Genomic DNA, 72,089 nt, shown 5'->3' on the forward strand with positions numbered 1-72,089 from the left:
AAATTCAAAAACGGATTTTGAAAACCTTGAAATAGTTTACAAAAACTCTTCTTGCAAGTGTGATACTCTTATTTGTGAAAATTGTGAAAATCTTGAAAAGAAAGTTCATTATCTTGTTAAAACTGTGGATAAGCTTTCAAAAGGTCAATCCAACTTTGAGAATGTCTTGACATCTCAAAACTTTGTGTTTTGAAAAGCAGGATTAGGTTTTAATCCATAGAACAAGCAAGATAGATTTTCAAAGTCATTTTCGAAACTGCCAGAAAAACAACCGATTGATCTGTCGAAACAACCGGTTGTTACATGCTTCTATTGCATGAAAAGAGGTCATTATGTCAGATTCTGTAAAAATTAATATCTAAAGATCTTGTGATTGGGTTGCCCAAGCTCAAGTTTGAGAAGGACATATTTGTGAAGCTTGTCAAAAGGGGGAAACAAGTGAAAAACTCTTTTAAAATAAAAAATGTTGTTTCTTTTTTAAAACCTCTTGACCTACTTCACATGGATCTTTTTGAACCTTCAAGAACCATGAGTCTTGGTGGCAACTATTATGCTCTTGTTATTGTGAATGATTTTTCTAAGTTCACTTGGACTCTCTTCTCGGAATCAAAAAGTGATGCCTTCTCTGCATTCAAGAAGCTTGCTAGAAGACTACAAAACACAAAGAACAACAACATAAGCTCAATAAGAAGTGATCATGGAGGTGAATTTCAAAATGAAAAGTTCAGCAAGTTCTGTGAAAAGATGGATATTCTGCACAATTTTTCAGCTCCAAGAACTCCACAACAGAATGGTGTAGTGGAAAGGAAGAACAGATCCCTTGAAGAATTAGCTAGAACAATGCTAAGTGAATCCTCTCTTCCCAAGTATTTTTGGGCTGATGCAGTTAGCACCTCTTGCTATGTGATGAATAGAGTGCTAATAAGGCCAATCTTGAAGAAGACTCCTTATGAACTCTTCAATGGAAGGAAACCAAACATCAATCACCTCAAAGTTTTCGGTTGCAACTGTTTTGTTCTCAATAATGGAAAGGAAAACCTAGGGAAATTTGATGAAAAAGCTGATCTTGGTATCTTCATTGGTTATTCTCTAAATAGTCATGCATACAGAATGTACAACAAGAGGCTAATGACTGTAGAAGAGTATGTACATGTTGTCTTTGATGAAGTGGATCGCAAAAGCATTCAAATCTCAAATAACAGTGTTGAAGAGGATGAGCAGAACATTAATTTGGAGAAGTTGGACATCTGTGCAGAAAAACAACCGGTTGATTGCTCGAAACAACCGATTGAAATTTTGCAGTAGAGTGAGTTGCCCAAAGAATGGAGGATTCCTAGAGATCTGTCAGTGGAGAACATCATTGGGCAGATAAAGGAGGGTGTTTCTACACGTAGCTCTATCTCAAACTTCTGCAGGCACACTGCTTTTGTCTTTCAAATTGAACCAAAGTCAATTGATGAAGCTCTCAATGATGAAAAATGGGTTGAAGCTATGCATGAAGAGCTAAATCAGTTTGCAAGGAATGAGGTATGGTTTCTTGTTCCTAAAACAACTGAGATGAACATCATTGGCTCAAAGTGGGTCTTCAGAAACAAACTGGATGAGGATGGTACGATCACAAGAAACAAAGCAAGGCTAGTTGCCAAAGGCTACAATCAAGATGAGGGAATTGACTATGGGGAAACCTTTGCTTCTGTTACAAGATTGGAGGCTGTGAGGTTGTTGCTGGCTTTTGCATGTATGAGTGCTTTTAAACTCTTTCAAATGGATGTCAAGAGTGCTTTTTTATATGGCTACATCAATGAGGAGGTGTATGTGGATCAACCACCGGGCTTTGAAGATCATCAATATCCTAATCATGTCTTCAAGCTGAAAAAGGCTTTGTATGGGCTGAAGCAAGCTCCAAGGCAGTGGTATGAAAGGCTTAGCAACTTCCTTTTGTCACTTGGCTATGAAAGGGGAATGATTGACAAGACTCTCTTCATCAAAAAGTCAAATTCTGAAATTATCCTTATGCAAATCTATGTTGATGACATCATCTTCGGTGCTACACAAGATAGTTTATATGAAGAATTTGTGGCTGCTAGGAAAGGTGAGTTTGAAATATCTATGATGGGAGAACTCTTTCTTTCTTGGATTTCAGATTAAGCAAAAAAAGGATGGAATCTTTTTATGCCAATCAAAGTATTGTAAAGAGATTCTCAAGAAATTTGAAATGGAGAGTTGCAAGGAAGCAAGCACACCTATGCCCTCAAACTACTATATGGATGCAGATGCTGTTGGAAAAGGGGTAGATCAAACAAAATATAGAGGTTTGATTGGCTCTTTGCTCTATCTAACAACAAATAGATCGGACATAATGTTTGTGATATGTCTTTGTGCAAGATATCAAGCAAATCCAAAGGAATCTCACTTCAAAGTTGCAAAGAGAATTCTGAAATATCTCAAAGGAACATCAACTGTTGGGTTATGGTATCCTTTTCACTCTCCCATTCATTTAATTGGTTATTCAGATTCTGATTTTGCAGGATGCAAGCTAGATAGGAAAAGCACAAGTGGCACTTGCCACCTTCTTGGTTCAAGCCTCATCTCATGGCATAGCAAGAAGCAAGCTTGTGTGGCTCTCTACTGCTGAGGCTGAGTACATAGCTACTGGAAGCTGTTGTGCACAAATCCTCTGGCTCAAACAGCAACTTGCAGACTTTGGATTGCAAATCAGCAAGGTCCCTTTGATGTGTGACAATACAAGTGCTATCAATCTTACCAAAAATCAGATTCAACACTCAAGAACTAAGCATATTGAGATTCGTCATCATTTCATAAGGGATCATGTGAGCAATGGGGACTATGAAGTGAAGTTTATTGAGACAAAACTTCAACTAGCAGATATCTTCACAAAACCTCTACCAAAAGAGAGGTTCTTCTTTTTGCGAAATAAGTTAGGTATCTTTGACCTTCAAAATCTTTCCTAAATCTGTTTTATAATTGCTATAGTCTATTTGTGAAGACAAATAGGGGGAGAATTTATTGGTTCTTGTGTGTCTTTCTCTTAAAATGTTTAAAACTGCTGAAATCTCTGATATCATAACTATTTATGCTTCTGCTGATAGAAACAACTGATTGTTTCGTGTAAACAACCGATTGTTTGTCTGGAACATTGTTTTCAATATGTGAAAAACTAACCTGCTGTTGTAGGAAAAAATGGATTGTATATATGTTTTTTTACAGGAACTGCTTTAGATTCAATCAAATCCAACACAAGCAACCAGGGATTTGTCTTCATCAAATAGGGGGAGATTGTTGAATCAAGTGTGTTCAAGCTTTGAAGAATCCAAATCCTTTGAGTTTGATGGAAGGCTTAATGTGCTTGTTGTTGATGATGTGTTTTAGAATAGGATCTGGGTAGATTATCTGTGTAAATCCACTCTTGATTGAATCCAAAGCTTAAGTATTCTCAAACCTTTTGAATTGAAAGTGTTTTTCAAACTAAGTGAAAAACAACATGTTGTTTTGTCGAAACAACCGATTGTTTTATACTTAGGTGTTTTAAGAAAGGTTGAAAACTGTTTTTGGTGGTTGACTTGCTATCAAACCAAAACAATTGATGGATTCGAGCATTCAATCGATTGTTTGTTTTGAAACCATAACAGAAAACTATTTTGTGCTTTGACTAAGCTTTAAATGATTTTATAACTGAATGCGCTCCAGTTTTTAATGCTTTGACCAATCTTTTAAAGCAATAAAGAGTTTGTTCAACTTTAGTAACAAACAAGAACTGAGATTTAATCATAGAAAAACATATTTGAGTTTTTCACTGTTTTTGCTTTTCAAGAGTTAAAAGATTGATTTGAGATTGCTTTGATCAAGAGAGAGTGAAATAGGATTTTCATCTTGTATTGATTTCAGATCATTCTGTAACAAGTGTAATCCTTCTGTACTTTGTGTAAACTCTGGTGTGTGAAGCCAAGAAGTGTTGTGTGCTCTTAAGGTTGTCAAGATCAACATTCTTGGTGGTGTATGTGTTGAGCCAAGGGAAGTGTGTGTCTTGAGGGGATCAAGGTCACTTCTTTGGTGGTGTGTGTAAGTAATCTAGGTTTGATTGCTTAGTGGATTCCCCCAGTGGTTTCTGGGAAGACTGGATGTAGCTCTTGGTTTAAGAGTGAACCAGTATAAACTGTGTGTGCAATCTCTCTATCCCTTAAACTCTTTGATTTCAGTTTATATTTGTTAACTGGTATAAAGAACTGATTGTTTCTGCGAAACAACCAATTGTTTTTCTGGTGCTGTGCTAAATTGCTTTATGTTTTTGGCAAACTGAATTCTGAATCAAGTTTTCTCAAATGAATTTCATTCTAGACTAAAAAGTTTGCGAAAACCCTCTTTAAATTATTCACCCCCTCTAGTTTAAAGACATACATTCTAACACCATTTAAGGAAGGATAAATTCTCAACTTAAAGGAAGTATAAACTCAAACCTAGAGGAGACGACCCCTTCCAAGTTCTTTGAAGAATAAATGACAATGCCTACATTCTTTATATCACTTGTGATCATGGTGTAGGTCATAGTTTCATTGTTAGAAACTTATCTTCTTTTGATGTAGGTGCACTTGATTCAATGACAAATCCTCTTAAAAATTGGAGATGACGAGATTATGGATTAACAGACAACAAGAAAAGAAGAAGTAGCTAAAATGAACATTACCAATGTTAAAGATAGCGAAGAAGAGTTCAAACAATCCAAGAGGTTTCTAAAGAAATATTAGCTATAAGCAAGACTAAAGAGATAGAGAAAGAGCTCCACCAAGTCTAGAATACTTTTAGGGTTTTTGAAAAGATTAAATAGAAAGATTTGATTCTATTTTATATATACAATATGACTTTTTATGAGAATGATTCTCCTTAGGGTTTCTTTGTTTAGATGCTAGAATAGGCGCTTCCCTAAACTAAATTAGGTTACCCTATGTTAGAATAAATAACTCTATGTGCCTATATGTTAGATGTGGTCTCACCTTTCCATTTAGGTTAGGCTTGACATGACTCACAAGGCCATAAAAAAACTCATTTCATGCATATACAACTCACCTTTGAATGAATATAAAATGTGAGCGCGTAGATAACCTATTGTGTGTTATCTGTGAGAAGTGAGTTTCATCTTAGATGAATTTTCCTAAGTGGTGTCTCTTCCTTTCTATCTTTATTGGAGCATCCAAGAACTTGAGCCAAGAGTAAAATGTCTAACGAAATCTAAAGGAGTTGTTCACTTTGGCAAAATGAGTCATCACCTCACCTTTCTCCTTTCCATTCATTTTTCTTTGTCACATTTCCTTCATTGGGTTTTCCATTCCATTTCTCAATATTATCTTGCTATCTTGTTAAGCTTCCATTCCTTATATCGCCACTACCTAAGTTAGTCACTATACACACAAAAAAATACAAAGAAACCTTCAACCAAACCATCATTCTCCATATTCTTTCAAGATTCAACAAAGAAATCATCAAAACCTATCTTCCTCCACCATACACCTCTTAACCTTATTCTAAGAATTTATTAAGAACTCACCTATATTTCTCACTAATCTTCATCCTTCATAATCGAGCCAAACTCTACTGATAGGTAACAAAAATTCCAAGAAAAACCATTTAATAACCTATTTCTTATATAAACTAGTTTCTGCAAGCCAACCTTTGTTTTTTCTCCAAAATGTTCTTCAAGAAACACCTAAAATCTCCAATAACTTCTCAAAATACCTCAACTACAACCTTCCATCCTTTCCTAGCCAAAACCAAGACATAACTCAACCAAAACATCACTTTGTCTTTTGTCCACCTAGATGAACGTTGAAACATTTAATGCTTTACATGTAGCAAAGAATGTTGCACTAATTATAATTCATCTATGGAGACTTTCTTGTGATAGCCCATTTTGCTTATCTTTCTTAAAAAGTGTACTTGTTTCCTTTGGTGAGTTGTCGATAAAGGAATAAATGCAAGAATTGATCAACTTTTTCACACACTCAATAAACAAATTCAATAAAGATCTTAAATATATGATCTATTATTTACAATGTGCATGTGTGGACATCCATACTTAACACACACACAAATTATCCCACTACTATCCCACTACTTGCTATATAATGGTTATACTTTGAAATTTAGGATCTATCATCTTTAAAAACATATTTAATAGTAAATCTTAATTGAAGATATCATGTATTATTTATAAAAACTTGTATTAGAGGCATAAAAAATTTCCACAGTAGATAATAAATGATATTTCTAAAGTGATACAAAATATTATTTTAAATTCTCTTTATTAAAAAAATAACTTTATGAAACCTACCAAAACTTATTTAAAATCTTAACACGAGATATACTATAAAATGGATGAAATCTTTATATCTTACCTTATACAGAGGCAGGTACTACCAACCAAAAAGTAGTAAAAGACTAAGGATGCTCTAAGATGACATGTAAATATTATTTACACTAAAAAAAATTTAAAAAAAATTGGCATATTCAACTTAAATCTAATAATTTTCTATTAATTTTGTAAAAAAAAAAAAAAAAAAACTTTTACTTCAAGAACCAGTGTCTTGGAATTTGATTTTGATTAGTCAATCAAATTGGAAACCAAATGAATTGATTATGCCATGTAATCATGTTAATTATAAACCACGACTAGACAAATTGGTTGAAACATTATTTTATTTCTTTATTAAAAATGTCTTAAGAACTCATCGATTTGATTACCACATTAATTCAATAATTTGATGGATTTAAAACTATCCACCACCAAATATATTATTGACTCTCATGCTTTATTAATTTTTTTTTACCTAAAATTAAATTATTCCTAACCATCCACATCTTTTTAAAATTAATTAAGGCTTAGTCATTTTAAAAGGAATCCCAGAAACAATAAAAGATGGATAATATAGAGACAATTTTTTTTTAACATATCTTCTTTATGCATGATTTATTATTTATATTTATGGACTGATTTAAGATGATTTGTGAGGATTCATTTGAAAAAATAAAATATCTTCCTCTTATGAATAAAATAATAAAATATCCATAAATACATTATTCAAAATATTCATTACTTTTCTCTTCCAACAAAAATATTCATTGCTTTCTTAATACTAGCCAAAGGTTAAACTTTTAAGTAATTAATGATTAAAAAAAATTAAGAGAGATTTATTCTAAACATCTCTTCATCTTTTTAAAGCATTTACAGTTGTTACCATGGTAATATTGGTTTTCTTTAGGTCCATTTTTTATAATTTTAGTTCTCAAAGTTTTTAAAAAAAGTATAATTTTGATCTAATTTTTAATTTGACATATATTTATTTATTTTATTTGAAAAAATTTGAATCTTGTTAAAGGTATCCATTTAAGACAATTATGTAGACTTATATTTATATTTTTATTATATTAAAATAATATAGTTTAAATCATATATATATATATGAATTTTTTAAGTATTTAAAAAAATATATGATAATTATTTTTTAGAGGATAAATTATGTAATACCTTTGAGTATATAAATTACGTAATTATATATTTTATTAAATAAGAAAATTATTTTTATTCATTAAAAACTAAATTACTAAACTGAAAACTGTGGTAAAAGTAGTCAAAAAAATATATCCTTTTATATAATGGTAAAAATATTAAAAAAATTAAATTAAATATTTTAAAAAAAAATTAAATATAATTTTTTATAAAAATAAACTATATAAAATTAAGAATTAAAACAAAATTCTTAATTTTTTAAAATAAAGATATTAAAATTTACGGATCAGAAATAAAAAATAAAATATGTGAACTAATGAAAAAACTAAACAATTTCTATCATTTACAAGAAACCCATTAAATCCACCTTGAAAATAGCAAGGATAAAAAAGAAGGATATTTTTATCACAATTAATGATAAGATGAATATCTCAGTAAAATATCATATTATATTTGATAATACACATTTTTTAAATGGTATTATATAAAATTAAATATCTGATTATGAGGAAAAAAATATAATATTTTTTTTATTAAATTTAACTATTAACCAACAAAACTATATTTAATAAAAATATATTAGTGAAATTATCAGGTACAATTCAATATTGTTAATGTGTGACAGTAGATTTTGAATATAAGTGTTTGGAAACATAAGATCACGTGCTAGTGACTCTGGAGAGAAAGAAACAGAGTTATTGGTTTACATGTTCCGTTAGATCACGTGCCACTGATTCTGCAGAAAGAGACAGAGTTATTGGTTCACTGTGTGGTCCGTTTCTGAACTTGTATATTACGGTATCTCACTTTCACTCGGTTCAAGGTTTTCCTTTGGTTTGTTCTATCCTTTTATTCCACCTTCAATTTTGGTTTCACATTTTTCACACTCTTTTCGTACCCTTTTTTATACATGTTTAGGGATGTGAGTATTCTTTTTTTCTTCTCTTTTTCTTTTTGTACAAAAGTACAATCTTATTTTGAAGGATTTGCTGAGTTCCTTCGTCTTAAATTTTGGTTTATGCCCTTAATTTGTTATTTGTTTTGTAATGCATTTGCATTCATGCGTGGAGTGTTTGTTTGTTAATTGATTAATCTTGTTTTGTTTTATTTTTTCTTTTTGTAGAAAATAGGGTTCTAAGGTGAATGTGACATTGAAAGATTGCACGCCGTGGACTTAATAATCGATGAAATGGTATGGAAACCAAACCATTGTTTTGAACAATGAGGAAATGGGTTTACTTGGGGTAGTGGTTCATTTGTTTGGGCTACAAGTAATGGGTGTAAGAATGATCTGTGATTGATTTTGTGAATGTAGTTTGCTATTAGGGAAGGAAATTGAATTTTCAATTGGAAGTCTGTAAGGTGTTTTATAAATGGCACATATTATTCATCTGGGTATTCATTATTCAATGAATATCAAATTAGTTATTTGGAAATTTTAATATTATGCTGTCATTTGCTGGTTGGTGTTATTATCTTGTAAAATCTTGCTGTTTGTTTTGCCCTGATTGTCTCGGTTTGAAGTGTTATACTATTTGGCCCCCTGATAAAATAACCTTTTATCTTTTATTGTATGCTTTTGTTTTGTATTGTAGATAACATGAACAGAAATTGTATGAATGTTATTGTTTCTGCTCAATATTTAGTTGTGAAGCTTTGGAATGTCTTTAAAGAACTATTTGATCTGATTCTTGTTGTTGATTTAAGAAACTCTCTTTCCCCTTTTCAAAATAGAATAGTGAAAAATATATTTACCTGTTATTCAATCTGTTATTATTGCATTCAATTGAGCTTAAATGCCTATTGGTGGGTTTAATTAAGCTCCTATTGCTGTGTAGTGTGTATTATAATCATTATTGTTATTTGTATGTGTACCAAACAAATGGGTTGCTATCTGTAGATATAGTTAATGAATTGCTGTACTGTATCTGTCGTTTGGATTACAATGTTTCCAATAATGCATTGTTAAACATCTCCAATAATGGATTGTTTTCTGTTTTCAGTAAGTATTTCTGTCTCAAAGGACGACGCTGTTCTCGTTAAATGAAAATGGAGCCTGCTAGGGTCACGATTGATCTGGATGATTACGAGATTAGTGAGAAGCAGACAGTTCTTAATTCTGGAGATTTTAGGTTAGAAAGACGATGGAAGAGGCGGGAACTTTCAAATAAACGTGAAAAGCACAATCATCATGATAGTGGTACAATATCAACCATAAAGAGTTGTGGAAATGTGGCGATTTTGTCAGTACAAGAGGGTCATATGTCAGAGGATGAAATGGATGAAGATTACAAATTGTTTTTGGTTACATATATTCCTGAAGATACTTATGATGTCAGTGATGGTAACGTTGATGGTTATGATAATGACATCAATATGGGCTACGACAGTGTCCATTATGATCATGAGTATAGAACGTTCTTGGAAGAAGAAAGGTTTCATAAAGATCCCAAGTTAGACACCGAGTTGATGAAGGGTTCAAAACAAAGGTTTGAAACAAGAAAAGATGGAAGTATAGGAAGTGATTCAGTGAGAAAACAGTTAAGTTGCCCAATAAAATCTCAGCAGAATTTGGAGGCTAAAAGAAGACTAAGTAAGAAAAGGCCACGTGAAGATGTTTCTATTGTGCCCAAGAATAATTGCCACGCTGAGACGAAGGGTTCAAAACAAAGGGATGAGACTGGAAATCAAGCATATAAAGGAAGTGATTCAATGCAAAAGCAAACAAGTTACTCATTGAAATCTCATCAGAATTTGGAGGCTAAAAGAGGACTTAGCAATAAAAGACCACTTGAAGATGTTTCAGGTGTGCCCAAAAACAGTTGTCACACTGAGATGATGAAGGGTGCAAAACAAAGTACTGAGTTTGGAAATAAAGGGAGTTATTCAGTGAGAAAACAGACAAGGGTAACATTGAAACCTCAGCAAAATTTGGAGACTATAAGAGGACTTAGTAAGAAAAGGCCTTATGAAGATGCTTCAGTGGTGCCCGAGAACAATTGTCACAGTAATACGGAATTAGATGTTGAGGATGAAGATTACCGGATATTCCTGAATTCTTGTATGGATGACCATATACGCAGTGAATTAATAGGAAAGAGTTCAAGTGTCATGCGAAATTCACAAGTTTCTGAACATGTGCTGAGTGAAGTTGATGAAGATTACCTACAATATCTGAATTCTCTAAGGATTGTTGATGATGAGGAGGAGTGTTTGCCTGAAAGGAATAGCTCAAAGACAGACATGCCTAAGAGGAATACCACAAAGACAGACATGCCTGGGAAGAACACCTCAAAGACAGACCACACAGACATGCCTAAGAGGAATACCACAAAGACAGACATGCCTGGGAAGAACACCTCAAAGACAGACAAGACAGACATGCCTAAGAGGATAACCACAAAGACAGACATGCCTGGGAAGAACACCTCCAAGACAGACATGCCTGGGAAGAACACCTCCAAGACAGACATGCCTGGGAAGAACACCTCCAAGACAGACATGCCTGGGAAGAACACCTCCAAGACAGACATGCCTGGGAAGAACACCTCAAAGACAGACATGCTTGGGAAGAACACCTCAAAGACAGACATGCCTAAGAGGAATACCTCAGTCATGCCTGAGAGAAAAACCTTAGAGTCAGGCATGCCTGACTGGAATACCTTAAAAACAGAGATGCCTGAGAGAAATACCTCAAAAACAGAGATGCCTGAGAGAAATACCTCAAAAACAGAGATGCCTGAGAGAAATACCTTACATACAGACATACCTAAGAGGAATATCTCGAATACAGTTAATGTAGATGGTGACAATAATTCCTCTGAACCTGATCTTATTCTTCTAGAACCTGATCAAATTCACGAGAACACTCCATTTGTTTCTTCGAAAACATATGATTCGTCTGTGAGTGTCTTTAACTTCACAAAATGTTACTGTATATTTCATTATCGTGGTTCACAAACTTGCATATTAAACTAAAATATTTTTTAACTTTGTAATGTCTGTGTTTGTGCAGTGGTTTGAAACTGAAATGAACCTCAAAGACAACTGGCAATTATCTGCTTACGATCATTCTCAGTTTAGAAGAAGACTTATGAACGATCTTCAAAGGCCTTATGACCAAGAAGAATGTGATAGACTTCTTCTTGAAGTACGTCAAAAGAGGAAAAAAGAGCGTCATAGAGAAACACGTCAAGGGGTGGTCAAATCTTATTGCACTAAGGGTGTTAACAAATCATATCTTGAGTTGTATCCTGGTAGGTCCATTATTTTCTCAACTAGTTTGACATTTTGGATGTTTCTCTTTAACTTATAAATTGTTAATGTGAAGTATAATCCTAACCAAGCCATCAAGAGTTGAGGTTCAATGGTTTATATTTGTTCCTTACTTCCAACATTAAACATCTCTTGTTATAAGCAAGCATGGATAAACCATACTATTACATAGTTCGATTTTTTGAATTAATCTTTTCATTCCATTTGTCAGAAAGAAAACCTACAACTAAACACCATTTTGTGCATTTTTTAACGTACTGAGATGGTTGTTTGCATCTGCTTAAACTGTAAACAGGGGCGTCTATGTAAAACCAAAAATCTAATAAAGGCGTTTGAGGATGTGCTTGGAGTTATAGGATGTTCTTTAACTGCTTGTTCAAAATTCCCTTTTCAAATGAAATCTTATTCATAAGCTTGATTGTTAAGCTTATTGGAATAGGCTAAAATGAGCTTATAAAAAGGTCCCAAGATATCTCTCTAAGCTCAAATTGAACTTATTCCAAAACAACATTGGCGATGAAAATAATTTAGAACCACAGAAATGAATATAATGTTGTAATTTGCTCATGAGCTAATGAACTAAATATCAATATATAATGGTAGGGGAACCTTTGATTCTCTCTACTGAAGGTAGACCAAGGAGCCTGCCTGTTATAACCTTAGAAGAGTTCATTCTTGTGACTGATTATTTCTGGTTAATCATCTGATTGTTTGGGTTAGGTTATTCAATACGGGTCTGAATTTATGAAAATCTATCGTTTGTGCCGTTGCTTAGGTTGCTTCTGCTTCTTTTGGAGTTTCAGGTGCTTCTATTTTCATTTTACAACGGTCTTTGCCAAATCTAATGCCATTCTGTGTCAAAATATTTGTTTCATGATTGTGCAGATCTAGCTAAAGCAATTTCTAAAATCAAACAACCGGAGAAGGTTTTATTTATCTTGCGCGGATTTATTTTCTGGTTGCAAGTAAGTCAGTAAATTCATGTTTACATAATTTCCTGTTTAGGCCATTTTTAACTTGAGTTATTGAGATGAGAATGAAATGAACCCTGTTCTGAACCGTGATTCAAATTGGTTTAAGGTTTAATTATTCAAATATAGTTGAACCGTGATTGAACTAGTACTAGTAAACTATTAACAAGATTAAGTAAGATGTAAAATAACATTAATATTCTGACACTAAAGCTAGAAATAGCCTCTTTTTTTATAGATTTTTAAGATCCAAAGTACACAAAATGTCAAATAAAAAGTGTCGTAATACTTGGGTCTATGTATCAAACATAAATAATAATATTTATTATACGAGTTTAAATTTAGAATGAAAAAGATGACAAATACTTTAGATTGTTTTATTTGAAGGGGAAAAAAAGTAAAAATAACATTGTGTTAAGCATTTTCATTTAAATTTTTTTCTCAAAAAAAATTTCATTGGCTCATTTGGTTTACAATTTCTTAATTTCATAATATATTTACATTGGTGGATTATGTGAGTTCTTGTGCTTGTATCTTCTTTTAACTTGTGTGAATTGCATATAATTGTTATCTGGTCGTTCTTTGTTTATTTTGTCTTTTGCAGAATTTGACCCACGAAGGAATATTTCGGCCCTGGTGTGACAATTTATGCTTGGAAATTTTAAGGAAAATGTGAAAATGGAATATTTGCTATTTCCTAGATTTGGAAGGAAGGGTTACCTAACACAGTCAACAAAGTCTCTATATATGTTTATAGTTCAATTTGTTGTAACTTTGACCTACTTGGAGAAAGAAAGATTGTTAAGTTGTGGTTCTCATTTGGTCATTTGGTGTTCTATAAGGAAAAACAACAGGACTTAGAAGCTTTTTATTTTCTGCTATACCACCTTGGTTCTCTTTTTGTCTATATTGTTATTGCACCATTGAGAACATGATATTATATGCTGCCTAAGATACCTCTTGTTGAGCTCATATGCAAAGATATTTTGTATGCCCCTGTTTCTGAAATATCTGTGTCAACATGAGCATAATGGAACCTCTTAGGATCAACCTCTGTAGCCACAGCGAATGAAAATTCAGTCAGTTTTATCCGAGCACATACACAAACTTTCCTTTTGTGTACAAATATAAAACTGTCATGATATTATGAAATTTGTTAGAATAAAAAAAATAGTTTTTGCTGTTTGGTACATGTTTCCTATAAAGCAAGGTATGATATTTGGTATTTACTTCTTAATACGAGCAATTGCCGTATTTCTCAAGAGTTGAGTACTGAAACATAAGAGAGACATGGATATTAATTGAATTTTTAAAAATCAAATCCAAATTTTGTCATTTAAATAATTCGAATGAAATTAAATTCAAATTCGTATTAAGAAGTAGTTTAAAATTTTGTTGAAAAAAAGTTTAAATAATTGATTAGATTTTAAATTCAAATTCATATTTTAAAACAATTTGAATGTTTATAAGTAGGTTTTCGTACGAATTTTAAAGTCAGTATTAAATCTAAGATAATTTAAAATTCATATACGTTTTCTTTAAATTATTTTAGATTGAAAATTTGTTAGAAATCTGTCATTTATAAAATGTATAAGTAATTCATAATATAAAAAAAAAAGTTTGGTACACCTCTTGAATGTAAGTACACATCCCTTTCTACTAAGAATAAATATGTACTACTTAAAAACTTAATGCAGAAATGGGAGGATAATACAGTATTTTAATAAAAAAAATACACAAATATATGTGCAAAATAGGAAATCCTAAGAAGGGAGGACTGTGCTTTAAAAATTTTCACAAATTTTCTTGTGCTATCAGAAGATAACTTCGGTTAAAATTAGAAATTCTTATGAAAGTTTTTCAAAAATTTAGTTTAACATATTTTCCTTAAGTTAGTAACAATCAAATAACATGCAAAAAGTACTGAGATAAAGAAAAGAGTCTACACAATATTTTTATACTAGTTCATCTAATCACACATACTATGTCTAGTTCGTGACCAACTAGTTGTAAAAACCTTGAACGTTTTATACGATATGCTTAAATGGTCGGATAAGTCCCTAGACGGTCTCTTGACCAACTAGAGAGTCTATGAACCATATGGATGATCTGATGACCATAATATCATGTGTGGTGTTTATGTTCTTATGTTTTGATGATAACAAAAATTAACAAAAAAAGTTAAATGTAGTCCATATAACATGCATTTCATTTGTTGAGACCTTGGATGATCTGATCCTATAGACGGTCTGTTGAGACGCTAGACGATCTATGACCTATTAGACAGTTTGATGATTAGAAAATCATATGAAGAGTTTATGTTTTGATGATAGAAAAAACAAACTGAATGGTTTATTTGTATTTTGAACAATATTTTGTATAACTACAATTCATAGTAGTCTTTCTTAGCGTTTATAATATGTGTTTCTTAGCGTTTATAATATGTGTTCATGATAGATGGTCTAATAAAACTTGTTAATTGTATAGTAGAATTTAAACTAAATGTCTTATTTGTGATTTGATCGATATACCTTATCTATTATTTAAATGATCTAACAATGGTTAAGTGGAAGTTATAGTATATAGTAGATCCTTTGAGTGTGTACAATTTTGTTCATGTTAGACGGTTTGATGAACATGTTGAACGAGTAACATGCTTTTTTATTATAATAGTTAAATGAAATATTCTCAATCATATATCCACTAAAAACAAGTTCAATCAAAGAGATATTATATCCAAAAATGAAAAGATTTTAATCTGCGAAATGATTCTGTTTGATATTATTTTTTGTATATCTCTAAAATCTAATTTTTTTCTAAATAGATTTGTTCAAATTAAGTCTTGCAAATATATTTTTAATATATTCTGAATATCTCAAAATCTTTTCTGAACAAAAATGATTTGGAAAATTAAAAATCTCAAGTACTCATTTTTAGTATCACATTATTTGGAACAAAAAAAAAATTGATTAGGTTTTGATTTGTTTTTACTGACTCATAATTCAATTACTTTTTAATTAGTTTCTTAAAAAAATTATAAGAAAAAAAATAAAAGATTGAAATTCTAAGCTTTCTATTTTGAGCGTTTAGCACCTAAAAGATGAAAATATAAAGATATTGCAATATCCAAACTTAAGTAATTCAAGTATCAAATAACAAATTTGAAAAGCTATATAAAGGGTTTGAAGGTGAAGAATGAGCCAAACAAAAAAAGCTATACTAAAGATCTTAATTTAGTTACAATCAAATAGCATGCAAAACACAAAGATAAGGGAAAGAGTTTATATAGTGTTTTTATACTAATACATTCGACCACACAGACTACGTCTAGTTCCTAAACAACTAGTCATGTTCTATTAGGTAGACTATCATTGTAAAGTATACACAAGTATTCTTTAGGCTTGCAATCACTTCTCACCGACCCTGTTCAAGTGTTGTTTCCACAAGCCACTTTTGGCTTAACCAAGTATTCTTTTACAAGTCACTCTTGGCTTAAGCTAGGTATTCTTTCAACAAGTCACTTATGGTTTAACTCGAGAATTGTGTGAACAAAAGGTCACTCCTGCCTTAAGACAAAAACAATCTCTTTGTGATAAAATGATTACAATTTTTGCTCACTATAGAGGGTAGCGTCTTTTGACGTATGCAATATTTTAGGCTCTCTCTACAAGTTTGCAGGGATGAACACAAACAGTGTTTTTACAAACCTTTTAGGCACAAATAAAAATGGCGGAGTTTCAACACTTGCAAAATAATGGTTATTCTTCTTATCTTACCTTCAAAGCATGTTTTCATATAGGCTTCAAGAGAGTAGTTGTTGCATTCCCTGGCTGTTAAATAGTTTTGAACTCGCTTGATTGTCTTCTTCTTCCTTATCTATTGTCACACAAGCTTTAACATTGAGAAACATTTAATGCATTCCATACAACATTAATTTTTCTTCTCTTCTTCACACAATCTTCTTGATAGTTGAAAGTACCTATCTTCCTCTGTAGCAAAAACTTTTATGCTACACAATGATAAAAGTACACATTGTACGAGACAAATAACTGGACCATAGTTAAAAGTAGCTTGTGTATGGAGGGAGAATTGATGGATGTTGCGACTTTGAACTTAAAACCCAAGGGATATTTGAATAAAGCTTTTGTTTAGCACATATCTCTTTGTTGATAAATGTTGAAGACATTTTGAGTGATAGACTTTAAGTTTCAAGAATATTCTGAGTTTAAGTTAGCTTATAATTTTCCTTAGTACTTATATCTATCTTTTATCAAGCGGAATGGGTAGTTTCTTTAATGTTCTTATCGTCTGTCAAACGATGCACTTGCACTTGTATAATATGATCTTCGTCTTATCAAACAAAACTTCATACTATATTGATTTAAACACTTAATCAAAACTAGAGTTAAATATGTGGGTTTTTGACTATGATGGGGTAAATTTTTTTGTTTTTACCAAAATGGGGTCCGTTTAAAAAAAAATTACAAATTTAGACAAGTCGTGTCAATTTGGCACGACTTCATATGCACAAATCGTCCCAATTTGACACGATTCTGTCATGTCATACTGAAGTCGTGCCAACTTGGCACGACTTTTGCCATGTCATATTTTTTTTTAATTTTATTATTTATATATTGGGTAGTAAGTTATGTAATGTTAAAAATTAATTTGATACATAATTTTCTAAGAGTGTTAGTTTTAAGGAACAAAAAATTGGATATATAATTATTTTTAAATTATTTAATTATTTCAAAATAATTACAAATTATTTATGTTATTTGACTTATTTAAAATTTATATAATTATTTTTAAATTATTTAATTTTTTCAAAATAATTATAGTACTTATACCTTTTTATATTTTAATATAAATGGCATTAAAAAAAAAATAAATAGGTTTAAAAAATGTATTATTTGAATTGTTATAAAAAAATTATTACTTCAAAAAAAAAATGAATAATTGTGATACACGATTATTTTTTTTCTCTTAAAACTAACACTCTTAGAAAATTATGTATCAAATTAATTTTTAACATTACATAACTTACTACCCAATATATAAATAATAAAATTAAAAAAAATTATAAAAAAAATATGATGTGGCAAAAGTCGTGCCAAGTTGGCACGACTTCAGTATGACAAGGCAGGGTCATGTCAAATTGGGACGATTTGTGCATATGAAGTCGTGCCAAATTGGCACGACTTGCCTAAATTTGTATTTTTTTTTAAACGGACCCCATTTTGGTAAAAACAAAAAAAAATAACCCAATCATGGTCAAAAACCCTAAATATGTTTTTCGTTTTTATACTATAACACAAAATTGTTTCCATCTCTAGTCCAAAATTTAGACCATGCAAATACTTATAGTATGGAAATGATTTGAACGAGTTTTTCTGCATGTGAAATGATTGTTAGTTTTTTTTTCAAAATTCTTTATTATTTTAATTGCAGATCGATGGTGATTATAATTATTTTGAATGGATTGATAAAGGTGAAACCTCAAATTAAACCAATTCTACATACAGAAGAACTCATTCTAATCATTTCCATATTACAAATATTTGGATAGTCTAAAGTTTGAATAAAAAATAAAAACCAATTCTGTGTTATATTATAAGGACGAAAAACAGATTTAACTCTCAAAACTATAAGATATTGGACTTTTGCTTTAAAATATAAAATAAATAACATGTCCAATAACTTTTATATATATATATATATATATATAGGTATGGTATATTCTATTTATCTTCTTATTACTAATAATTATAAAATTGGGTTAGGTGAAAACACAGAAAATATATTTTATCCGACCATTATTTTTATATTTTTAAAATTAATATTTATTTAAACAAATGATGTTTATTTATATAAATAAATTTTATATAAAAATTATCATTAATTTTTAATTTTTTTATCATAAATTACTTATTATTATTATTATTAGTTTGGTCTCTCAAAAAATAATTTTTATAGTTGATTTTAAATTATTTTAAATTTAAATTCTTTACTAAAGTTTTAAATAAAATATATGCAATTTGAGGTCGAGAGTTCAATACCTTGGTCAACCTTCACTCCAGTATTTACTGAGTGTAAGTTTGTTCATAAAAAAATTGAAGTCACAACTATCTAGAATGTAATTTCCACATTTGCGTATGTGACTTTTGAACTTCACCCCACGTACATGTTTAGACACTTGTATAATACTTATCCGTAAAGTATTCGATTCAAAAAAATTTGTTAAATTTTTGACAATTATAGTACAGTTCTAATACAAATAATAAATACAATAATTTTCTAAAAATTAAAATTTATTGTATAAATTTTTATTATGATTATATAAATAAGAAACAAATTCTTTTGAAACAATCCTGAAAAAACATATTCCTTCTAACAAAATGTGAAACATATTTGTGCACATAGATATTTATTATCAATTTATATAATTTATAATTATATAATATATAGATTTGTGTACGTATATCTTATATTTTAAAAATTATACATATTTTTGTATTCGTGTTGTATTAATGTTCATATTTATTGTTTTGTTATCAATGTCCATATTTATGTTTGTGTTACATTTGCCACAAGAAATACTATTACTTACTGCATTGTTGGCCACAAAGAACCAATCACCAGCGATGACTGGGTGAATCATTCCCTTTTCTTGGAGAAAAATTAAATGGGAAAACGGACCCATTTTCTCTCCAATAAACATGCTGGATCACTTACTACGAAACTTCTTCACATGCCTTCTCTCCTTTCGTGGTCTTATCTTTTCCAACCCTCTTTCTAAGCCATGTTTTGAGAACTAAATTTCACTCCAAGATATGAAATTCTGGAAAACTACGGTTAAAATTTTAGGACCTTGAAGTAACACAAAATTTGAATTTATTAGCTGTCGTCAATCTAATACAAATTAGAATTTAAAATTATTGGTCAAAGCTCTGTTAGAAGTAGAGGTTAGGTTAATCATTTAAAAAGCTGGTTTTATGAATTATGCTTTGACATCACCGTGAATCTACACAGATTGTATTATTGCACATTATCATTTGGTAATTGGATTATGTGTAATCTCTTGATGAAATTCGTGTATAAACAGGTGTTGGCATTTCAAGTCATTTTGTCTTTGATAAAATTCTTCAAAGTTAAATGAATTTCTGGAATTTATTATTTTACCAATTTGGTTACAATATTACCACTATAAAAATGTTCCACGCAACAAATTCCTTTTTCTTATGTATAAAAACACTTAAGTTAACATCTTACATAAATATTGTACTACATGCTACTGTAAAATCAAATTTTTGTTACTTAATAGGGGCAAATGAAGAAAATGAAACTTAATTACGTTTAAGTTTGCTGCGCCTTCACTTCCCTCAACGATTATGAGATAATCATTCTTAATGTCAATTATGTCAACTGAGTTCTACTGAGCTAGTGGGAGAAGAAAAATTTTGTCATCTATATTACTCCAGATGTTATTGTACAATGGCAAATCCACAAAAAAAAAAAAAAAATAAAAGGGGGAGGGGGGTAATGAATTTTTTAGTTACATTTAAGCTATGCATAAAAACAAATGGAAAAAAATTTAAGGGGAAAAGGGAGTTCTCTATACTACCTAAATTACCTCATTACAAACGACCGACGTCTCCGGCACTTGCTTCGAGGATATGGGAGTTAGGTGATTGTGATGTGAACTTTCTTTTCAATAGAAGAACTGGTTTAATAAGTTCATCAAAATCATCCAAGGAATCATTCTCGCAGAACACTGCTGGATCAAATGATAGATCATCAGTGTCTGCGACTTCTTCACTGACAACATCAAGGCTGATGTAATCAGACAATTCCTCTTCAATTTCACTTTGTTTATGTCGCTTTGGAGCCACCATCAACCCAGATTCAGAAACATCAGCAGGAATAGAACCAAAATAGCGCCCTCTAGTGTTGTTCTGATCTCCAGATCTCTTCCTTTTCTTTCCCTTCCTCTGTTTTTTTGGGTGATGAAGTTTGCATTTGGCTCCTTCAGTACAGGTACCTGTTGCTTCAAAAGTAGGACACACATAGCTGTGCTTCTTCCGACACTGAAACAACATAATTTGGCGAGTATTGGGTTAGATTACAAGGTGACGGGAAGTGGAAGCAAGTAGAAAAGGAGTTACGAAACAAAGAAAAACTTCTCCAAAGAGGAAAGAACTTTTAGTCGAAATAATAGACAATGTATAATAATTTGACAAATAACAAATAAAGTGAACAATATGACAGATCATCAGAATTAGCAACCAACAACCAGGGAAAAAGGATACGGGATGAAACTAATAACCACCATAAATGCAATGAAAATTCCAATGCTACATGTTTTTCTTGAAATAAATAAATATGGTGAATACTCATACGCACAAAAAAATTGATTTATATTGGTAAAACATCGGGAAAATGTTAAGTATTCAAATTATGCAGTAGCCCAATAGAAAACTTAACTTGATTGGTTAATACCTCATTCCCATCAGCACAATAACCCCTGAGAAATCCTTCACAAATAGATGCATTGGGGTTCACATTGACATGTCTATATGGACAATTACTGTTTGAGCATAAGCCTGGCAAGAGACATGTTAGAATCACATTGTCATATTATTCACTTGATGAAAGACAACAGCCTCTGTAACAAACCTTGCAAAAAATAAGAACAATCTGGCATTCTCTCTGGAATAACCTGCATAACAAAGCAATTAAACTCAGACTTTAGACAGATCAGAAATACCATATTCAATTTGTTGGACAACCCAAATGTTAAAAAACCTGGTGCGTTAATTTGCAGTTGGGAGTAGAACATAAACCATTCAGGAACTTAGTACAGACAGCAATTTTTGAAGGATCATGAATATAAGGACACTTCCCTCCATCCTTTTTACATTTCCCAAATCTGGTAAAAAACTGACAATACTGCTTTCGAGCCAACCGCTGTCTGGCAGTGTGCAAGCTCCATCTAACTTTTTCATTTGCCAATTTTCGAGTTCGTTTTTTTGGGTCTCTGATAAGCTGGTTACCATTTCCAATTCGTACGTATCTGCAAATGCTGACGGCAGTCATTTGAATAAAACAAAAAGACTTAATATTATACAAGCTTTTCCTTCTTATTCACCTAGTTTCATCTAAACAGCTAGCTAAACAAGACAACCAACAATGATGAAATTTGTTACACAACATATGAAAGACTGAAAAATAAGAATGTGCATACTCATCACTTCCAATCACTAATCTCCTTGGAATGTAAGCACTTTTGGAAGCCAAACCTGAACTGGTAGATGCCGAGGACTGGGATTCATCGACTACAAAGATAATTAATAGAAACTTCGTAAGATGAATAAAGGTAAGACACTTTTAACTTGATGTGAAAAAGACAGCAAAATATGCCAACAAATATATATTGATAAAAAAAAACAATGAACAAATGTAAAGGACAAGAAGACCACAATTCTGGATGCATTTCCAACATGGCGACAAAAGATCTCAGAATCTGATGCCCCACCTCCTTGTCTAAACAGATAATCAACACTGTAAAGCAGGCTAACTACTGTGGAGTATTGCACACAAAATCATCCATATAAGAAGCAATTGTGAGGATCCAAGAATGATACTTAATCACTTCCTTCCTGCATCTTAACCATCATAATTCATACACAATTTTTACAAACAAAAATTATATTTGATTGTCCTTTACATAATCTGTGGAAGCATATATTTACGAGAAGCTCAATTTCTGAGGAGTAAACTGAAGTAATATTTTTAGAACTGAACCAGCAAATGAATCAGTGAAACAAGTTGTTTAACTTTACACTGACATTAAGAAAAAATCATTTAGACGAGTTAAATGTATAGATAAAACCAAGAAGGAATATAGAAATATTTTTCTATTATCATTCAATGGATTTATCACATTAACAAAAAATATATTTCTATTATCATTCAATGGATTTATCACACTAACAAGTACACTAAAAGCATTATACTAATACATACTAGCATGATTTCTAACATGTGCCCTAAATTGCATAGGTGAAAAGGAAAGAGGTAACCTTAACATAAATAATAACAGTCAAAGTCTGGTGGCATTGAAAATTCCTAATCGTCACAGATTGGAAAAAGGGGGTGAATGCTGTGTTTTGGTCAAAAATCAGGAACAAATAAAATAAAATCTTTTAGCAAAAAAGTGGACCAATTGAACAGTCTCAACTGTAACAAGGTCACAAAGAATAACTGGTTCAAGATCAATTTTTTGTTTCCTCCAGAATTTTAGGGTTAATTGGACTAGTTACCAGCAACAGTTCCTAATTTTCCTGGTCCAGCTTCCCCGTTGGGGTTGGCACCAACATGTAATGCGTAATGTGATTTAGTGCTTAAGAAGAAGATAAGAGTGAATACGGTTGCCACCTTCCTTGTTGGATTTACAGGACTGACAAACATTAATTAGCTGACATGACATGTCTTTTGGCATGTACTAAAGAGGATTTATAAAAGTTTAGAAACCATACATTATAGCCTTCAGAAATTGCAACCACTAGTCAATTACAGAAACTGGGATAGAAAACCAGTAAATAAATTGCCGAAAATGTTTTCAATGTCCAAAATTGCATCACACCAAAAACTTGTCCTCCAATGAGTGGAATTAGATGCCAAAAGACAATGTTAATCACTCGGTGGTTTAACAATCGTAAAGTTGATGCATGTTATCAATACATATAAAATACAAATTTGTTATCTAATCTGAATAAAGCTCTGATATACATTGCCCATGCTAAATTATAATATCCCAAAAGCATGTATTCATTTAAACAATTGTAACATGCTAAAAATATTTAGAAAAAGTGAAAGGTAATGCAAAACCCAAGTAAAATGGTTAATATAAAAATGATGACCACCTGAAATCCTCTGAAGTGTCCTCCTGGAGGGATCCATTCTGTAACGAACTGAGCCAAAACGAAATATACGCTCTCCTGCACAGTCAACCACTACTTTCAAAGTCAGAGTAACTGACAAAGATAATTAATGCATGAAGCAAAGGTTTTAATAACACAAAAAAACAGAGTTGTCGGCATTATGATATGACGAACACTCATGAGAGAATGCTTCCTACTCTTTGACTGAGAACTGATGCAAACCGCATTTTTCTGCTCTCTCTTCTTCTTCTCTACTGCGGCAACAGCAAGTGTAGCTTCCTATAATAATCATGAGAAATTGTATGAATCATAGCTAAGATCTATTTTATCAGTTAACACAAATTATACATAAATTTAAAGGAAACTTCCTAAAATAACACTTGTATAAAACACCAATCTAACCTCATTAGCTTGCTTTGAGTTCTTCTCAATGGATTTGGACCATTTTAAACTACACCCGCCAACACCTAAAACTCTGGATTTCCAAAGTGAAAACCCATGTTTTGACCTAGTGTAAACAGTATCCCTCTTTCTCAATTGAAGCAATTTTTTGCTGAAAGACAAACATTAATCGACGACTGCAATTGAATACTGTGGAGGCACACAACCAAAACAAGGCAAAAAGGTAAACATACATAGAGGAAGCAATGCAAATACTCAAGTACCTGATTGCAGATACGGAACTGCTATTGAAACTTGAAGCAAATGTTGCTCTTTTCCATGGAAACAATTGAGGCAAAACCTTTTGATAATGCCGTGAGTTCCTGTCATTTTCAGAAGAACTTTTGCTACAGAGTGTCCACACTAGTGAGGCTCTTGAACGTTTGCATGAACTCCTGCCAACTGCAAATGAAATCACTAATTGAATGAAACAGAACATAAAATTGGAACAGCCCGGGCGGTTCTGGATTCATCTGCTAATAGTGAGTTAGAATACAATGATTGAGAATGATATGCAATGCAACATGAATAAAATCATTTCACTACCAGCTCAAAACCCACATCTATAATCTATTATTAAAAAATAAATAAAAAGGGAAGCCATACAAGAAAAGCTCAAGTCCTTCAATAGCAATTTGATAGGACGAACATGCAATTTCTAAACAAGCAAGCATATAGACTAACATGCAACAATTCGAGAAGGCTCCTCACAGTGTAAAGGTATGGGGAAGGGTTAGCAAACATACCCTTGCATAGGCAAAGAGGCTGTTTCCAAATTTGACCATGGCCAGCTGGTCACCAAAGCACAACTTTACAGTTGTGCCAAGGCTCATGCTCAATAAACAAGCATATAAGATTAACAAAATATAACAACATAATATGCAGCAACTACATGATAAGTATACACAACAAGTAGCAACTAATAAGCAGGCAAAAACAGCAAGCAATTTGCTTTAATTCTTAATAGATACACTACAATATTCAACAGAAAAAATCTATTTGAATCTAAAACAAAAAGACCGTCACACCCTATTTAACTTGCATCCTGTCTAATCATAGTAAAACTCAGCATTAGACTTATATAGAGCATGGGTGACTAAGAAAGATAGATAAATTAGGCAACATAATAAGTAATTCATGCATACCCTTATTTAACCGCTTCTTACTAAACCTCCTATTGCAAAGAGCATTACTAGTTCCTTGTCCATCAGAATTTGCCTTGCCATTAGGCACTATAGCAGTCTGGTTGTTGTGGCTTTCAAATGTAGTCCTAACCAATTGATTTTTTCTTCTCTTGTAGTAGGCATCAGAGAAGGCAGTTTGACCATTGTCATCAGCGGGGACAGAAACATCACAAGAATTTGATGTTGCAACCAATTGATTCGTTTTGGGCTTTATATATACTATTCTCTTCGTATTCAAAGAAAGAGGATTGCCATTGTTTGCTTCAACTTGACTCTCCCCGTTGTCCAATGGAACAGGTTGGTTTTCAGGAATTTCATAATGCTTCAGTGTGTCTTCAGAAGAGTTCCGTACATTATTATTAATTTCTATAAATGACGTAGGATCTGATACATTTTCACAGGAACCACCAGAAGGAGGTTCTACCAGTGAGGAAGATGTATTTTCCTCGGATTTGGTGTTAATTGGTAGTGGAGGTGTTCTCTGCCTCTGCTGAGAATATGTTGCTCCTGCTCTCAGGTACATTGGTTGATTTGTCAAATCAACCCTGCTTTCAGATTTAGTACCTTTTGATACGTCATCAAAGCCCAAAGAAGATGACTGATTAACAGAGGAGATTTGAGGTAGAGCAGAAACTGGAGTAGGTTTCCTTACAAGACTGTTTCCTTTACGCACATATGAGGTATTTTGAAAGTTCCCTTTCCTTTCAAGAATTGGTCTTTTGGAAGGAATTGTTCCTACTGAATTGATTCTAGGTAGAGAAATAGGGGGATTACCTGTACGATGCCAAGTTCGAGGCTTTGATACATGAGTTGAAGAGGCAGATGACTTTGTCTCCGATCTTGAAAAGGTAAGAGAATGACCTGGAAAAGTTTTGGGAATGACACTACCTGACTGATTTTTGGTCCCACTCAACCCAAAACGATATGAATTTAGAGCCTGAGTTGTAACTTTGGAAGATACTTGGGATGATTCTGAAATTGTTTTCTTTATCATCATATTATGTCCAAATGCATGATCTGACCTACCGTTCTGTTTCATCTCCTGTACTGATGAAGTATTTTCTTCAACCCCACAGATATTTTCATCATTGATTGCTGTCAATTCTAAAACCCTTCTATCCGGTACTTCAGATGCCATCCCTTGAGAAAAGATATCTGATAATGCACCAGGTGCATCCACAATCAATTCATCATTCGAATTACTTGTAGTGACTTCGTCACCACTGGCTGGACAGGACATAAGGTTCTGCTGAGCAAGCAAATCATTCTTCACATTGAGATCATTAGGTTCCATATCAGCTCTTGGTGACCTTTGCACAAAGTCTTTATATTGGTAATTTTCCTTAACGGCCTGTAAATCAGTCTTTTCTCCCATTATATTTCCAAGTTCTAAAACATCAGTTTGAGTATCACTCACAAGCACAACTGGAGTAATGTTTTCTGTGCACTCACCTTCCAATGGTGAGAACTGATCGTTTTGAAATGCCAAATCCTCACATGGTGAAAAAGAGGTTTCCCTATTTGCATCAATGAAGTCAAAAGATCCTCCACTCAAAATATTGACAGACATTTTAGTAATATCCTCCGAATAAGACATTGACTGAGCAGAAGACGGAATACACACACCCATGCTTGACAAAGCAACTTCTTTCTGATGTTCTTGGTTATCATTGAAATTGACAGGAGCTTCAGCATTAGACGTTGTGGTAACTACAATCATAGCACTGATTTCCGATTGACAATGAGTGAAAATTGGGTTAGCTGTCACTTTTTTCCTTTTAGAAGATGGTGAAACCTCACTTGCATCATCGTTGCTGTTATTTGCAGCATAAAACTGAGACTCTAAAACCCCCCCTTTCTCATGTAAAGCAGTAACCCCATCCAGACCAGTTATTGAGTCAACATCGTTTTCAACAGATTGATCTAAAACTTCACAAGCAGATGGATCTTTCACCAATAGACTTGTGATTCCATCCACATTATTTGCAAGGCTAACAGGATTTACATGATCTGTAGATAAGGACTCCATCTCTGAACTCAAAAAATTTAATTGTGTTCTAGATCTTTTCTTTTTTATCTTCTTTGAGTCCCCTTCACCAGATCCAGCTAAAATATTAGAATTTGGGAATGCTTTTCCTGTCTCACAATTCTCAGGGTGTATGGTGACATCACCATGGGTCAATTGCTTTCCAGCATCATCCATGATACCAGAGCAGTGAACACTAATACAATCTTCTAAATTAGATGATCCATCATCAGAAATGTGCTTCAGTGCACTGGCATGTTGTAGGCAATCTTGAATCCTAGTTTTTCTTGAACTTGAAAAAGTATCACTGGTTTTTAATAGTTCATCCCCTACATCTTCAAGATTGTTATTCAGTGGGGACTGTATATTTGAATATTTCCCAAGTGATAGAGACACTTCATTCTGACACAATTGCTTATTATCATAATCCATGTGATTGACTTCAGAAATAGTGCTTCCACTTAAGAATTCAGTAACCATGTAAGTATTTGGAACAGAATTATTTGCATCTAAACAATCGGAAGTATTTGAATTATCATGCATAGAAATAATATTTCCATTATCAAGGACATTATGATTTGCATTTAAACAATCTGAATCACTCTTCTTATCTTCACTACTAGATGCACAAGATGGAAATTTTAGAATGTTTCCATCTCTTTCAACTTCAAACCTGGATACTTCCCTATTATCAGAATCTTTGTCACTCCTACTACACTCTTGCGATGTGGAATCTGGCCCCAAACTCAGCTGCAGCAAACCTCCCTCTTTTTCTTCTTTCAATACATTTCCTTCCTTTGGCAAAGAGTGCAAACAGTCTGGCCCAGCCACCTCATCAACAATGTTCCTTTTCTCATCTGAATTAGCTCCAATTTTGTCAGGAACAGAGGCAGTTGACGAACTCAGTGCAGCACTCTCCACTTTCACAGTTCCAGGAAGCCTTTTTGCCGGCAGTGAATTTGACACAGATGTCTTAGAGTTTGCAGTCGCTTTCTTCACCACTTTCTTAACAATTTTCTTCTTCTTGACAACCGTCATGGTCGATTTACCAGAACAGACATTGCCAACTTTGACCGAATTTGGCACCACATTTTTCCCACGAGAATCATCAGCCTCCCTGGTGCGAGACCGAGAAGAACCATCCTCAACATTCTTCCGCACAATAACCTCCTTCCCCAAACTAGACCTATCATTCCCTTTACTAGGCGACCTATTTAAATCCACAACCACAACAGAAGACACTCTAAACGGCTGCTGCAAACCCGAACAATAGCCATCAGAGCCCGAAATCCTTTTATTCCTATCCCCAGAACCCAAATCCGAATCCAAAACCGGCGTCACATTCAAATCAGGAACAGACACTGAACTCGAAGGCGGCGCAACAATAGCCTTGGCCACCAGAGAATTGGACTCAAAAGAGATATCAATCTCAACAGGGCTCCCTTCTCTCTCTTCCCCCTTAACCCCATGAGCCAAATATTGCTCCTTCCCCCTGAAAAAGCCATTGCTACCTTCAGGTCCATAACCGGGGTACCGTGACTGCTCAACCTCACGGTTCCTATGATTAGGTTTAACAGTCTGAATCCTAAGAAGCGCGCTCTTCTTCTGCACCTGTTTCTTAGGAGGAGTGCGTGCGAATTCATGACCACACTCCCTACTATTCCCTCTACTATACCTACCCACATTATCAGAACCATGATAATATTTATCACTGTTACTACCCTTGCTAACCAAATTAGAAGAAGACTCGTGCAACTCTCTTCCCCTCTCCCTCTCTCTATCACTCATCACCCACCTCTTGCTCTCGACCCGGGACCCTCTGCCCGCCACGTCAGCATCGCATTCCACGCTGTACACGCGCACGTAAGGAGAAGGCTCTACGTCGCCCTGGCTCGGCGCGTGGTAGTCACCGCCGCCCCACGCGAGTGCCTCCCTGGGATTCTGCTCATAGGGATCCACCACGAGGCGCTCACGGCGCCCGGGGTCGTAGCGTAGGGTTTCGATCGGGGGAGGCGGTGGTGGCGGAGGGCGGTGGTGGTGATGGTGAAATTCGCGGTCGAAATCGTCAGTTCTAGGGTTAGGGTTCCAGGGGATGGCAGAGGCGCGGCGAGGGAGGAGGTCGTAGGGGAGAGAGCGGGAATCATCTTCGAGGGAGCGGTGTGGGAGAGTTGTGTGATGGTTGAAAGAGAATTGTTGTTGCTGCTGCTGCTGTTGTTGGTGTTGGGGTGTAGAAGGGGTGTAGGGTTGCGGCGCGGGAGGCGTGTGGAGGGTGCGGTGGTAGGAGAGAGGCGGCGGCGGAGCGGGCGGCGGCGGAGGGAGGTTGTTATGGTGGTGGTGGTGATGCGATTGAGGGTTGAGGGAAGTGTAGCGGGTTGTGCGGTGGTCCTGAGGGTGGTGGTAGTGGTGGTGGTGGAGGAAGTGGTGCTGATCCATTGGATCGGAGCGTGGATTCCAACGAATCGGATATTTGATTGAATGACTGATTGATTAATTGATTGAATGGATGTGAATTGAGAATTTTGAGAATTGAGAAATTGGGATATGAGATGAGAGAGGTTGGGTGTGTATGTGTGTGTGAGAACGATGGGTTTGTTTGAAAGAAGACGCGTATTAGGGATTTATGCGGTTTCTATAATATTCAATTGGATTCAATTATTGGTTATAGTGGGATTGCGTTTACTATAGGTTCTATCTTTCTGTTTCGGATCATCGTTACCCCTTTCAACGTTCAACTCAACCAGGTTTCTTTTTTTTCTTTTTTTCTTCTTTTTTACATTTATCATTTTCAAAGATTTTCCTGTGTCATTGTCCTTTCGGTGAAAATTTGGTTTTAGGATTTAGGGCAGTACAGATGCGAAGTGTCAATTTCTTTTCTCGAGATAACAATAAAATCTTAAAGACTTCCTCATTTAAGTGAAATCAACGAATTTCAATGGAATTAGGATATTCTAAGAAAAAGATTTCTACAGTCATGTTTATACAATTTTGATTTTTTTGAATAAATATATTAAAAAATATTATAAATCCTTTATGTTTTTCTTATAAATCTATACACGTATAAGATTATATAAAGAGATATACAATTCGGTAACTTTGTCATTTAATGGGACAATTTTATCTTTTAATAAATAAAAAATAGAGAAAATATATTTTAAAAATATTATTTAAGAAAAAAAATTGTAATATTTCTCCCAACAATGTTGGAATCAATTACAAACAATGCAGGAATCACAACAATATCTAAAGAAAATTGAAAATAATATTTCTATAAGAAAAGCAAGAATAAAATCTGAAATTATTTGGAAAAGTTTAATAATTTGAAACAAGAAAGGAAACATCTGATAATTGTAAAACAATATCATAAGACGGATTTTAATCTGATTTTGGGCAAGGGAAAGAAGATTAGAAAAGAAGTGACTTCAAAGGAAGGAAGAAGTAGCTTTTCGGGGATCGAGCTTCATAGGCTTTTTCTTAATTTTTTTTCTTCTTTGTAATTTTTTTGTTTTACCTTCACATGAAAGGCTAAACCTTGTTGGTTGATTCCTTTGTAATTTTCCATTGAGTTTTGAGGTTTTGGTCAATAAAAGTTTCATTTTTTAATTCTCCATAGCAGTTGTTTTAATATTTTAATCTCCTCGAAAACTGGTTTCTGTGAGAGGTTGTACTTGACTGCATGATTAAGAGTTTTCCTTATCTTATAATTTCTTAATTAGTTCACATTGTTCTAATTAATTTCTTGGGTGCATGATTCAAGAGATAGGAGGTAAGCATTCTCATGGAGTATATGCATGGAACAAAGTGGGTATTGATTAAACCAGTAGATGCATGCTTTACTGGTGAGTTTCAGTTGAATCAGATTGGCGCATGTTCAATCTGGTTTAGCTCTGTTGGAGGATTGAGAAAAGATTAATTTTTAGAGAACCTGTGTGAATAATTCAATGGTGAAAAAACTTGAGGATCAACCGCTTTTTTTATTTGTTGTTTTAATATCTTTTATATTTTTTGCACAACTATCTCAACCCATTTTTCTCCTAACTTGTATCGCTTGCAGATAGATTATAAACACTGATGTACTAATTTTACTATTGGATTTGATGGAAGATGACTTGGGGTCATCTGACCACAATTATACTATCATCTCTCTATTGTTAAACAGGTCTACGCTGGAATCATCTTAATTTGACAACAAAACGGCAACTTTCAACTTCTATGCATCTGTTCCGATCTTCTTGGAGTGTTTCTCGGACTTGGGATCCTCTTCTACCCCCGATCTCCACTAGGGAAGATTCTCCACACATAAGACTCGAACTTCCGGATCTCCTTTGTTCTTCTCGGGGAGTTGAGCTCCTCGAACTTCCAGATCTCCTTCGTTCTTCTTGAGGAGTTAAGTTGTTGAAACGGGAAGCACGCTGAAATAAAAAATGGAGTAGTGACAGTTGCTTTCTTCTCCCTCTATAAAAGGGCTTTCCTACGCCTCTTCAATTCATCTCATTCACGGCTTCCGCTCTTCTTTTTCACTTTTTTATTATTTTTTTACTTTCTAATTTTTTTAGTGTTTTGGGTTCTTACTCTAGAGAAGTTTATTTGCTAGTTCTGATCATTGGTATTATCCGAGAAGTTCTTATTATATCTTGGGGGACTTGTGCAATACGCTATGGATAAGTCCTTACACACAATGATCACTCATGCATTAGGAAATCATTTTTGGTTCATGTTTTAGCCATTTATTATTACAATCATAAGGACTCATAACTAATAATACGTGTTAAAATTAGTGGGATAAACAAGAGAGGTGGTGAATTGTTTTCACAAGATTTTCGCAAAGTTTGGATGTAAAGTGAAAAGTTCTGAAAAATCAACCAATTGATTTTTTTTCAACTAGTTGTTTTCTAGAAACAACAGATTGTTTATACCAGTAGAGAAAGAACAATGATTAAAACAATGTAAAAGAGAAGGGATAACACAAAGAGGTTTATACTGATTCACTTTTGACCAAGAGTGATGACTTTCTACGGCAAGTGCACCGCGTTCTCAGAAGTAAGAATTTGTCCCTAAGGACAAATATCGATCCTAGATGGAACAATTGAATTATCAAGTACAATATTCGCTAAATATAAAACAGAACAATAAAAAGTTAGTTTGAAAATTGTTATAATGACAAGAATTAACAAGAAAACAAATCAAAGAATAATTGCTTCAATCGGAAAAATAGGCATTGGGTTTCATCTTTCTCACTCTCATATATTTTGATTAGCATGTTAATATTAAGTTCTTTGATTGAAATTGTTGTCCATATAAAATTCATTTATATCGATTCTTTGTATATAAAATTATTAAGATTGTTCCCTAAATATCGATCCCTCGCATATTTATAAGAACAACTTATAATCAAGCTCAGATGTTAATAATAATTAACAATTCAAGTCTATTTCTAACACTCAAATATGTTAAGTGTTGTTGTTTAGGTCAGAACCCTAAAAATACTTTCCATTCAGATTTAAGATTCTCAAACATGTCACAACTATTTAGAAGCAAAACAATAATACCAATAATCAATCAAGAACAAAATATTATATCATATTTAAATATCACCTCAATATATAAGAGTTCGAACAGATTACTCCCAATTCCAAATGGTATAATTAGTCACGCATACTTCTAGCACCTTCCATTCTCCCAATTGGTTACAATTCACTCAATGGTGTTTTCCTCTCAATCTAACAAACCATGGTTGAGCCTCTAGCCCCCTATTTAACCTAATTTTCAAGTGTCGAATTTGTTTTCGGCATATCACGAGTAATTAATCACTCCCTAAATAGGATTAGGGAGAGGATTGGGCCATCATGGGTTTGGGATAAACCTCAAACCTATAAGAAAGCTATAAATATAAGACGATCCCAAAGCAAAAAGGTAATAATTTTATAACTACAATATTTGTAAACTAGACATACTCATCGCTAACTTGAGCGTCGGAATGTCTTTGCAGGTACTCACCCAAAACACCAAGAGAACGAAGAAACAAAGAGCTAGAAGAGACAAAGAGCTAAAAAACCGTAGAACCGAAAAGATTGGAAACTTGATAAAAGAAATCCAACCCTATTATTAACGGTTTTATTGCTAACGAAAAATATCACATTTATTATATTTTTAAAAAATTGAAGAACTTAATTAACATTTTATTAATAATGAAATTAAAATGAGCAAAACAAATAAATTATGAAAAAAATGTTTATGTAACTCCTTAACAATTATTTGATATAGCCTATTAACCCCAATACTCAAAACAATGTATTAGTGCAATATCAGCAACTCCTGGATCAGCCAAATTATTCGGTGCACTTTGCATTTTTATCATGCATCAAACATTAGCAACTCCGCCAAATTAAGAGGTACGACTTTGCTGATATAATAAAGCATAATGGTGCGATGTTGACTCGATTGCTATTACAATCACCTCACACTACTGCAACAAAATTTCCCCACAAATTGACAATTTTAGCTTTTTTTTACATTAATCACGGTAGTTGATACAATACATATACACTTAAATTAAGTTTAACTCACTTTAAGATTTTACCTGTATTATGATATATAATGAGTAGTCCGATAGTGATTGACTAATCAGTTCAAAATTAAAATAAATTCTAAATAAATTTAATATTATAATAAAAAACAAATTTTAAGTTTAAATTAATCTTATAAAATATATATAGTATATGCTATAAAAATATGTTGATTTTTAATTGATTTGGGATTTTTGACATAATTACAATCAAATAATTCTGAACGTGTTAGGAAACACAAATTCAGATTGAAAGTTGAGACATGGTAAGAGTTAAAGTTTCCAAAAACATGGTAAGAAGTGTTAAAGTTTCTAGATATGTTAGTGGAATCCACTTTTATTTTATAGTTTTTTAACAGAATTGGTGGAAATCGTATTCTATCATATCAATGATTGATGAGTTTTTTTTTTTTTTATGTTTTCATGTTTGATATCTTGATAATAAAATTGTGCTGGAAATCCTAAATTAACTAATCGGAATTTAATTTTTATGTTAAATATCCTTTACATAGATTCTATAAGAATTTAGAAAATTACTTTAGAGTAGAAGGGGTATATTTTAAATGATTTTTGAATATTTTATTATTAAAATGAAAAAATATATATAAATAAAAAATTTAGTTATTCAACTTTCATTTCAAAAGAATCATCATTTTTAATTTTTCTTTCCTCTCTCTTCTCTTTAAGATTCTAACCTCCTCACCATTTGAGCTAAAAAGAGAAAGCTGGAAGGTCTCAGAATGAAAAAAGATGCAAAGAAAGATTGAGCATTTTTATGTTTTATCACTCAGTCGCCACCTAACCCTAGAAAAGTAGGATAAATAGGGGGGCTAGGGGTTCAACCCTAGTGTGCCAGATTCAGAGGAAAACACCATAGAGTGAATTGTAACCAATTGGGAGAATGAAAGGTGTTAGAAGTATGCATGGCTAATTCTACCCTTTGGGATTAGGAGTAATTTGCTAAAACTCTTATGTATTGAGTTGATATTTTATATATTAATATTCAGTTCTTGATTGATTATTGGTATTGTTGTTTTACTTTTAACTTTCCGTGACAAATTGAGAATCTTAAATCTGACCGAGAGGTATTTTTAGGGTTCGGACCTAAACATCAATATTTAGCATATTTTAATGCTAGAGATAGACTTGAAATGTTAATTGCCATTAACGTCTGATTGTGATTTCTAAGTTGTTTTTATAAGTATGCGAGAGATCAACATCAATATTTAGCATATTTTAATGCTAGAGATAGACTTGAAATGTTAATTGCCATTAACGTCTGATTGTGATTTCTAAGTTGTTTTTATAAGTATGCGAGAGATCGATATTTAGAAAACGTTCTTAAGAATTTTATATGCGAGAGATCGATATAAATGAATTTTTTACAGACATCAATTTCAATAAAAGAACTTAATATTGACATGCTAATCAAAATACATGAGAGTGAGAGAGATGAAACCTAATCCCTAATTTTCCAATTGAAACAACTAATTCTTTGTTTGTTTTCTTATTGATCAGTGCCAACATAATCACTTCAAACTCTTTTTATTGTTCTGTTGTTATATTTAGAGAATATTGCACTTGATAATTCATTGTTCCTTGTGGGATTGATATTCATCCTTAGGGACAATTATTACTTCTGACAAACGCGGTGCACTTGCCGTAAAAAGTCATCACCTGGCAGCGAGGATTACAAGACTGCCCGACCAGAATCTCTAATAGAGTAAGTTCAATTTTTACTCTTATCTTTGAGTTAAATTTTGAACTTGTAGATTTGTCTCGATCTAAGTTTACGCATGTGACTCTTTTTACTTTAGGATTAATCTTTGTTATCTCAGAGTCCTAGTGGTATAGTTAGATTTTAATCAGGACTCTATGGTGCAGGTTAAGCTACTCTTGAAGCTTTTGGTAGGCTTGGGGCTCTTAGTGAGCATCTGCTCAAGTAAAGGTAAAGGAAGTTAGTTTAAATTTTCAATAGAATCATTGGCTAGAAAATCTGGATGTGGGGTGACGTGGTCACCAGCTCCAAATTTTTGATTTGCATGATTTCTTGTTTTGAATCGATTGGAAATTGAGTGAAATTGAAGTGTGAAATGGTAGATATAGTAGATGTTGTAGAATATATATGAGTTTGGAATTAAATGAGTTAATGTAATGTTTGAGGAGAATTGGTTGTTTGATTTTAAGTGATTTTGATTTAGAAATAATATATATGTGTAGATTGATATACTGGTTCAATGACTTAATGAGAGTGCTTGTAAAATTATGAGCAAGCATGAACTATTAATGTAAATTGTAGATTTATAAAGTTATCAATTGAATGGAATGTTGGTTTAGAATTTTACAGGCATAATAAGTTTATGCTGATTTTTTCTGCATATCTCGCTCAGGCGAGATAATTTTCGCTCAAGCGAGACCTAGGATAAAAATCTGGGTGCTCTTGGCTTAATTTTCACTCAAGCGAAAGAATTTTCGCTTGAGCAAGACCCATTCTCGCTCAAGCTAGAATATATAATTTTTTTTTAAAAAAAAACAGTTTTTTCTTTCTTTCTTTCTTTTAAAAGGTTGGTTTATTAAATTTTGTATAGCTTTACTTAGAAATTATGTAAACCTTTATTTTGTGTATATTTAATTGAAAATTTATTTAATTAGACATTTATATGATTAGTAAATGAATTGTTGTGTGTTTTGGAAATTCTAAAAATTTGGTATGATTTATTTGTTTGATGTTGGATATTTTGAGGTTCAGAATATGATATTTTGTCAAGACATAGTATTTTTAGGAAAGAAAATACCATATTAAGATTGTTTAGAATGTGCATTGACTAGGGATTCGTCTAGAATGAGATATCCTGACTCTCCTGGGATAATGAAATCATATAGATGAAGTTATTTAGGTGGTGAGAGTCGAAGGAGATTCATATGAATATGTAAGTTGTTTGAAAGATAATTAACTTGACTTATTATATGAATTAACTCTGTCATACTAGGAGAGATAATATTAAGATTATTTTATGCGCATAGCTGTATAGATTTCACAATAATATGATATGACAAGTGCAGATCTCTGAGTCTAAATCAACGCACAAGTCTTTCGAAAGTAGAGTCAAGTGTCTGTGTTGTGAGTCAATAGAAGTGTGATATATGAAATATGAATTATGAAATTTTCTTTAGACACATGATGGTTTGAGAACTTTTATGAGACTTGATACATTATGTTGATTATTTTGAAATTGAAATTATATAGATTTTTTTATATATATAACTAGCTTACCATGTGTTTTGTTTTGTGTTTTTTTCTTTATATGTGATGATCGTGTTTTACATGAGAGCAAATGAATAGAGGTCCTAGTGAGCATCTAGAGGATTGGATAGATTTAATTTGATTTTTTTTATTGTTTTTAAACTTTTGATGTATATATTAAATCTATATGAAGAGAAATATCTTTTTGAGATATGAATATGAGAAAATAGTATTTGTTTATATTTTAATTAGATATTATATACATAATATATTAGCAAATATGAGTAAAAATAGGATTGTTACATATTTTTTAAAGAGTAAAATCTATCTTACAATGTAGGTTGGCCATATCATATCACCAATATTTGTCTAAAAATATGATAAAATTATAATATACATTGACATAAGAGAATATGTGAAGGTTTTATCTAAAAGTATGATAAAATTATAATATAAAAGTAGGATACAAAATCCTTCTTATAAGAAGGTTTTATCTAAAAGTATGATAAAATTATAATATAAAAGTAGGATGCAAAATCCTTCTTACAGGATGGTATCAAAACTTATTCAATAAGAGTTAAATTCAAAATCCATACTTTAAAATAATATTAGTTCTGGCTTATTGTTGAATTTATTAAATTATCTATCATTAAATTGTTATGCGATAATTCACAAATATTAAATTCTGTAAAGTAAAAGTTTTAACTTAAAAGTGATTCTGCTGATAGAATTAGATAATCCATATTATAAGAAAAAAAAAAGGAAACAATGCAAACGCCACGTAAGAGAAATGATCATTAAATTTATTAAACTAAATACACGAGAACATTGAAGATACAACTTTTATTTTGGCACCAGAATACAGATGATATCAAGGGTTGAAAATGGCACCAAGTGTCCTAGACAATGAAGGAGAAAGGGTAACTAGCCTTACAATTACAAGGCATAGTGTCCTAGACAATGAAGGGAAGGAGGAGGGCACACACAAACAACCTCTCATCCTAAACCCATCTATAAACCTCCACAGCACATGCCAAAGATACAATGGAACATGCCACACACCAAAATTATCTACAAAGGATTTAGATTCAAAAACACAATCCTTGTTCTAGTAATTGCCTAGAACTTTGCTTAATCAAAGCTTGATGAACGGCTCCACCTCCCTCTCAAGTAGTCCTCCAATGACACGTTTTGCTCAACACTGCATATGGAGAGGGAATCATCCTCCACATCACGCAGAGCAAGGTTAAGGTGTGACTGCAGATTGGAAGGTGAGCAAGCTTCATCATCAAGCATTTCTGCTGCTTCCATAGCATGAACTTCTACTCTTGCCCTATTCACCACTTCACTATCACCTCCAAGGAGCTTTGAGATCTGTGCTCCAATGGAACAAATATCAGAATGAAATGTTCAATATGAAGATTAGGACTCTGATATTTCAACTCATCTTAGAAGTGCTTATTATCAAATCTATCCAAATACAGTCAAGTTCCACAAGAAAAAGTTATCCAATTGAAGCAAATAATTTTTTTGACATTTCTATGGTATAGGTAGGACTCCATTTAGGATATGCTTGAAGGAATTTCTCCATTTAAGTTTTTATAAAAGTCAAATTTATCTTTTTCTTCTAAGGAAAGTATGCAAAAACTCATCCAAACAAATTCATACTATCTCTGTTTCTATATATATGTATCAAATTATAAGTTGTAGATATCTCACAAGGGTCATTGGTGGTCTAGCTCTTGGAGCACGCCTGATACAAAGTGTAGCTGCCAAGACCATCCTTTCCATCTCTTCAGGATCATAGTTATCACCCAAACTGGGATCTAACAGTTGTAATACCTTCCCACTATTTAGAATTGGATTTGCCTGCAAAAAGTTATTTCTCCATTATTTACATGTGAATATGTAAGAGTGTAGCAGAGTAGGTGATAGACTATAATATTACAGAGACATACCCACATGACAAGGCTCTCTTGACCTTTGGGATAATCACTACTTATGGGCTTTCTTCCTGAAAGGAGCTCAAGAAGCACAACACCAAATGCATAGACATCAATCTTGTCGTTTACTTTGCCATACATGAAGTACTCAGGAGCCATGTAACTGCATAAATGAGTGGTTACATAATTTAGAAATTGGAACTATTTAAATGCAATTTCTGTCTGCAGAATGTGTTAATGTCCAGTTATGTGGGAACTGAAAGTACAAACCCAAAGGTTCCAGCAACATCTGTGCAGATTATATGTGATGATGAGGTTGATGCCCATTTAGCAAGTCCAAAGTCAGAGAGCTGTGTTAAAAATCAACAAAGCAGCATGAGGCCTAACATGTACAAATGATTCAAATGAAACTCAACCAGTAGAAGGATACATTACCTGGGGTTCAAAATCCTCAGATAACAAAACATTTGATGATTTTACATCGCGATGGATCACAGATTGGCCTTCATTATTATGGAGATAATCCAAAGCCTCAGCAACACCCATTGCCACCTTGTATCTCTCGGTCCAACCAAACACAAGTGGATTTTTCTTATTACCTATTTTGTAATGAAATGAAAAGAAGAAATTAGAGAGTTAACAAGGCCAAATGGGTTGAAAATAATTAACGGTGACAAAATAAAGCAGTGTACCATGGATGTTCTCTTCAAGGCTTCCTCTTGATAAGAAATCATAGACCAAGAGAAGATTACCATCCTCAAAGCAGAATCCAAGGAGGGAAATAATGTTTGTGTGATGCAAGGTTGTGATAATTTCTATTTCTAGAACAAACTCCTTCAGAACATCATCAGATGGCTTTAAGATCTTAACAGCAAGTTCCTTGCCATCAGGAAGGCAGCCTCTGTATACCTGACTACTTCCTCCTTTCCCAATCAAATTTTCTGAAATCACACAACAAACCATGTTAAAAATAAAACCTCTTTTTTTTGACAAATTGATCTTAAGTATCAAACAGGCACAAGATAAAATAAGCACCAGGCAAGAAATTTGATGTTGCCAATACAAGTTCTTGGTACTTAAACAATCTGCAACTGGATGAGTATTTCTCATGAAGGCCCTCCAATTCCTTAGGAATGCTTCTCGTGTTGTGGTCAGGCAAAGGGGCAGTCCCTATTTCAGCATCCACTGGAACAAGAGCACCACTCTTGCTATCTAGAGCCAAAAACTCATCCTTATTTGGGCCACAATAGTTTGTTTTTTGCACAAGATGCGCATCATATGAAAGATCTCTAGAAGGTAACTGCATTGCCCATTGTACTACAGAGATCTGGCGAAACGGCGATCTTTCAGAGCATTTTCTGTCAGATATAATTGTCCTATGAAGCAGTGGCCAACCTGGTTTAGAAGCAGAATCATTGGTCTGCACAGACACTATTGCCAAAGGGTTCTCATGACAAGCATCACCACAAGACTCTTCTTCTAAATGGTTACAACATAAACCAAACAGTGCTGGGTTTGAAGAACAAATAGAGCAACTCTTCTTCTCAATGAATTCTTTAGAATCCAGAAAAGCCTTAGCCAAACTGTGATCTGAAAATTGACCAGAACCCTTTTCCTGAATCCCGGTACCATCATCATCTAACACTTTTGAAGTCTTGCCAAGTGTCCTGTGAATCGAACAAAGCACCCCAGTTGTGGGGTTCTGATCAACTCCTGCAACAGACACATCCACTCAGAACTCTACACATCATGAGATTCACAATCTCACACCACAGCACAGAACAAGGAAAATTCAATAAAAACCTTTCATGTCGGCGAGAGTTGCGGGTGAACCATCTCTCTTGAACACAATTTTCCCATTATGAACAGCAAGAACCCAACAATCCTTTGGTAGCTTCCTAGCACAGTACCTTGCCACAGATATACATGGCCGAATCCTATGAAGCCCTTGAGGACTTCCAACAATGATGTGCGTTGCAGAATAAGCATTGGCTTCTCGAACCAGGATTTTCCTCACTGATGAACCCCGACATATTTTGAACTTAAGATCCACCTGAATAACAGTTTCCACAAAAAAAAAAATTAAAAATTACAATTCACATAATCAAATCAAGAATTACCCTCACCCTTTAGGCTAAAACTTCATTTGTCACTTGGGTTACAACTTTAAATGTGTCCCACATGACATAAAAATATGCAATGTTAAGAAGGTTTCTGTAGCCATTTTGATCACTATCAACAATAGGGACAAAACCACCGACACAATTTAAAACTCCGAGAACACGACTGAGAAAAAGTTTGAGAGAGATGCTGAGAAACACAACCTGTTTCAAATTGCAGAACCCTTCGTAGACAGCAAGCACAGAGTCAAACGCTTTGACAAGTGAAAACAAAGAAGATTTCCCATCTCGATTAACAATTTCTGCAGCAACCCATTTGACCAAAAAGAGAAAAATAAAAACTGTCAAACTCCATAAAACCCAAAATAGAAGAAAAAAACCATGGTGTGATGGGATGGTTATAGATACCATCATTCCCAAGAACATGAAGAGCAAGCACAACATCACAGGGCTGAGCCACTTTAAACAAAGCCCAAGTGAGCAACTCGGTGCTGTGTGAGTCCATCTTCACTCCGACGACCACCGTCCGGCCACCATGGCTGGGCTCCCCGGCAGCGGAAGTTGGCAGCATTTTCATGATTCAGTGCTTTACCGTTGTCCTTTTATTGTCGGTGATGGCATGAGTCATGAATGACACCAAAAGTTTGAAGGGGGCTTTGGAGGTTGGAACAAAGTTTAGTATGGTTTTGAAGCTCGTGCGTAAGTGTATGTGCGCACCAAAGTGGAAAACGAAAGGCGAAGAAATTATCAGTATTATTATTTACTATGTTATTGTGTTGTGCTTACTAATAATACTACTGCAACGGTGATGCTATGAGATACGTATTTTTAAGCATGGGATTGTGTGTTATTATGATTTAGTGCGCGGGTTTTTGACCACTGGGTCCCACCAGTAAATGACATCATTGGATCTAAATCTTTTTCATAAAAAATATAAAAGAGTTTGCATCGGGATTTGAAATCTACCACCACCTTGTGGTTCTTTTGGGTCAACGTGGAAAGGGATTGTTTTTCAGAAGTAGTAGAATTATACATAGTTACTTATGTTTTATTTTATAATTTTTTATATTTTTTTCATGAATTTTTTAAAGAATGAATTTTAAGTTTAATTTAATTTATAAAATTAAATTGGTCTATGAAATATTTTTATATTTAGTTATGTAAAATTTCATATTTATTGATAATTTTAATCGATAAATTTATTTATTTTCAAATGGAATATTATTATTTTAATGGATAGAGTGATTAGAGAGGCTATGTTTGATTTGGAAAATAAAATGAGTTTACGTAAGAGTTAGTTTTGCTTTCTGAAAGTTATGGCAATTGAATGTTTGGTGCATCACATAATTATTGTAAAGGTTAGCTTTTACATTTTCATTTAAATGAAATTAATTATTTTATTAATTACAACATTTAACTTAATTAAGTATTGTTTACACATGTACTCTCCATTAGAGGTAGCAATTTAATTTAGCCCACAGAATTTGATCTTGATCTACATGGCTGAAGGCTGAAAGAGTTTATAGATAAATGGTTCACATAAAAGAAACAATCATGATTGAAATCTTAAAAAAAGTCTTACAGAAAAGTATAAACCTATGCGTTTCAAAATAAAATTCTATAAAAAGTTAATAAAAAATCATTAAATTAAAATTAATTTTAAAATAAAATAATTAATTATTATATTAATCAAGTTAAATACTATTTTATAAATTAAAAAGTTATTAATTTTAAAATAATTTTATTATTAATAAAAAATTATAAATTAATATTTAATATTAATTATCAAAATTTTAGTTACTACTTTATATATTAAATTAATCTTTATAATAACTAATTTAAAATTTAAACTAGTTAATAATTAAAATTTTGTTAGTTATTGTTAAGTATCAATTTAAAAATTATTTTATAAATTTTTATTAATGATATAAAATATTTAATATATAAATAATTTTTATTTAAAAATAATATTTAATTTAGTCAATATAATAATTAATATTTTTTATCTAAAATTAATTATTAACTTAATCATTATAATAATTAATATTTTTTTATCTAAAATTAATTATTATTTAATAATTTTTTAATGAGTGAATATTTAAAAAATATTTACATTAAAGAAACCTTCATAAAGAAAAGGTTAATTTCTTTAAATATTTATAATATAATATAGTTTAAATTCTTAAGATTTGCATGGTAGTTTAATATAACTTAATTACAATTCTCAGACTTACAAAGAAAAAAAAACTTCATAACTCTCTTATCAATCATTGAATACAAAATTCTTTATACCTTTTTCCAACTTTAACACAAGACTTTGGTATTTGTGAAAATAAAAAAGTCAACATTCGCATTGCATCTTACAATAATACACAATATTTATTATATGTTTTCAAATAAATAAAATATTAAATCCCATATGATATTAATTAAAATAGAAAATTTATTAATATATATATATATATATATATATATTGTAAAAAAATCAAACAATGAAAATCAATTATATTAAAATTAAACCTTATTTTAATTATAGCTAATTATTATTATTATAAATTTTCAAACTAATATTTTATAATGATTGTGTTAATTATGTTATAACAAAAAAAATCATCTTCAACACTTTGTCTATTCATAAATGAATATAAATGCATTAAATACACTTCACGCAACATTAAATGTTTATATCTTTTTAAGCAATATCATTTACTTTAGTGAAAGGGTTTTCAACCAAATTTAAGTAAAGCATAGGACTCTATGAGACCGATAGTCATTTCAAAGTTCACAGGGACATGTCAGACTGTACATTGGTGTGAAGTAGTTTTAGTAGTGCATCCTTCGAGAGATCTTTGACATTGACTTGTGTTTTGTGATATCTTCTTGGTAGACGTAAATTTGAGATCATTCTCTGAAACACAGAATAAGTTCATAAAGATTTTGTTGGGTACAACCTTAACTTAAAATATTGTGTTCATGCATATCGTCTTATGATACTTTCGCTCATTAAATGAAGTAAAAGGAACATATGTGTTGTATCGTCTATCAAACGAAGCATATTACATCTTACATGATCTGTCTTTTATAAAATTTGCGTCTAACAAAAGAAGTGTTTTCATGATTAATGTTTTCTTGCTTAACAACACTTAATTAATATTTTAGGGTATGTTGGATAATATTCTAACACATAGAAACATAGTACTCTAGGCTAAGACGAGTATTCTTTGGAATGCAACCACTCCTAACTAAGACGAGTATTATTTAGAACACAATCACTCCTAGTTAAGACGAAATTTTCTTTGGAACATAGTCACTTCTAACTAAGACAAACAAGGTTTGTATAGAAATTTGATCACACAATTGCTTATTAGAGAAGGGTAACATCTTAACGACATATAAAAAAGCTTAATCACTCTACTAGTTTGTTATTTGAAAACAAATAGTGTTCTTATGACTATTTGGTCACTTGGAGCTTTTCAACCATGAAACTAGTAGCATTTTTGTACTTCTAATTACTTGTCTCACACTTTCTTCAACTTGAAAGATTCATTTAGATACTATGTTGGGAAAGGAGTCATTGCACATTTTTTTCTACTCATTGAGATCTTAAGAGATGTCTTCCTCTTCTTCTTATGTTTGGCCATGTTCAAACGTTGAAATGCATTAAATACACTTCTAACAATATTTAATGTTTATCTTTTCTTCAAGCAATGTCCTAATACTAGTGCGACTAGCTGAACCTAGGTCAGAGGTTGTACACAACCAATAGTCCTTCCAGATTTGAAAAAAGGTGTGTCAGGGTAGTTGTTATGTGGAACAACACTTTAGACATGTCTTCCAAGAGATCTTTGATGCTGACGAAAGTGTTTGAAAAAAAAATTGTGAGAAGAAAATGTAACATCCCTATATTTTCCCACATCTAAAAAAAATATAATATGTATAAAATATTAAAATGAATATATAAACATAATACAAAAAAAATGTCCACGACTCTTTCTTAACATGTGTTCAAAACATATCTCACTTCATAAGAATTTAAATATTTACAAAAAACATTAAAACAAATGTTCAAGAAATAAAATATTTTCATCATCCAACTTTTCACTGAGGAGTTCTATCACCTGTAACATCATCTGCTCTGCTCCCGTGTAAATACACGATCATCACAGATAAAGAAACAACATAAACAAATAACAGGGTAAGCTAGCTATATAAAACAAAATTCTATAAAATCTCAATTTTCAATTAATAAACATAAATCGTCAAGTCTCATACAAATTCTCACATCATCAAGTGTCTATTAAAATTCAATATTCATCGTTCATATGTCAGACTTCCATTGACTCATATAACATAGACACTTGACTCTACTTCCGGAAGACTCGTGTATTGAAATTAGAAACCTGAGACCTGCACCTGTCATACTACTCGCTGTGAATCCACACAGCCATGCGCATAAACATCTCAATATCTCATCATCTCGTATGACAGGGTAAATTCATATGACATGAAAGACCAGATTATATTTCAAACCGCAGACAAAGTCATATGAACCTCCATCGACTCTCACCAACTGAATAACTTCATCTATGTGATTCCATTATATCAGTAGAGTCAGGATGTCTCATTACGGGCTTGACAGTTCAATACACCCTTATAACAATCTCAACACGGTATTTTCTTTCCTGAAAATACTATGTCTTGATCTTACTTTCACATCATTGCACACTTCATTTAACACATCAATACACCATTCAATCATAACATATAATTTAAACTTTCTAACAATCCAAATATATCCAAAAAGTTATTTAACAATAATAATCCAAAATAAACTATGCTAAAATAATAATAATAGTAATGTCTATATGTGTATACATAATTGAATTGATCAAAAATAATTTAGTGTGAGCTAAATGACACCAAAGTGCATCCAGTACTTTTGGATTTATCGAAAATATTTTATTTTAATCTAAATTACACCAGAGAGCACCCTGAAATTTGGATTGAACGAAAATAGTTTAGTTTGATCTAAATGACACCAGAGAGTACCCAGTAAATTTGGATTGAACGAAAATAGTTTAGTTTGATCTAAATGACACTAGAGAGTACCCAGTAAATTTGGATTGAACAAAGATAGTTTAGTTTGATCTAAATGACACCAGGGAGTACCAAGTAAATTTGGATTGAACGAAAATAGTTTAGTTTGATCTAAATAACACCAGAGAGCACCTAAGAAATTTGGATTGAACGAAAAGAGTTTAGTTTGATCTAAATAATACCAGAGAGCACCCAAAAATAACAAAGTTCATGTTATAGCTGAAAATTTCTCTCAATCCACATCAAACCATCCAATACTCAACAACATTAAAATTGTATAACAACAACCATATATCAAATTTCACATTTAAATCTCAGTCAATTTCTAATATATTTAAAACAAACAATCCTGGAAGAAAGTTTAAGACTGGTGACCACGTCACCCCCCACATCTAGAACTTCTAGCCTAGTGTTCTATTAGAAGTTAAGGCTAGCTTCCCTTACCTGAAATTTAGCAGATACTCGCTAAGAGCTTAAAGGTAACTTAACATGCACCACAAAGTCCTAATAAAAAATCTAACTATATCATTAGGATCCTGAGCTAACAAAGATTAACCCTAAAGCTAAAAGGGTCACATGAAAAGCAGAGACAAAAACAACCTAACAAGTTCAAAATTTGACTCAAATAGAAGAGCAAAAATGAACTGACTCTATCAGAGATTCTGATCGGGCAGTCTTGTAGTACTCACTGACAGGAGTCTGATGGTGGACTCTGATCGTCGAACTAATGATCGAGAAAGTCAGAATCTTATAGAGAAGGGAGAGGAAAGGAAAAAGAACTTTATAGAGAGATGGTGGTTCTTTTTAAAATGAAACCTGAATAATAGAATTTCTATTTATATGCTCTTTTAAATTTAATAATAAAATATTTAAGTGTCATTTTAATTTTACCACTTCTACTCTAAGACTATTTTTCTCAATCCTTACAGAAAACATTCTATATAAATTTATATATATATATATATATATATATATATATATATATATATTCTAGAAGAATGTTAGTTTAATAGTTATGTTTGTATTTGTCAAACGCTAGTATTTTTCATTTTTTGATGTTTAAAAAGAAGTTTGAATATGAGAGACTAAACATGCTTTATACTTTATTGTTTACCACTTAATCAAAATAAATAGAGTTTAATGAATATTTTTTCTAATAAAAACTAACTTTAGGAGGAAAAGAATATCAGAGTCAATAGTTCAGAAATTAACTCCCTTATTTATTTTTTATTTTTTATATTTCTATACAATTCCCTTCGGGTAGCAAAGAAGCTAAGACTTTTTACAAAGTAGTTGCAAGGGGAGCAAAAGAAAATATATCAAACACATCAAGTAAAGTGAGAGGAAAAAATATTGAGTAAAATGAGCAAACCAGGAATTAATTAATCATTTCATATTAATCTCAAACGTATAAATTAATATAAAAAATAGTAATTAAAAACCAAATAAAGATGTAACAAAAAAGTGTATAATTTTTTGGTTTTTATTTTTATTTTTCTCTCCAAAAGATATATTAAAAGATATATTGAGCTTCCATTTAAATGATGAAATAAGCCAACTAGTATGTGCCACCAAAACGATTAATTGAGGGGTTATACCAAAAAAAATAAAAATTCAGAGATTAAATAGCTAGTACTCATATCTTTTAGAGATAAAAATAGTTCTTCACTCGTTTCTCATATTTTGATTCCATTCTCCCAAAGTTGATAAGGACCTTCATTTTGGAACTTAAGGTTCTATTCTATGTATTTCTTCCAAGTTTCCCTTGGTTTCTCTTTTCATAAAAAAGTACTTTAATAAAAACTATCCAAACATAGATCAACTTAAATTAATCTTACTTTTCATTAAAAGTTACAACGTTAAGTTCAAGTAAACTTTACTTTGTTTTTTACTATAATCCGAACACACTCCTTTCTTCAACTCATTAAAAACAAACTCTTGCAAAAAAAAGTTGGTAGCAACAATTCTTTAATCGTTAAAAAAATGAAGATTTTTTTTTCTATCTATTTAGGCGTGCATGCCCTGTTAAGTATGAGAAAAAATAAAAAGGAAAAATAATGGCGTAACAAAAAAAAAAGATAAAAAGAAATTTAAAAAATTAAGGGAGAATATATAATTTCAAAAAAAGAAAACGATTGTAAATGAATTATCTCTACATGTATTTCACAAAAGTAATTTCATATTTTTTTCATAAAGAAAAACTTTGAACTTCTTTTTGGGCGAAATGCATGCATAATTGCATATGCAAAGATCACGGAACTTTCTTCTGTCAAATTAAAGCTATTTTTGTTGGAATTACTTTTACTATGTTTTCCTTCTGATGTCAAGAACATCACACTTTAATTTGCTTTGTTTTCAATCTTTTATGTTAACATCTACATATCAATCTATATCAAAGTTTGCTTTTGAATAAATACGCATGATGTGCATCTTTTTGTTTTAATCAAATTCTGAGCTGTAAAGGCACAAAAAATATAGAGATTGGTTACCTTCTCTTAATGCTACATTATTCAATTTTATTATAAATCAATGAAAGATGTGTATATAATTTGGAATGAAAAATTATTGAAAGAAAATTATTAGATAAAAATTAATCTTAAAGATAAAAAATAATTAGTTATTAACCAAATTAAATATTATTTTAGAAATTAAAAATATTATTGATATTTAAAGTAATTTTTATTATTAATAAATAGTTTTTAAATTGATATTTAATTAGATACCAAAGTTTTAACTACCAACTTTAAAATCTAAAGTAGTTGGTAACTACTTAGATGTTAGAAACTAGTTTATAAATTTTATTAATAATATAAATTACTTTATATACTAATAATTTTTTAATTATAAAATAATATATAATTTAGTAAATATACATGACTAATTATTTTATTTAATGATTTTTTTATAGTGAATCGATTTTATAAATGTAAAAAGTTGATTTGTCATTACAAGAAAATCATGAAATAGAAATTAATTTTAAAGACAAAAAAATTAGTTGTTATATCAACTAAATTAGATACTATTTTAAAAACTAAAAAAATTGTTAGTATCAAAATTAATTTTCATTGATAAATAGTTTCTAAATTGATATTTAATTAGCTATCAACTTTAGAATATAAACAATTAGTAGTTAAAATCTTGGTAACTTTAGAAACTATTTATCAATACTAAAAATTAATTTAGATACCAATAATTTTTTTGATTTTTAAAATAATATCTAATTTAATGAGCAACTAATTATTTTTAATTTTTAAAATTATTTTTTTTATTTAATAATTTTATAATAACGTGTTACTGCAAAATATACGTGTTATTGTTATTCAAATGGATATTGTTTAAGTCTTTTATCTTCTTTTCTTAAAAATATATATATACATATATATATATATATATATATATTTAAACATGATAATATTTTAGCTAAAGGGATTAGGTTCCTTCCTTTTGCAAATAAGCAACATAATAATTATGGAGACACGTATTCATTCATATGCATGCATTATGCGAAGAACACGAGTGCTTTCGTTATTATATACGCTTCTGTTTATAACTTTAATTATTATTTTTTGACAGATTTATAATTTAATTATGTTTGCAAACAAAAGCTATGTGTCTGCAATTATAAGATATTGATTAACATTGCTTTATAGCCGTCAAGTACCATTGAAAGTTATTAAACATAATATTCTATTTTCTTTAAATTTATCTAATATTATTATAAGATAATGAGAAAGTTTAACCTAGAAATATTTAATTTGTATTTTTTTTACTAAAGTTTGATGGAAGAATTTTTTATAGGTTTGAATACGATTAATAACAATCTCTTCTTATGGATATACATTACTTAATTCAAAGCAATTTAAAGCAATTTTGGTCAATTATTGTTAATACTTCCTTGGATTCAAGCTTATTTGGATAATTTCTTGCATCTTGTCTAACTCATAACAAAAAAGTAGCTTAACAAACAATCTAAGTGATCACCTAATTAGCAATTTAATAATTTATCTATATTCTAAGTGATCACCTAATTAATAATTTAATGATTTATCTACATTCTGAATAGGAAATTAGTTCAGATATCCACCCTGTATAGAAATAAATAAAAAATAAAAAAATCATAATATTTTCTTTCTATGTTCACTTATCATATATAGCTTTTGAGTGCATGGTTTGTTTGGGAAGAAATGTAATTTCTACGTTGAATTCTTATCTCATTCATTTTACTTCAAGATGCCACGTACCTCCTTTTTAATTATTTATTTGCTAGATGTAACAAAAGATTTAAGGATATGTAGTATAATATTTTATTCTTTCAAAAATTTAGTTTTACTGTATATAATCTAAAAATCATTAAATAATAATTAATTTTTAAAAAATTAATTATTATATTGATTAAATTAAATATTATTTTAAAAATTAAAAAATTGTTAATATGTAAAATGATTTTTATTATTAATAAAAATTGTTAAAGTAATTTTTAAATTAATATTCTACTAAAGTTTTAGTTATTAATATTTTAAATTTTAAATTATTTTTTAAAAGATTAACAAAAATAAATTTAGAATCTATAGTATTTAGTAACTAAAATTTTTATATGTGTTAGATATTGATTTAAATTTTATTTTATAAATTTTTATTAATAAAAAAATTATTTAAATATAAATTTATAAAATAATATTTAATTTATTTAATACAATAATTAATTATTTTATTTTTAAAATTAAATTTTATTTAATAATTTTATTGTAGTGTTATATTTCCATTTTTTTAATCATCTCACACGAAAAATTTTCCACAAGGTTTATCAAGAAAGAAAAGAAATGAGTAACTCCTTATAACCTTTGTAATGGTCAATTATATCTTAGTTCTTATAATTTTTGTGAAATTGGGACTTTAGCTCGTAAGGTTATTAAAAATATGTATTTTTGATTATTTTATTTTTTCATAGAAAAACAGAAGTGAGTAGTATTTTATATAAAATATATTAATATATTAAAATAACTTTTAAAAGTTAAAGTAAAGTTTTATTTTCCACACATGCATATACATATATATATATATATATATATTAATTATAATAAATATTTTGAAAACATATTTAAGAGTTATTATTCAATAAACAAGTTTATAAGATTTGTTTTCTTCAATAGGGTGTCTTAAATTTTTATCTCGTTCAATATTTCTTTTTATGCTTACTTTTAGATTAAATCTTAATATCCAGTTAATGAATCTCCTATAAAATATTTACTTAACAACTAACTCAGAAATTTATTTTTAAGCTTTTATTTTATGTGAAATCTTAATGAACTTAAATTTTCAATGGTATATTTGAAACAAACGAAAGAATATATAAAGAAATAACGAATTCATTTTTATTTGATTGAAGAAAAGTAAAAACAAATTAAAAAGGAGAAAAATATTTCTTACAATTTTTTTTTTACTTTTTTAGTTAAATATTCTTTTGTCACTTTCTCAAAATCATATAATAATAATAACAACAACAATACCAATAAAGTTAAATTACTTAAAATAATAATTTAAATTATTTTAATCTAAAATGGACAATATTTCTTTAATGTTACTCTTGGCGTAATTCAATTTCACTTTATAATTAGCAAAATAAAAAATAATTTAAAATTATATAGAAAAGAGATATAAATTTTGAATTGTTTTTACTAACTAACATTACTTATTACATATATATTATCAATAAATTAAAAATTTTCAATTAAATCATTATTATTTATGTTAAATTTTATTTAAAAAAACAATCAAATTATTCATATTTATTACACCGATTTTGTTTTATATGAATGAAGGGTTAATTAATATAATTTTTGTAGAGATGATTTATGTATTAAATTTTGAAAATATTTTTTAATTATCTTCCTACGTACTTTATTAACTATTATTCCTCTCTTATTATTTACTTTTATAACATTTTTGAAACAATCCATTATTTTTTAAATTACGTGAATCAATTTTGTTTTAAAAATATGGAATAATAATAAAAGAAAATATTAATAAAAGTTGAAGTATCTGTTGGGCGGTGAAGTTACCCGTGATGTCGTAATCAATCACCTAACCTTCTATTTTCTCAATTTTCTCGCTGCCACGTTGCACCTTAAATCCTCACCCAATCAAATGCTATCCACGTACAAACTCTTTTTTTATTTCAAAATATTTTATTTAGATCTTTCCATTACAACACCACTTCCTAATTTATGTTGTGTCAGTTTCATTGACATATTTTTTTTTATATAATATTATTTTCATTTTTATTTTACATCTAATATTATTTTGTTTTTATTTTTTTATTTAGCATTTTTTTTTCAAAAGTAAAAAAATTTAATAAATTATTATTTTTTGATAATTTTAATTTTAAATGTATTAAAAAAATAAATGTATTGATTCTAAAAAAATAAATATTTTTAAAATTTAAAATAGTTAAAAATATAATTATTAAAAAAATAATGAGTTTTTACAAAATAAAAATAAAAAAGTAATAAATTAAAAAGTTTAGTTTAAAATTTAATTTTTTTTATAAAGAATGAAAAAAACAAAAAATTAAAATTTACAATAAAATAAAAATAAACATAAATTAATATATATTTTTATTATTATAAAAGATGGTTGTTAATTTCAAATAAAAAATATAGTAGATAACATATATTTATATATAATTCATTATTTAGATAATCTTTCAATTTAAATATAATTTATTTCTTATTTTGTATTTTAAAATTATATTTTATAAATTTTTTTGTTAAATATAATAATAAATTTATTCTCTTAATTTTTTTTATTATTACATGCATATTATTATTGAATAACTTAACTTTTATTTATAATTTTTCAAACCATTTAGTTAATATTTTTTTATAAAATATCCAAATAATTTATTTATTTTTTATTATTACTGATATCTTTTTAATAAAAAAAAAAATACCAACATATTTAATTTGGTACCAACCTTATAACTTATTATAATATTTTCATCCAAATTTTATTATAAAAATATATTTACAAATGTATTATAATTTCTTCTCCACAATTCAAATTTAAATAAATAATGTTACAATATTATTTTATTTCATTCTCTTTGTATTGATATTTCTTCATAAATTTTTATATATTTAATTTTTAATTTTAAAATTTAAAATTTTCTTCTATTTCAATTTTATAAATATTTAAATAAACTAAAATTTTATAAATATTTAAAATGAGGAAAATAAATTTTAAATATTATTTAAAATTTACATGATTACATCAATAATAATAAAAATAAATGCTAAATTATGTTTATAAATTCAATGTAGGATTTATTATTTTATTTTATTTATTTTTTAAAAAAAATTAAATTTTAAACTAAATATTTTTAATTTATTACTTTTCATTTTTATTTTGTAAAAAATCATTTCTATTTTCAATAATAAATTTTTAACTATTTTAAACATTACAAATATTTATGTTTTTTACAACCAGTATCTTCATGTTTTTAATGCTTCCAATTTTTTTTTATTTTTTTTAATTTATTATTATTTTCTTACTTTTGAAATCGTATTAGATAGGAAAATAAAAATAAAATGTGTTAGATAGAAAAATAAAAATAAAAGAATGTTAGATGGAGAAATAAAAGTGGAAATAGTGATAAGGAAAATAGTCTCATTTTGTCATGCTACTTTTAAATTTTTTTTTAAATTTTGATGAAAATATTTTAACAAATTTTTTTATTATAATTTTTATTAAATTATTTTTTTATTTTTCTGATTTAAAATATTAAATTTTATAGTATATCAATTTAATTAAATCTTATAAAGATCAAATTACAAATTTATCAATGTTTAATTAATTTTTAATTATCTCTTAAATTTTGTATTTTTAAATGATTATAAATATTTAATTAACTTTTAATTATTTTATAAATTTGAATATTTTTAATTAAATTTTAATAAATATTTTTATTAAATATTTAAAATGTTTCTTTATTTTTATTTCAGTACTCCTTTTTTTATTTTATCTTTAACCGGACAAAGTTATTGCTTTTGTTAATTTCATGTCTACGTGCATGGTCAGCAACCAAATATTCTCACACGTGCACCCACTGTAATACTTACTTCTTTTTTGGTAAATATTTATAAATATTATAGGTACCTCTAAATATACCTTGTGAGTTTACTACAATGCTCACTGAGTTTGAATTTACTCAATGGCATAAAAAGAGAAGCCAAAACTTTCATGATGGCATGTGATGTGTTATTTGTACACTTTTGGTGGTTTCCATTTTGTACAAGATAGTTAAGGACAATACACAATTATAAGGCAGAGAAAAAATATACTACAAGACATGCATTTGATGGAGAAAATAATGCTGGTAATTGAGAGTGAAAGCACCCAGGGAATAAAACATTCTCAACCCTTTAAAATTAGCTCCAAGGTTCGGTTTCATCGTTTACATAACTACTTTATATGTTTCTATTTTTTTTTTCACTTTTACTTTTAATAAATTGTTCAGTCGTTTTGCTGTCTAAATTTGTCAGTCAGATTGTTTCTAACTGAATTCAGTCAAGTTACAAAAACAAAAAGAGTTGGCTGACATTCAAATGAAATTTTGTAAAGCAGAGGGAAACAGACAATGTGTCTAAAGAGTTGGGACAATGGTTGTAAACCGAAAAGTAACATCAGCATTGGGGTAATAAATATTTTTTATTTTAATGAAGCGATAGTTCAAATATTGAGAGCTCTTTGAAAATGTGGAGATTACATCAAACTCCTTGACCTATGAATGTTGGGGGAATGAGAATTGAATTATGTATAATTGTACTTATGATTTTATCAGTAATAATTTGGTTATTAGTAATAATTTGGGCCGACTAGGTAAGATGTTGAGAATAAACACTCATAAAAGTTGTTGTATCAATACATGACAATTGTGAGAATTTAAACTAATTAACTTCAAATATTGGATAGACAGAAGGATTTCAACATTTGAAGAGTATTTTTGTACTTTACCACTACGTAAACATTGCAAAAGCTTTACTTTTCTCTTTTAGAAAGAGTATGACTAGTGGGAGGCAAGTAAGTGTGTTTCCGAACAACCTTTGGATGTAACTCGGAACATATAAACGTATATAAACCAAATCTTGTCATTCTTTAACTCCATATTTTTGTCTTTCCTTTTATGTTGAGCAATGTCCCAATTACACTATCGCAAACATTTTTCCACATGTATCTCATCTATACAATGCGTAATATCTAGTTTGCAGTAATATGAAAGATATATCTTTTTGAACTCTATACCCATTGGACATAGTATCTTCTTCGCCTCAACAACTCTAACAATTCATTGAAACTTCTATCGGTTCATCCATTTCTTTATTTTAAACTGAACAATCTTAAAGTTGCTGACAATCATGTAAAATTATTGTATCCTCAATACAATTTTTGCTCCAAATCAGACTTCAAACAATCATAGATACGTGCTTTTCCAAAATTTTCTTGACCAACATCACTTATCATGTCCTCTAAATGATTGTCCATCCCTTTAAAAACTCATGTTGTTCTTGACATAATAAGAATGTCTAATAGTTCTCCGTGTCAGGTCCAAATTGTATAACTCTTCACATGAACAAGTGATCACATATTTCCCCCAAATCCTAACATATTTGATTCATACGACGAAATGCAAGGACAATAATATGTCTCATTTATATGTTTTCCGTTTTGGCAAGCAAATTGTAAGAACTCGTCAACTCCCTTTTCACACTCTTCACTAACACGTCATGCATTCATCCAACTTTGATCCATAACTACGTATGTGTAGAAACTCCATGTATTAATCATGCAATATGTGATTTTCACTTGTGTAATTAAAGGTGTTATTCAACTCCTTCAGGAAAATATTTTCCATAATTCGCCAACACGTATATACGAAGTCTATTATCATAAATTTGATAAAATTTTGGCAATATTTCACATTGATCTCTAAAGTACACGAAATGAAAGTGGTAACAAATCACCACAATTAAGTATGCATCCGGAGAACAATACAAAATGATTTTAATACAATATCACCCAAACATATTCAGTACATCTTACTTCAACTATCAATGTAAACTAAATTATGGATAAAATTCCTTTAATTTAATCTCTATCATTTTAAATAAAGTAAGGACTAAAATATTAAGTCGCTCCTTAAAAATTAAAATAATTAATTAGTCCCTATAATTTTTACTATTCCTAAGTTGTAAATTATAATTTTAATTATCATATAATAGTATAATTATGGATAAATTTCCTATAATTTAATCTCTATCATTTTAAACAAAGTAGGAACTAAAATATTATGTCACTCTTAAGAACAAAAATAATTAATTAGTACCTATAATTTTTACATTCTTAAATTCTACATTATAATTTTAATAATCATATAATACTATTCATTTATTATTCCAAAAAATAACCACAATTTTAATTTTAATATTAATACAATAAATATATAAAATAGCTATCTCAATGAAGCATTTAGACCCACAAAAACTTCAATACAGTTGGAGAAAAACATCTACCACTACGAAAAACCAACACCAACCAATTTAGACTAGCAAAATATCTTTCAACACTTCAAAAACACCACAAACAACAACACCAGGTATATAAAAACGAGAAGGGAAAAAATTACGCTGAAATCACAAAGAAAAAAAAAGGACTGAGAACTCTAATATAAACAATTTTATGTCACACTATTTTGAGTTCGACATAAAAAATATTTTACTTTTTTAAAAAATATGATCATCGCACATTTTTTTTCCAATATAATATAAGACAAACCTATATTCCACTTCAAACCGTAGTAACTCCAAGTTGATTCCTAATGCATCAATGAAATATTTATATTCGTAAAGGACTGCCACATGGTCCCCCTCATCAATTACATTTACTGAATTCCAAAAACTAAAATTTAAAGAATGAATTGAATCATTGCAGCAATAATAATGACATAACACAACTCCAATTCTTGGATTCAACGAAATGATTCCCATGAATTCTCCACTAGATTTGTAGAAATTCAACCGATGTTGTTCAATAAATTCCTTTCAATTCACGAATTCAGTGGAACCTGATTCATGAATTACTAAATAAAGAGTAGTTGCTTCACCAATTGGATCAAATTAGCCACCGCTTAAATTTTGACGAGTAGCGAAGAATTCAAAAATTCTCATTTTTCTTTCTCGCGCCATTCAAACTGCACACAAAGCTTCACTGCTTGTAATTACGCTGAATCACCAAATTTGTTTTATTATTGATTCAATAATTTCATCACCACTTGAGTTTCAGCGTGAAGGAATAAATCTAGTTAGGGAGATTATGGTTGAGTTCATCTATATAGATTAAATCATTCATAAAGTAATTTTTATTTATTTATTTTTTATTATCGATAAAAAAAAAAATCACCACGAATACATTGAATAGGATACATTGAATAGGGGTAATCGAATCACTGAATGAATCTCTAATGAATTTGCAATGATCACCGCCAAACAAACTTCACGGAATGCGCCAACGGATCACGCTTTAAATGCAGGAAAAAAATCACGTGAATCTTTTTACTGCTATTTTCACCCCCTGAAAAAAAATGCTTCATTTCAAAATGCTAATTTGATCTAACCAATAATTAGAGAGAATAAATCTTTCTAACAATTTTCATCAAACCATTAAAAAAAGAAAAAAATGAAGATAATGGTAGTAATTAATAAGTATGGAAAGAAACTCACCTAGAGCACAAGATGAACTCACATTATAAGAACTCCTAAGAGAGAAAGATCTCTACTTTTCAAACTTGGATTAGACAACAACGTGTCACACAAAAGATACATTAATAAGTGTTAGCCGCCTCTCTTTGTATCCGGGTGATTACTGTTCACCCGGATTGAAGAGGAAAGAAATAGTTTGTTTGTATTTGGAAATTTGTGGGTAATAGAGAGCCAAGAAAAGCGAAGAATGTGAAATAAGTTTCTCTGCTGGGTTGAGAAGATTAGATGAGAAACTCTTTGATTTTACCATATTACCCATACCTCATCTACTACCTATTTGCCATAGCAGCACGTGCCAACCGCCCTTACCATAGCAGCTTGTGCCAACAGCCCCTGCCATGCAGGGTAATATTCTGAGAATGAAATGTGGAGAAAAAGGAATTTGAAATTTATTTTATTTATGTTAATAGAATGTTGTTGCCTTTTGATTTTTCAAAGTTTTTTCTTAATCACATGAGTATGTTATTGAAAATTAATGAAATTTCATTAATGAAAGTTTTAATGAGTTTTCTGGTAGTTAAATTTTTTTTTATTAATATTTAATTTTTTTCTGATATTTTTATGTATATATTTTTTTCTTCTAAAAATAAAGTAAAAAACTTTATAAATATTAGTTTAAATTTATAAAATAATTATAAGTATACAAAATATTTAAATTTTTAAATTTTTCTAAAATCAAGTAAAAAACTTTATAAAAACTTCACAAATAATCAATCAAATTAATTTTTTTTATCAATTTCTAAATATAAGGGCAAATGTGTAAAGTTATATTTTTATCAATTAAAAAAAAATACAATTTCAATCACACCCATCACATCACTCACAAACTTTTATAAACTTTTATAAACTTTCCCCTCTATTTACCTTAATCCAAACACCCTAACTTTCTTTACACTTTCTCTTCATATCATTTTAAATCCACTCCCTCATTTTCACTCCCTAACCCAAACAAAGCCTTAGTGAGGAAAAAAAAAAGAAACGAGGGAGTGACTCACCACTTGATATATAACACACTCAACACCTATTTTTTATTTAATCAAAGTAATCGAAATTACTTGAACTCTTCCTATATAGATACTATAGTTGAAAAAGATTAGACACATACTTCCCTTTCCTAACCCTCTACTTAACTAATATAAAAATAATGTCCATAAAAGTCTCTAATTACAAAAAGTATAAAAACATTTATAAAGGTCCAATAAATGTTCAGACAAAATATAAATTTCTATTTAAGCCTCCTTCTTGGTCCTTAATGCATGCACTCATAACCTCAGTAGCATCTTACTCCAATTCCTTAACATTCCCTAGATAGGAAGGTTCTAAAGAGGATGTGAGACAAATTGAACGAAACTTCCTTGATTAGATGGAATATGATAAACTTACTAATCTCATGGCCTTTGACCCATGTTTATGTAGAATAGTTAGACTATAAACTTATTGTCGAAGTTTTGCCTTACTTGTCATAAGTTTGTAGACAACTAATTTGAAGACATGCTTGTTTGAAGTTATTGTCTACAAAGTCTTCTTTACCACGATAACATTGATAGCATCCCTCGTAGTAGTAGTTTAACAACCTATCATAGTCAATAGTTTTAAAAATGGTCTCCTAATTGACCACTAATAAAAAAATTATGTACACTTTTGACATAATTAATTGGATTTTTTTTACCACTTCTTTAGTACACAAAAGTTCATTTTAGCTTAGTTTTGGTATATGAACCATAAAAGAGGAATTAGTCAGAAATGACCTTAATTGTGTATAATTTTATTGATATTGATTATTCTTCTTTATATAGGTGGATGACCATATTAATTTAATCAAAGAGCTTTAAAAACTTGAGGAATTAACTTAGTGAGAAACATTATAGTTAATGAATCATTGACAATTACAATTAACTATTTGAACTAATATTTAACCAAACGAGAATCTATTTGTCACAAAAGACTCAAACTTGCAATTAATATATTTAAGTACAATTTTGCTCCGCACATGAATTTTTGCGTAGCGAAACTACTCCAAAGAGCAATAACTAAATTAACAAGAAACTCACTCAATGAATTCCATTTTCGTGAGCAAAACTTTGTATGTATGAAAAACTCAACAAGTCACTACAATCATGAAATAGAAACCATTTTTTAGAGACAAAATATAATTAGTTGTTATAGTAACTATATTAGAGAATATTTTAGAGACTAGAAAAAATTTGGTTTCTAAATTAATATCTAATTGACAACCAAAGTTTTTGCTACCAAATTTAGAAACTAAATAATTGGTAGTTAAAACATTGGTAGGTAATTAGATACCAATTTAAAAACCATTTAACAATAATAGAAACTAATTTAGAAACCGTTTTTTTCTTTCTAAAATTGATTTCTATTTCATGTTTTTCTTGTAATGAGTTAAGAATGAAATCAAAATTGATTGGACTTTATCCATAGACATTATACGCCTTTTATAATATTCTTATACGCCTTTTATAATATTGTACACTGTATATAAGGGACAATCACTTTCTATCTAGTTTTCTTTTTTCTTTATGCACTTTAAATATTTTTCCTTTTAGAATTCTCAAATTTCTCTCTAGTCTCCATTTTTCTTTATAAGCTTTCTTCTATTCTGATTCTTTTTTAATTTCTAATTGTTTCATTATTTTCCTTATTTTATTTACTTTCTAATCATGCATTTTAATTTGCTCACTTTATTACTTTCTTTATGGATTTCTAGATTTCTAGGATTAATTTTTTTATTTGATTCTTGTTTCATTGGTTATTATCTGGTTTTCTATGGTTCTAAATGTTTAAATTTCAATATTCTTAAAGTATAATTGATTATGTTCGATGAGATTGAACACCCATGCTCCTTGTGAATATGATATAGGTTAATCTCTAGCATTACATTAGTTTAAAATCTTGTTCGATGGGCTTATGAGATTAAAGTGGTTCAACCACCATTATAAATCCAAAAAATTTGGATTGAATATCCCTCTTCGTGATCATGTTGGTGTGCTTCTAGAACATTCAAGTAATTTCTAGGAAGATATTTTTGTTCTAACTATTAAAGTAATTGAAAAAGCCACAACAGGAGAAAGAAGTTGTAAACCCTAAATTATGAGAGTTTGGTTCTTTCATGTTAATCCAATGCTCAAGGCACAATGTCATGTACTTTTCTCTAGAAAGCTTGATGGGGCAGTAGGAAACTTTGGTGCGACAAGGGAGATGGTGATTATGGAAGCATGTTGGAAGTATTTCTTAAAAGAAAAGTTATTTTGAACAATTAATTTCTTTAGAGCTTAAGACATATAAAAGTTTATATTACCATGACACTACTTTTTATACTAAGAGCAAAGCGATGCTTTGGACTAATCTAAAACTTGGACTTAATCCATTTACCTTTACCAAATGTCAAACATACCTTCAAAATTATATCTAAATAGTTGTGTGTTATACACGTGACTATGTTTTACATTCATGTAATTTTTAAGTAATATGAGATCTTCAATTTAGTTTTGTAATGAATTGACTTAGGATTGATAAGATAAATATTATATGTGTCTTATCAAATATAGTAATATGTGATGTATTTATTTATTTTATTGTGGGAAAAGAGATATGTGTTGAACCAAGTGGTGTTCAAGCTTTGAAGAATCCAAACCCTTTGAAGGATGTTGAAGGTTTGCCTGTGCTTGCTGTTGCTGAGCTGTCTTAGTTAGGATCTGGGGTAGTTTGAGTTTTGTAATCCACTCTAGATTGAATCCAAAGCATAGGCATTTTCAATATTTTAAAAGAAAAGTGTTTTTCAAACTAAGTGAAAAACAACCGATTGTTTTGTCTTTTCAAACTAAGTGAAAAACAACCGATTGTTTTGTCGAAACAACCGATTGTTTTATACTTAGATGCTTTTAGAAAAGATTGAAAACTGTTTTTCAAATGGTTGAACTGTTAAAACCAAAACAACCGATTGATTCGAGGAAACAACCGATTGTTTGTTTTGGTACCATAACAGAAAAACTGTTTTGTGCTTTGACTGAGCTTTAAATGATTCTAACTGTTTACGCTTCAGTCTTTAATGCTTTGACCAATTTTTAAATGCAATGAATAAGTTTGTTAAGATTTGATAACAAACATCTTTGAATAAATTCAGAAAAACAGATTTGAGAAATAACAATCTTTTGAGAACAACAAGATTCTGATTTTCCAAGAGTTGAGATTGCTTAGAGATTGAGTTTGATCAAAGAGTGTGAGATAGGATTTCTGCTTGTATTGATTTTCAGATTTACTTATGTAACAAGTGTAATCCTTGTATCTGTTGAACAAGTTTCTTTTGTGTGTTTGCTGAGAAGTGCTGTGTGTTCTTGAGGGGATCAAAATCAGCATTCTTAGTGTTGGTGTGTTGGCCAAGAGAAGTGTGTGTCTTGAGGGGATCAATGTCACTTTCTTGGTTGTGTTGTAAGTGATCTAGGTTTGATTGCTTAGTGGAATTCCTTAGTGGTTTCTGAGAAGACTGGATGTAGCTCTAGGTTTAGAGTGAACCAGTATAAACATCTGTGTGCATTCTCTCTTCCTTAACTCTTTAAATTCAGTTTTGATTTTGTAAATTGGTATAAACAACCAATTGTTTCTGTGAAACAACCGATTGTTTTTTTGGTGCTATTGTTTTTGCTTATTATTTTGGCAAACTGGATTCCTTATCAATTGTTTCTTGAGATAATTTCATTCTTGACTTAAAAGTTTTAGAAATCCCTCTTTAAACCATTCACCCCCCTCTAGTTTAAAGTCATCCTTTCTAACAATATGAAGAATTAATCAACTTTTTTCTTTTCATCACTTTTTATTATTATTTCAAGTATTATTATTATTATAATTAAAAATTTGTGATAACTTTTTATCAATTTTATTATTATTATTATTATTATTATTATTATTATTATTATTATTATTATTATTATGATAAAAATCACTACCATATTACAAAATGGTTATCATTGATGTCATCTAACTAGATTATATATTGTACTGGACAAAGTGCTTAAAGCTTAGTGATTGGAGCTCGGTGCACGATGTGGGCAGATTAGCTCGGTTGGTGGGCCTATAAAGTGGGTTATGGATTTGACCCAACTATGTTAGTAAGCTCGTTGGAACATAATTAAAATAATCTCTTTATACATTGATATAAGGTTATTAGTAAAGGGTATTTGTGAATCTAGGGGTACATATAGTACATGTGGTGGTTAATTCATGTAAATATCTTTTTTAACCTAAGTGTGTGTGTTTTAGGGCACGCGGTGGTTAAGTTTCATGCATAGGAAAATATAACGTTGCGCCATGAGTAAGGGTGTCCATGTAAAAAAAATATTTTCCTGTTGTTGCGCTTAGGATGGTGCCCTGTTGGCAGGTGGTTGTTCTGTTATTATTTTATGCTTTCATTAGAGATAAGATTATTTTCTGTTGTAGCGCCTTGAGTGAAGGTACCAATAAACATAATGTGTTTCTGTTACGTATGCTTTTGCTTGAAATTAGATTCTCATGAGAGGAAGTTGTTACAATAGATAAGCTATAAAAGGGGCTTGAGACCCCATGTAAAGATACGTTGTTCCTGAGACTGAAATTGAATACTTCTTTAATTTCAGTAAGCTCTTACTGATTTGATCGTCGAAGTGTGATCAACAGGTAGGGCCTCCTCTGTTTCAAACGCAACCACGTTCCAGTGCAACAAAACGTAGAACAGATTCCAGAAGAGACAGACCGGAACTAGAGTTTGTCACCAGAGTCAACCGACAAAAAAGTCAACTAACGAAAACATATACTATTTGTAACTTAATGAATGCTTTTGTAACACCTTATATAATTATAAAGTCCATATAATATGATGTAGTATTATTCAACAAAAGCTACTTGAGGGATACAATATCTTTTGAGCAAAATTCAACACCAACAAATAAATTTAGTTTCTGTAGATTCTAGCTTGGGTGGAAATTTATACATTGAGCAAGCAAAGGACAACTACTATTTTTGTTTGAGGAAAAAAATCAGAAACAAAAATTATATAGGAATTCAAAGCAGAAACTACCATGGAATAAAATCAACCTAAAATTTCTCAACCATTCCAACATAAATCAAACACTAATGTACATTGTTTTACATATCATAACATCAATAAATTTTTTCTAACTCAAAATTAACTACTTCAAACTTCAAATTGCAACAATATCACTTAGAAACACAACAAGACTAAAAATATTGTAGCTTTATCAAAATTCTAATTGAATAATTTTTTACTCCAATTATCAATCTCAAATAAGATAAACTTATCCAAATAAATTCAAATGGCTAAAGACAAAAGAATTACCTTCCTTTAATTATTGTAGTTTTCAAATAATTGCTCCAAAACATTTAGAAAAGTTTTAGAAGTCCTAACTTTTTTCTAAGATGTCCGATCCACCAACCAAAACATATTGTTACATATTGTGTATTAATCTATTTGACTTTGATATCATATATAGTAGCAAACTCCAACACATAAAAGTGAAACAAGAAAAGGAAACTTGAGATCAGAAGGAAAAAAAAGATATCCTAATTGATTTTTTTTGTCTGGTAAGAATTTACCATCACTTTCCCACCTTGATGACACTCTTTAACTGATAGAACGATAAAAATTAACTTTAAAAGGTTACTATTTAAAAAATATAAATATGTAGTTAAGATTCTATTTTTTATATTCAATATGACTTAAAATTTTAACTTTTATTATATTTAAAAATAATCTATATTGGATCGAAAACTATGTTTTAAAGGATCAAAATAAGTAAACAATATTAATTAAAAATTAATTTATAGAAATTATTCTAATAATATTATTAGATATTAATTATATTTTTAAACAAATTTACGAAATTAAAATACTTTTTGTATTTATACCAAGTCACTTTTATTTTAAGAATTTTATATATTTGTTTTTTTTTAAATACAAAGTTAGAAGATATCTTTGTAAATATATTTGTGAAAAAAAAAATTAGAAACACATTTGTTGAGGAATTAATCATATTTGTTTTCAAAATTATAGCAACGTTTGTAAACCTTTTTTAGGAAAAGTTAAAATGAAATTGAAAAAATAATAAAAATATATGCAAAAAATATCCATAAGAGAAAAACTACAAATTCAAATTATATTGTATAAGTTTAAAAGTACTCACAATATTATTATTATCAAATATTAAAAAAATATTATTGACAAAGGTATCCGATAATATATTATCAATGTTCTTTAAAGTAAAAAATTAATACTATAAAATTAAAAAAAATCAATATTTTCTTGATCGTCACATGTGTCTAAACATATAAAATAAAATTGATAAATATTCTTATTTTACTTTATCATATTATCATATTTTGATCATCATACAAATTGTAATTGTATTTTTATTTCTTTTTAAGTCAACTTTGCTCTCATTTATATGTTTGGTTTTTCAATTTTATTTTATCCAACTTTTGAGTTATTAACTTACTCAAAATAACGAAAATAGTCGTTTATTGCCATAAAAGTAATAGTATTATCTATAAAAAAGCAATAATTAATGTAGAAACATAATCAAGAGCATAACTAAATACATACACTTAATGTGTTTTTGGCCATGATAGTTAAATTATTTTCATTTTCAAATAATAGATTTTATTTATTCACTGTCGTATTATGCGTATCACATTAAATATTTAAACACAAGAAAAAAGAAAAAAATGTGATTGTAAATGAAAAAGAAAGTAAGCAACAGAGTTGATACAGTCGAAATCTAACATAACAAAATTAAAATAAAATGTCAAAATACTAAAATTATACAATTAAGTCTATTTTTTAAAAAGAATACAAAACAGTAAAATACTGTATCACTGATTAATGCTGTGTTTGGTAGCAACCGACCATATCAGGTTTCAAAGATGAAAGGATTTTTTTTGGGACACTTAATGTCTGTGACAACTTTTGTCTACTTCTTTATTTTCTTAAAAAAAGAATAAAAAAGTATGCCACCCATATTCGGATTTTTTAAACAGAACAAGAAAATAAAAAATAGATATAATAAAGAGTATAATAATAATAGGTATAATTACAAATATTATCTTGTTATTATCATTATGTGAATTTTATATTATTTTAACGTGTTTATCAACTTTTCAATTTTTACTTGTTTTATCGGTTGATCAAATTTTAAGCAAACTAATAATATGTAAAATAAAAAATCAGCCAAAACCGTGGATGATTTGATTATTTGAACATTTTCTGGTGACATATCAATATTTTATTAGAAATTCAACATATGATAAAAGTATAAAGATTTAAATGTTTGATCATAAAATACTTGAAAAAGCAGAAACCTCAATAAAAAAGTTCGACAATGATAACAATTGAGTGATGAATTAAGTCTAGATAAAAAATAGAGAGCATAGTACCTAAATGTTTAGGTTATTTAATTTTATAAAATTTACTGACAGGTTATTTGTAATTAAAAAAATAAAAGAATATAGTTTTGTAAACATAGAATAAGATGATAATTGTTAAAGATGTTTAGATAAAAAATTACAAAAATTGAAAGTAAAAAGTAATGCACTAAATACAAAGTTTAATAGTTATTTTTGTTTAATTATTATGATTTTTCGATTTTATTATACTATTTTAAACATTTTCCATTTAGTTTCACTTTTTAGAAAAGAAAATAAACATTGTCTCCTATGTAATGATTTATTATATTAATAGATGTCACTGTTATTCGTGTTGATTTAATATTTCTGATATTTTTTCTTTTTTTAGTTTATCGTCAGTGTCGGTGATTTGATTGCATTACATAGAACACTCCAGAACTTCAACTTCAACAAATATCCAATAAATTTGATACGGACTTCTACAGTACTTTTTTTTTGTCTCCGGCCCATAGACCCTTGGATCAATTTAACGGTTGAGATTGAAAGTCTAACAAAGTTAAGTTTTTGACTTAATTATTTTTTTCCCATTATTATTATTATGATTACTTAATTTTGTTTCTTCATTAATAAAATATGTAATAAAACTTATCAATTTTAAAAATGTGATAAAATAATTTTTTGTTTGTTGAAAATAATGTGATTAGTTTTATAAATTATCATTACGTATTTATAAATTATATTATATACAAATTAAACATGTTCATATTTGCCTGTCAATATTAGTAAGTGGATAAAAACACTAAGAAAAATATTTAAAGGATTTGACTTTTGATTAGTGTAACCTAATTCAATTAAATAAATAATAAAAAAAAACGGTAATTACATATAATATTTGTAAAATAAAAATGGTAATTTCATTTTATCGATTTTAAAATCGCAGAGTGCCTTTTCTTCCTGCACCCCATTTTTCTAGCTGTACTTCCTTATTTGCTAGCTGCACCCCATTTTGCCTAGCAGCACTCCCTTTTGCTATCTGACTACTTTTTGCTAGCTGCACTCCCTTATTAGTGGCTGGTTTGTGACTGTTATGTATATATATGTATTTGCATTGCCACCACAAAGCACCGGTTGTGTTCTTCGTCACAAAGTTCGTCATCGCCATTGCAAGTAATGCTTTTTTTAATTTTTTGGAATGAGTATTCTGAAGTTCTCCCGATTAGAAATTCGGGAGGGAAGGGAAGGGGGTGTAAAAAAAAACGCATTATGGATATTCTATAATAGTTTTATGAAAGGTCTATCCTATAACACGAATAGAGAAACACAATTTTGGAATCATGTTCTAAATTTTGGAATCGAGAAACACAGTTGGTGTATTGTGATAAAGAGATAACATTAAAAACTTACATAGTCTGAACTCGTGTTTAATAGTCTATATTTATATTGTTATTGGTTAATTTGCAGATAGTCATGGTTAGAACTAGATGAGGTGCTTCTCAACATGATCATATACAATCAACTGTATACGTACGTCAAATAGAGCGAAAGGGTCCTAGTGACATTGGTGGAGATGAAAGAAAATATTGTATTTGAGGAGCCTTATGTGGTGAAGGATGATGGCTATTTAAGAGGGCAATGAATATGTCATCATTATCTAATCATGAGGGATATGTAGCTCACCAATTGTGGAATGGAGTGTTAAATAATTATGTTGATATATATTTGATTATGTTATGCAATTTAAAGACTAAAATAATATTTATTGACAATTGTAGGATCTTAGCAAGTTGAAGTTAGTGTCCAATGGTAGGAAAATGAATAAGTTAGGACATTCACATGAACAAGTTGTAGTTAAGTTATTAGGGTTAGGAGGTCTTCTTCGGACTAGCTACGAGATTGCAGACAAAAGATTATTATCTACCTTTATTGAGAGAGGACACAATTATTATCTACCTTCACTAGACACATGTGATATGTGCACCTTGAGTGCATGACCTAACTCCTCTGTGTATCAAAGGAAGATGCCATCAGCACCCCAACAGACTCATAACTATCAAACGCTACAACAATATCAACATATTTCTTTTCGAAAGATTTTTCTTACCTTTCTCATTTCTTTTCTCCTGTGAACAACTCATCTTGAAGTGATCTTTCTGTTGGTTATTAATTCTGATTTTATTACCCTTAAACTATTTTATTGTTATTATTGCATTAATGGTCAGTTTACAGGACTGTTAGTATTCTTATTTTTATAGCCTACAGTAATTGTAATTTTATTATATATATTATTGAAGTAAATAAAAATGAATAAGATTAGTTTAACAGTTTTGCAATTTTGTGCAATTATGTTCAATTAGTTTCTACAACCTTTTGCCTCCTGTTATTTCCTTCAACTAGTTCCTACAATTGGTATCAAAAGCCAATCTGTTATCATGAATTCTACCCAATTATCAGTCTCTATCCTTGATGGAAAAAATTACAATCGGTGGTGTGTGCAAATGAGAGTTTTGTTTGATTATCATGAGTTATGGGATGTCGTTGAGAGTGGAGTGTCTGCATTAGCTGCTAATGCAACTGAGGCGCAACGAGTAGCGCATCATGATCAAAAGAAGAAGGATAATAACGCTTTGTATCTCATCCATCAAGGAATGAATGACGAGACGTTTAAGCAGATAGAAGGAGCAACAACTACCAGTGAGGCTTGGACAATTTTGTCAACCAATTATAAAGGTGATGACAAGATCAAGAGGGTGCGTCTTCAAACCCTAAGACGCCAATATGAATTGTTGCAGATGGAAACCACATAGACGGTTGATGTTTATATAAATAATGTTCTTGAACATGTTGTTGCCGCAAGTGAAGAGGCCAATGACATTTCAAAAATGACATCTGCGTCAAGAGACATGTATACTAAATCAATTGTGGACTGTTATAACTGCCATAAACGCGACCATTATGCAAATGAGTGCAGATCAAAAGGTGATAATCATGCTGCCAATTGTGCTCAAGAAGATAGTAATCACGAATAAGATGAAGAGGATCATGCAATATTAATGGCAGCCACATCAAATGAAACTCCAAACAATCAGACTTGGTATTTGGATACAGATTGCACAAATCATATGTGTGGTCAGAAGGAGTTATTTGCAGATTTGGATGACTCATTTCGCACAAAAGTGAAATTCGGTGATGGCAGGTTCGTTCCGGTGACTGGAAAATGGCGAATTCTTATCACATTGAAGAATGGTGATCACAGGTAATCTGTTAAGTATGGGACAACTGGTCGAAAAGGGTTACGTGATGTACATAGTTAAAAATCAATTCTCAATTTTTGATAAAAAAGGTAGTTTGATTCTTAAAACCTTTTTATCAAAAAACCGCATGTTTCCAGTAAATATTCATATGGGTGATTTCAAGTGCTTGAATGCAATAGTGAATAATGGATCATGGCTGTGGCATTTACGCTTTGGGCACTTAAATTTTCAGAGTTTGGAAAATCTCTCCAAACGAAATTTAGTGAATGGTTTACCCCATATTCATCACCCTAATCAATTGTGTGAGACTTACATTTTCGAAAAGAATCACAGGATACCATTTGTTAAGGAGCCTTGGTGTGCAAAATTTCCTTTGGAGCTTGTTCACACAGATGTTTGTGGCCCGATGAACATATCATCAGTTGGAGGTAATAAGTATTTTTTAACCTTTATTGATGATTTTTAAGGAAAACTTGTATTTATCTATTGAAAAGCAAGGATGATGTATTTCACTGCTTTAAAATATTTAAAGCATTTGTTGAAACACAGAGTGACAGACAAATTAAGATGGTGCGTAGTGATGGAGGAGGTGAGTACAAGTCTAATGAGTTCAAGAGGCACTGTGAAGAACTTGGGTTGCAACATAACATAACATGTCCATACACACCTCAACACAACGGAGTTGTCGAGAGAAAGAATAGAACAATCATGGACATGGCGAGGAGCATGCTTAAAGCGAAAGGTATGCCACATTATTTTTGGGCTGAGGCCGTAACATGTGCGGTATATTTGATAAACAGATCACCCACTCAGAGTGTTCCTAACACAACTCCGATTGAGGCATGGAGCAGATTCAAACCCAATGTGCAACACTTGAAGGTATTTGGGTCAATTAATTATGCTCATGTCCCCAAGGTAGCAATATCGAAGTTGGATGATAAGGTAGTGAAGACCATTTTCATTGGATATAAGCATGGGGGATACAAACTGTACAATCCAATGACAAAAAAGGTGATTGTGAGTCGTGATGTTACATTTTCCGAAAATGAAGAATGGCAATGGAATGTAAAAACTTAAATGGATTCAAAAAAACGATATATTTACGTTTTGAACGATGATGTGGAAGATGGAGTCACTCTTGAAGCACCTGCAGTTCAACCTGAAGCACCTGCAGTTCAACCTGAAGCTGTAATTCAACCTGAAGTTGCAATCCAATTGCAACTATGATGGAGCAAATAATAAGGCAGCAATGACAACCTGTACACCTTCAAGATTGCGAAGTAAATCTTTATGATGAAGTTGATGACAATGGAGATTTAGTTCACTTTGCTTTTCTTACAGATTCAGAACCCGTGAGACTTGCAGATGTCGTTCAACACCCCAAATGGAAAGAGGCTATGAATGAAGAATTGATGGCGATTGAAAAAAAACAATACATGGTAGCTCATTGATCTTCCAAAAGGACACAAAACAATTGATGTGAAGTGGGTGTATAAGATTAAAGTGAAAGCAAATGGTGAGATTGATAGATACAAGGCAAGGTTGGTGGCAAAGGGATTCGAGCAAAGAGAAGGCTATGATTACGAAGAAATATTTTCTCCTGTAACTCGAATGGAAACAATGAGATTAATCAAATGGAAAATTCACCAAATGAACGTCAAGTCTGCATTTCTAAACGACCCACTTGATGAAGAGGTTTATGTAAAGCAGCCGCCTGGTTTCATACAATCTGGAAAAGAGGAGAAGGTGTATAAACTAACTAAGGCTTTATATGGTCTTAAACAGGCACCAAGAGCTTGGAACAAAAGGATTGATTCATTTCTTCATGCCACTGGATTCAAAAAATGTGCATCAGATCATGGTCTTTATGTAAAGACTAATGATTATGGAGATTTGCTAATTTTATGTCTTTATGTTGATGATGTGATTTTTACAAGAAGTAATTTCAAAATGATTGGTGACTTCAAGCATATCATGATGAAGGAATTTGAGATGACTGATATTGGTCTTATATCCTACTTTTTGGGCATTGAAGTCATCCAAGGAGACGATGGAATCTTCATTCATCAGAGGAAATTTGCTACTTAGTTTTTAAAGAAGTTTAATATGGAGGATTCAAACCCAGTTAAGACTTCAATTGAAACTGGAATTAAGCTTACGAAGGAAGGTGATGGGCGAACTGTAGATGCAACACACTTTAAGCAAATTGTTGAAAGCCTTAGATATCTCACGTGTACTAGGCCCGACATATGTTATGTTGTGGGATTGGTCAATCGATACATGGAGTCACC

The 72,089-nt window shown here is 30.5% G+C and overlaps 3 protein-coding genes across 22 annotated transcripts; 1 reads left to right on the forward strand and 2 right to left on the reverse strand.

Annotated features, from left to right (window-relative positions):
• The first annotated feature begins 8,187 nt into the window (after nt 1-8,187).
• Nucleotides 8,188-13,773, forward strand: LOC137813477 (uncharacterized). 5 transcript variants are annotated; one of them, XM_068615760.2, is made up of 6 exons: nt 8,205-8,317; nt 8,643-8,711; nt 9,523-11,422; nt 11,535-11,775; nt 12,680-12,759; nt 13,370-13,773. In XM_068615760.2, exons 3-6 carry the CDS (start codon nt 9,563-9,565, stop codon nt 13,439-13,441), a joined length of 2,253 nt encoding a protein of 750 aa, XP_068471861.1. In that variant the 5' UTR covers nt 8,205-8,317; nt 8,643-8,711; nt 9,523-9,562; the 3' UTR covers nt 13,442-13,773. The 5 variants fall into 5 exon arrangements, with proteins under 5 accessions (XP_068471863.1, XP_068471861.1, XP_068471858.1 ...); XM_068615757.2 differs by having other exon boundaries at nt 8,289-8,353; XM_068615759.1 differs by having other exon boundaries at nt 8,302-8,441.
• A 6,440-nt stretch (nt 13,774-20,213) lies between these two features.
• LOC137813479 (Zinc finger C-x8-C-x5-C-x3-H type family protein) lies at nt 20,214-30,007 on the reverse strand. Of its 16 annotated transcripts, none has more exons than XR_011081436.2 (10): nt 25,295-30,007; nt 24,374-24,551; nt 24,111-24,261; nt 23,906-23,987; nt 23,691-23,765; nt 22,065-22,100; nt 21,571-21,838; nt 21,442-21,484; nt 21,265-21,368; nt 20,214-20,852 (listed from the first exon to the last, which is right to left on the reverse strand). XR_011081436.2 is itself a non-coding variant. In XM_068615770.2 (10 exons), exons 1-10 carry the CDS (start codon nt 29,790-29,792, stop codon nt 20,403-20,405), a joined length of 5,940 nt encoding a protein of 1,979 aa, XP_068471871.1. In that variant the 5' UTR covers nt 29,793-30,007; the 3' UTR covers nt 20,214-20,402. The 16 variants fall into 16 exon arrangements, 9 of the variants coding, with proteins under 9 accessions (XP_068471871.1, XP_068471870.1, XP_090156157.1 ...); XR_011081435.2 differs by having other exon boundaries at nt 21,571-21,847; XR_011081434.2 differs by having other exon boundaries at nt 23,691-23,780.
• Nucleotides 30,008-37,947: 7,940 nt separating this feature from the next.
• On the reverse strand, nt 37,948-42,052 carry LOC137813480 (protein kinase STUNTED). Its single transcript, XM_068615771.1, has 10 exons — nt 41,637-42,052; nt 41,433-41,530; nt 40,912-41,161; nt 40,144-40,821; nt 39,801-40,049; nt 39,544-39,707; nt 39,379-39,458; nt 39,124-39,271; nt 38,885-39,034; nt 37,948-38,539 (listed from the first exon to the last, which is right to left on the reverse strand). Exons 1-10 carry the CDS (start codon nt 41,803-41,805, stop codon nt 38,297-38,299), a joined length of 2,229 nt encoding a protein of 742 aa, XP_068471872.1. The 5' UTR covers nt 41,806-42,052; the 3' UTR covers nt 37,948-38,296.
• Between the last annotated feature and the right edge of the window lie 30,037 nt (nt 42,053-72,089).

This window comes from Phaseolus vulgaris, chromosome 1, assembly GCF_051622355.1.
Source record: "Phaseolus vulgaris cultivar YP4 chromosome 1, ASM5162235v1, whole genome shotgun sequence".
Classification (NCBI taxonomy): domain Eukaryota; kingdom Viridiplantae; phylum Streptophyta; class Magnoliopsida; order Fabales; family Fabaceae; genus Phaseolus; species Phaseolus vulgaris.

Bases quoted from the DNA above. Each gene is read 5' to 3' on its own strand.
- LOC137813477 (XM_068615762.1), top strand. From the start codon at position 9,563: ATGAAAATGGAGCCTGCTAGGGTCACGATTGATCTGGATGATTACGAG. The intron at 11,776-12,679 runs GTAGGTCCATTA...ATGATTGTGCAG, and splicing joins ATATCTTGAGTTGTATCCTG to ATCTAGCTAAAGCAATTTCT. The intron at 12,760-13,369 runs GTAAGTCAGTAA...TGTCTTTTGCAG, and splicing joins GATTTATTTTCTGGTTGCAA to AATTTGACCCACGAAGGAAT.
- LOC137813479 (XM_068615763.2), bottom strand. From the start codon at position 29,792: ATGGATCAGCACCACTTCCTCCACCACCACCACTACCACCACCCTCAG. The intron at 24,552-25,294 runs GTATGCATGAAT...TTTCATTTGCAG, and splicing joins TAAGAAGCGGTTAAATAAGG to TTGGCAGGAGTTCATGCAAA. The intron at 21,848-22,009 runs GTATGCACATTC...GACTGCCGTCAG, and splicing joins TTAGTGATTGGAAGTGATGA to CATTTGCAGATACGTACGAA.
- LOC137813480 (XM_068615771.1), bottom strand. From the start codon at position 41,805: ATGAAAATGCTGCCAACTTCCGCTGCCGGGGAGCCCAGCCATGGTGGC. The intron at 39,708-39,800 runs GTACACTGCTTT...ATTACAAAATAG, and splicing joins CCTTGAAGAGAACATCCATG to GTAATAAGAAAAATCCACTT. The intron at 39,459-39,543 runs GTAATGTATCCT...TTTTTAACACAG, and splicing joins CTGAGGATTTTGAACCCCAG to CTCTCTGACTTTGGACTTGC.